Consider the following 72,089-nt stretch of genomic DNA (forward strand, 5'->3'; position numbering starts at 1 on the left):
AAAAATTTACAGCAGGTGTAAAGTAGTTGTGATTTTAAACTTAAACCTTGAGGAATGAGATACTTCTTTGTTAGTGCAATAACTTTCTTTACCACTGAATCAGAAATCAAACAATACATAGCACAATCTTCTTGGCTGCAATGTATCACATAGCAATCCCTGAGTTACTTAATTCATGTAGCAATTAACACCTCATGAGTCCTGCGGTACACATCAGGATACCCTATTCTGTTAGCTAACCACTATTTAGTTTACGTTTACATCGCATCACCATTATGGGCCATAATGTCACCTCTCTTGACCTTCCAGCAAATGTCAGGAATTAGGAGTCAAAACAACTCGACTCTTTTAACTGTCTTATCAGTTGTCAGAAATGAAGTTATCTCAGCACCTTAGTCTAAACATGTTCTGGTTTTAACACAACAGCACATCACAGGGTTTGTTATTCTGTAATCTAATGAACAAAAAGAAGCTCCTTTTTTTATTTATCCTGAAGGTAAAATTATTCACGTTCCAATCTCTCAATCTCTTCTATTGCAACTATTGAAATTCCATTTCAGAAATTAAGTCCTTTTTGACTTACATTACTAAAATTACTGGAATCTTAATGGTGAGGAAATAGATCCTATATCTTAATGGATAATAGAGAAAGATGAGGCAATTAATTTATTTTATGTGTTTTTCTCCTCCTGTTAATCATGGCAATAAGAATACGCAGAAACCTACCTCTTCAGGAGCAAGCGATGACAGATTCATTTAAATGCAGATTTTGGTGTTTATCTCTATTTCAGGACTTAGGATTTTGGTAGAATTATAGAAATGTCAAGCAGAAGGGCTATCAACCCACTGTACTGAGAATCAGGCATCCTTGGACCATACTCGAGAGGTGTTTGTTTAAATGTCTTTAAAGTGCATCAAATAAGAAAGATTCTCATCCATTCCTAGGCCATGGAAAGGATGGCAAGAGCAAGATTTGTTTAAGTATGATTAGGTGGAGTCCATCTGACTTGAGGGGTAGGGAAGAACACGACAAGCATGGGCCAAATTTCATTTTTCAGTCATCTAGTACAATACATGTCCAGACTGCACTGTACACGGGGTAAGTTACCTAATCATGAACTTACTCCCAGAATGGTTTGTATTTGTACTAGGCTGTGGTATGGAAAGCAGCTAGCAGCTAACTACTGTAATTTATGGTTTTGCATGTGATCATATACGAGAGATGTTCTGCTGAGGCTGATGAAGCACAGCCTGTGTGCTAGGTGCAGTTAGTACAACTGCCTTTGAAAGCTTATCAGCACCTGACTTATAACCATCAAATCAAGGCACAGGGTGGGAGAGAACTGCAGCAGTACAATTAAATGTTTCAAGTGCCATAAACAAGTGGCATATAAATCTGAGCAATTCTGAGATCATAGTTTTGGAAAAAGTGAGGAGGCGAGTGCTGCAAGCACAATCCCCCTTTCGGTAATGTATGGATATTTAATGTTGATGTTGAATATTAATGAATAGTAATTGATTGCACTTAGTTATTTGAGAGATAAACCCACTCATTTTTGAGCTGCAGGAGTTGGTAAACCAGATAACATGATTATCACCTTTGAGAGCTGTCACTAGCTTGTATCTATCAAACTGCTTAACAGGGCTTGTAGCCTAACCCTAAAAGGTTGCAGGAGGACTCCTGCTACAAGCCTACCTATACAACATACCTAACATAACCTTGCTGCCAGGTACATTGAACAACTAAGGAAAAAAAATATTAGCTATAGCAAAATGCTTCCATAACTGATTGACATAGACTTAATATAGTGCTGTGCTACTACATTGGTACAATGCCATCCAACACACCAAGAGCCAGGCAACAGGAAGACAGAAGAAGGATATGTGCTGGCTCTTCATAATCTAATATGACCGCAGGACACCAGCAGTCAGAACCGGGCACAATTTACAAAAATAAGACTTTGTAACCCATTTGGTCTTCCCAAACACTGCACTAAGGCAGGGGGAAATCGGAAACAGAAGAGAAGGTGGTGAGTGGCTCAGGTAGGTCTTTTGTGGCTGTCAATATCCAAAGAATCCAAATAAAGGACATCGACATGGAAGTTGCATGGAAGCTTAAACGAAGAGAATAATCAACCAATGAATAACAGCAATGAGCAGAAAGTGTAGCTCAGGTCAATACAAATTTTTGAACAAATTTTAGAAAAATGAAAGAAGAAAAGGAAGAGGAATTTTCTCAGGTTATATGTAACTAGGATGAAAGCGAAAATTTAAGCCACAAAAATAGGACAAGGCAAACAAGGAGCACCGGACTTACGTCCAGGTGTAGATAAAACTGAGCATGCCATGTGAATACTCTCTCTGGCTAATCAAGGCTGGAGAGGGCAAGAGAGCTTCTTCCAAATAGAAGGTTGTTAAGCAGATTTGGATCAGAAAAAATACTGTGAAAATAATGTAATATATGTACTAATTAATCCTACAAGCAGCGAGGAGAGTGCTCTTTTTTTGCAGTTCATCAAATAATAAAGCACAGTCTGCTCTGCCAGTTGGTTTAATAGGACCTCAAACCATTTGCAACCAAGCTTAGTTCTGGTTGAAGGAAATCCCTCATAACAGAAAGCACACTCATAATTATTTGGATAAATTAAAGCCATATTTAATTTAGGCAAATACACAGAAATTTAAAACACTTATAATCCAAAATACTAGTTTTTAGTATAATTTCCATCAGCTCTGTAGGATTCACCTGCACTTCATAGTTAGCCACTGTGACTGAAAGAGCTAACTTAGGTGATAAGAAGCTAAAATATGCCACAGATGATATCTTCTTTGCTGAAGTGTGAGAAAAGTCTGGACACAGAAAACCTTACCTACTGCAGACAGGCTTATTTTTGCCCAGAAATGTAGCTAGTATTGTAAGTGTCGGTTGTGGTAGACTCATTTTTCCATACAAAAAGAAGTTGCCTCACATAGTTCGTGTATTGGTAAAACAGGTCCATGGGAATCGATCTGTCAAGTGAAATTGGACCAGGGAATACATTTTACAGGAAAACTGACAGTTAATACACGACGTAGAACAGGTTTCATATCCTTTTCTGTCCTCAGTCATCACAGCAAGTAGAAAGTCTGATCTGTACCATCAGATTTTTGTTGAAAAGATTTCTCATTATAAATGTGAAGGACTGAAACTGTGCAAGTCCCTGAAGCCTTCTGAAAATCAGAGCCACCCGAGTGAATGTGACAAATGGCGTTTCCATCAAAGTGATAAGGGGGTGACGAAACAAAAATGCTCGGTCGCCTGTGGGGGGAACCACACACTAAAGAGACACATGTGGAGGTTTTCTTGCAAAAAAGTATATGTTTGTAACAAAATGTTTGTATTTTATGCAAAATAATTTGAAATAGGAGATCAGCTCTTGCTGTGGTGCTCTGCATTGCAAAGATAATTTGTATCATAAAAGGGCTGTATCCCCATTTTCTGTTTTAGGCAAATTAAGTTCATTCATATTTTTTAGAAATAAGGCACTCAAAAGTAATAGTAACATTCAAAGAAATGGAGGAGTTTTTTTGTAATGTGAGACTATGTTATGACCCAGGCCACGGACTGTTTGATGTCAAATGGAACCATCAGCAAATACCTGGATATCAGGATATCCTCTTCATACAGCACCTCCCATAATTAGTTATTTGGGAACAGGATTTTTGATTATGGAAAACAGAAAGGTAAATGCAAGTTTCACTGAATAGGAGTAGATATTGGGAGATGCATCTATAAAATTGTCTAAATTAGCTCCAGCTGATATAGGGAATCGCAACACAAAAATCTGTTTGGCGTTAGAGAGAAAAAGAAAACTCTGGTAGTAACAAATAAATAACAAGTAATTAACAGGGGACTCTAATTAACTAGAAATTATTCTTTGACCCTCAACAGGAAGATACCTGCAGGAATTAGTGTTTTACAAAAGGGAAGAATAACGTTGCTTAGTAACTGTTATCTTAGAAGATATATGTCTGCTTGCTTATCATGTCCTTACTCCAGATCTCATTTTCACTCTCTATATACGAGACAGCATGGGATGAGCTATAATTATGCCTTTTCCAATCTCTGAAGTCAATCCATTATGCAAAGGGAACTCCACTGTGAGAATGAAGTTGACACAGTATATAAATAAGTCAGCTTTTGACATAATATATGAACCTACTAGCCTTAAAACTGAGAGTATTATTTGATTACAATGATGGCTGTTATAGTAAAATAAGAAATTACATGCATAAGGTAGGAAATTGTTTTGTATGTGATGTTGATTTAGAAACACATCTCTCTAATACGTGCATAAAAATTAACTGTAATGTTCTGAACGCACAATAGTACCTTGCACACCGAAGCACTCTGAAGCTGTAACACCACTTGGACTAGTGAAAGTTTGTATTATTGCACCATGGAGTTAGTGCAAGCATGTGTTATTCAGATATGCAACTGAGTTTTTCAATGGGAAGTCTTCAGGTGCCAGAGGAAATTAAAAAAGAACAGTAAGTGCAAAGTATGATATGCACAATTTATTGTGGTAACACCAACAGAAAGAGCAGCAGAAATGGCAGAATTTTTTTTCCTAGTGAATAAAAACAATGAGACATATTAGTTAGTCCCTAAATAATGGTATTTCACTTTTAATATAGATAATATTAATTTACTTGTATTTCCATAATTTAATCCCAGATCAGATTCTACATCAACCATGGTAGAAAATCAGAGCTGTATTTCACTGATTCCTTGCTTTTATGCTAAGCCTTATTACTGAAACTAATTAATAGTTTAACTTTGGAATCTCAGTTCTTTGCACATACAGATCCAGCAGACACAAGATGCAGGTGCCTGTGAAGCAGGAACGCCTTGGTAGGTAGAGTTAGTACAAGGGCCTTTGAAAGTTTGCCAAAATCTGAGCTGTTAGGAGCAAATCAAGATGACAAAAAGGTGGGTGAGATTTGTGAGACTGTGGAGAAATATCTTATCTGATGAAAACAAACAAAACTGATAGTTTAACAACTGGATTGATTCATAACAACTCTACAGTTATTCCTCCTGTTGGTAATATAGGGACTATTTTGTTGCTACTGAAAACCATTAACCAACACCGACTTACATCAGTTATCTGATGAATTATCAATCCCTTTTGGTTGCTGAACTGGAAGTTTTTTGCACCAGACAATTTTTCACCTGTATGCAGTTATAACCCTGCTAGAAGTTTGCCCCATTATTTGGCAGCGATATAGTCCTGTTCTAAACAAAAAATGTTCTTTAGTACATAATGCCTCTTAAAGCCATGTTTTCCACCAAAAAAATCCTGTTGCATATCAGTAATTGGGATTTACACTGACATGTTGGAGGTTTACGTGACGTCAGATATTTGCGCACAGTGACAACCTTGCCTATTGTGCGCTGTTTTTTTCTTTCACAACAAATGTAGAACGAGGTCCCACATCACAGCCCTTCATCACATCCCAAAGGAAAAGCTCGTGGCCAGAAGCAGTCTTCTTCAAAATAGCTTTTGGGAAGAAAGATGTGACTGATCCAGAAATAGGACTGATATTTTGAGGTATGGAATGGCTTTACAAGGACATGAGAAAAAATAAAGCCCAACTGCGCAACACAATATTCACAAGAGTAAGGGACACTCATATTTACAGTGATGGTGGGGTTGGGCCCTGTATTATTGCTATGATCAAGGTAAATCTGCTTCCTAAGGGAAGTGAAGGAATATATCCTATATGTATTTTAATTTCAAGGACAAGATCTCAGTCCAGCAGAAGCCTACTTATTTAGACTCCCTGGCCATGACAGAAACTCTATTGACCCTCTAATGAGTGGAGGCAAGTAGGATAAGAAAAGGGGATTGCATTTTCTCATTAAGGAGTTATAGCAGCAATGGCTCTTATATTACAAGAAAGCAAATTTTACAGATTACATGCCTGATTTCCTATGGAAGTGGAGCTGACACAATATCTCATCTGTTTCATCTGTGTATAATTTCCTGCCTCTTTATATCTTTTCAGCGTTCGCCAATTTCAGTGAAAAAATCTCAAAGTTACTAAATCCATTAATTTCATGCAAATTGGCAATGTGGTGGAGGGAACAGATTTGAATTAGTTAATGGACTGAGGGAAAGGCTGTCAGGTGAGCTCAGTCACATTATCAGACATTGGAGAATTCACAGGGCAAGAAGCCATGTAGATGAAGGTGACTGTTTAGTTTTCTGGTGTAGACCCGAGCTAAAGCTTTAAGAAAAAGGTAGCCACTGATTCAGTAAGTATCTGTCCTGTTGTGACACAAAATTACTGACACCTTAGACCGTAAACTGGCAAATAACTAATATGATGTTCTCACATGTTTTATGTAGGCTACACCGTTGTAACACAAATACATACTGAGATTTTGCACTTGCTCATGTCGAGTCTAGTCTTTTTAATATCACTTATAATGATCTGTAAAATTAAAGAATCCAAGCCATGCTGTTGATAAGGGTTAGAAGAGGGAACAAAAAGTGTCTGAAAAGAAAATAATCTGAAATTGTTATATTCAAGAGAAGGGAGAACATTATAAAGGGTTCTGCTCAGAACAGAGCTTTGGATAAGAAGATTTGCCAGAACACACACAAAAAAGCAAGCAGAGCACTTGCCTGCTCCTCTGCACTGGGGCTACAAGGAATTCAGAGAACAAAAGTTACTGAAGGTCTGGAGAAAATCTTACACTAGTTGAAATTGTTGGCACAATTTCCTCTGTCACCATTAAGAAGATGTATGAGATACATTATGAAAATGTTTTGGATTTCAGCAAAGGTAATATCTCTTTTCCATATTCAGTTGATTGATTGAAAACACTAGCAGAGGCTCCATTTTTAGCTTTAAAAGCAATTAAAAAAACCTGATAGTCAGCAGAAAATATGAAAGAATACAAATTTTAACAAATTAATAAAAGTAAAAATGAGTCTGTTTCACATAATTCAAAATTAAGAATACTTTACCACCTCACAAATATTCATTTGCTATGTGTGTGCATGTACATACAAATGTAGCCATGGAAAAAAGTCTCCGTATGCAATCTCTTCTTCTGGTTACAAATAGATAGTTTCTGGCTTTAAAAAAAAAAGCACCAAAATACGTTAGTACAGGCTGGAATGGTATATTCACATATGCATATATATTCATATTTATATATGTAGTGCTCTTCAAGCACTACACATGTGCAAACATGAATGTATATGTAATATATGTATACTTGAACCCAAAAATGCAAGTATTTATAAATCAGATGGTTTTATACTAATATGGATATTTTTTTGTGAAGGGGAAACATGCTAATGATCCAAATATAAGCCAGACTGTAAACCAGCAGAAGAAAGATCAAACAGCTTTAAGCTCTTCTGAAGCCCTGGTTAATATTTATCAGGTTTTTTGGCACCTGTCTGCGGGGCTAAGAGTTACCACATACCTTTGACACACAATCTGCTGCTGCCCTGGTTTTATTTCTGGAGGATGCTGCTGGGGGTAGACAGCATTACCTGCAAGAGATGTGGAACACGTGGTGCCCGCGTAAAGGTGATGTGACCATTAAAACTCTGGAAGCAATTGCTGCTGGGTTAGCTGACATCTGCATCCTTGCAGGATGGGCACAGACAGCCCTCTTCCCCTTTGCTAATTCCCTTCTCTGATCTATGTTCATCAGCTTTATCAGACTCTTTTTGGCTCTGACTTGAAGTTTTCCGTAACTACGTTCAGAGAATGGCACAAACGATCCTACTCCAAGAGCTCTACTACTCACAGACTGCTTTTTAGCCTAAGAGAAAACAAAACAAAACAAAACAAAACAGAAAACGGAAGGAAAAAAGAGAAAAAGTCGCATGCATAAAAATATTGCTTTTGCTCCAGTTGTTCCAATGGAGCTGAAACCAGTTAAGACAGAGGGGCTATCACCCCAGCTGGACCATAGCGGTACCATGTAAAAAACTCAGCCTGATTCCCAGGGGCTGACGGCTAAAAGGGAATCGGCTAAAGTGCAGATCAGTCAGTGTGCTATATAGCAGCAAGAATAAGAGCTAATGTATAATTCAAACAATGTGTTAATTAGTGGAACATAGATTACAAGCTCTGGGAAATGACAGAAGAAATAGTTTCTCTTTGAATTTAAAAGCATCGTAAACTTGTGCCTGAGGATTATTTAACAACAGATTTCCTTCTATCAGATAATTAATAATTTATCAGTTTTAAGAACAGGAAAATTTGAAAATTTTTTAATCACAAACATCTAACTCAACTGGGTTACTCTAAAGGTCCCCACATACCCTTAAATGAAAATACTTTGGTTTTCACAGCAGAATAAGAGCACCATTGGGAAGAAAGGGAAAGGTTCACTTCGGAAGAGGAGAGTCAAACTCTAGAAGGACTTAAAACTTAGTTCAACCACATTAGGTCCCAAACAATTGGAAGAAATGTTTTCATATTTCCCCTTAACAGATTTTAGCTAGACTTTTATTTGCCTGCTACATGAGTTTGTCAGCAATTCTGACTGGCCTCCAAATGTTAAGCACAATGTTAACGGCCTGTGAGATGCCCTCTGGTTTCTGGGGGCATTTACTCGCGTCTTGAGGCCACACCAAGAATAGTTTTCCCAGAAAGGCAACCCTCTGGCAGTGCTCCCTCTGCTCCCGGAGTGAAAGCTACTCCCCTCCTCACTGCCAGCATATATTTTTTCCCTGTTGCGAAATACACCTGTATGCATCCCTGTTGCCAGTTTATGTTAAGGCAACAGCAGTCTCTTCCAGCTCCTAGGGAATGTCACTTAGGGCCACTTTCAGAGCAATTTCCAAGCACGGCCATGGCCCGGGGAAGATGCTGGCCTCCATCACAGCAGCACAGAGCACCATGAACGCTGCCTGACAGCCCACTGCAGCCTCGGGCTCAGGCAGGCGAGCAGCCCTATGCACCAAAAAATTTCGCTCTATTTGTAGCCTTGTGCCAGGGCGCAGCGCTGCAAAAGCAGGCAACAGCGGCAGCAGCGGAAACTACACTGCAAAAGGCGAAAAAACAATTGATCGCTCCCAAAGCATATCTCGGATGAGCTGACAACTGCCAAGTCCAAGAGAGACAGACTGATGCCTAAACTGAAATAACAGCGGCAACTCATCCCTCAGCTGGGCTTACCGCGCTCGGTAAATTGGAGAGCGTGTCGTTGATCAAAGAGTGCAGAGCAGGTCTTTGGGGTTTTATCAGAAGTAAAACGAATCTTTAGGAAATGCGGCTCCCCAGCTGAGGGATACGGAGCAATGCTCAGCAGGGCTTTGCAAACAGCCTCGGATTACAGGAGAGCAAATTCACTGGCAAGCCATGCAGATGGGTTGATGACTAAAGAGCAAGAAGAGTAAGGAGTAACTTTGTGCCAGAATAACTTCCTGCTGAAAGAACAAAAGCAAACAAGCAAACTAAAAAAAAAAAAGTTTCACTAATAAGGAACTGAAAAGAAGGATACGGTTTAAAAAGTCTTGAAATTTGCCCAGCTGATCTAATGGGGGAACAGTTTGTTCCTTTGTAAAAATAAATGCCTAAAGAAGAACGCTGCAGCACAAAAATTACAGTTTCCACTCAGGTTCGCCTGTATTTTTCATATGAATCTCAGACTCCTAAATCATGTCTGCCCTACCTCTTCCCACCAATGCATCCTAAAAGGATTTATGGGAAACTCCGGCCCGCACACGCCTGGCACCTCGCCTGCCCTTTCCCTCCTCCTGAAGCACCAGCCCCCCCGATGGGCTATCCTGCTGCATCGGGGCTGGTCTAGTATTGTAGTTCCTTCCCAAGTACAGGGACCAAACAGCACAGGGAAGACCCCAAAAATGAATGTAAAGGGCTGACATGTTCCTCTTTGACTAACCAAATATTCATATTGGTGATGTTGTTGTTCTTCAGCCTCCTCTTCCATCTCCCTCTGCTGTAATCCATCTCACTCAGGCCTGCAAAGAGCCATATATGTCTTCGGATAAAGAAATAATAAATTAAGGAACTAATAACACTACCCAAAGAAGCAAAAGCTTCCAACAATGGCTATCCATTATTTATTTGTTACCATCAAATTAATAAGTGCTCCTTGTCTTTCACGATATTGCTTTATAACTGTCTGCTATATGTCTTTTATGAAAAAAATAAAAGACATCCATTACAATAACAGCCATTAGCATTTGCACTTTACATTTTCAAAACACTTTGCAAGCATTATATTAATTATGTGGTGTACATTAAACTCATTGCAACAAACAGATAAGATTGTTTTCTGACGTCCAGAAAGCATATAGAATAGGGGTAATATGAAGACTACCACAGCATATCCTTTATTTTTATTATATATTCTGAGCAAAGTGTCTCTAAAACCAACCTCAAGCATAGCCTTTTTGGCTCACTTGTTTCTGTCAAAGGTAGAAATAATTTGTGTGAGATGTCTGTGCTCAGACATCTCTGCTCTTTAAAAAGTGCAGATCCAAAAGGCATCTGGGGTTCACCTCCACATCCTTAGGTCCCCCCACCGCCCTCCCAGTCCCCCCACCTCTGTTCGCCTCCCGTGTGCCATCATGGTGTTCACTCGGAAGAGGGGCCGCAAACCCTGACCAGAGCTGCCGCTTCTGCATGTAGCAGGTACCCAGGTCTTACACAGAGTGCTTTGATCTATGAAGCTATTAAATGATATTTTCCTGTACTTATGTATGCAAAACACTGGGTGCAATTTAGCTCGAAGAATATATTAACGCCTATTAGACTTCATATTATAAGAGATGAAATTCTGTCACCAGTCCGTATTTAACCACTGCTGTCCCATTGTCATTGCTGATCACTCTTCCATTATTAGCATTTTTGATAATCAAAAGTGGCAATACCTCCAGCCCAGAAGCCCCAAAGAAGGCCAAAAATCCAATATGTTTTTGCATGAAATTTTTTACCGAAATATGGAACTTGAACCATTCGAGAAGAATCAAATATCGTTCCTTTGATTTGCTTTGAATAGATGGGGATTTATCCATTCAAGTCCCTTTAAATTCATGGCTGAGTGAATGCACATATGACTGGTAATTTTACCATCAGCTACCATCCTGCTTAGCTTTTAAGTAAAATAACTTTGGACAATCCTATAATTAGGCTTTATATTGTCTCCAAACTTGGAAATACTGAAAAAAGCCTAGAGCCAATATAATGTTTGTTACTTTTCTCCATCTTATGTCCCCTTCTGCCTACCAAGTGTCGCCTGAGATCAAAAATACTATTATTTACTATTATTCGTATAGCGATAGCGTTTGGAGGTTGTGCAATCTCATCTCATCTTGAGCAGGCTGGCAGGCTTGCCATACCAAGCAGTGCCCATGGCAGCCATGACTGCCACATGTTTGGCCATACTCAGCCCTGGTTGTAGCTTTGCTCCACTCTGAAACCCCTGTACGAAGGTGCTCAGGACTGTTTCCAGGCTGCACCTTGCTGCTTTCTCAGCACTCATCAGGGCTAGGATTGCCACTTTCTCATTAGCATTGATATCCAATGTTTTAATCGCGACATCCGCTGTTACTTCTTGTATTACACGCAATAGGGTGAATGACAACAGCTTTGGTTTTGGGAGGTGTTGAGAGCAACCAGCACTTTACAGGACTGGCAAAGATAGTGGCAAAACTACAAACCAGGTTATTTTACTCCCAATCTCCTGCAGTAACCACAGGACACTTTACCTGTGATATCCTGTATTTATATGCAAATCTTATGTTACCCATTCAAGAACCTCCTCTGCTTGTGTAAACACATTTTGCTTGAGCGACTGATGAATATCAGCATTTTGTGGGTGAAATTTAAGCAATAATGTTGAAAGTAGAGGCATAAATATCTATGAGAGCTGTAATTTGTAAAGTTTATTGAGTAAGGTTTTTATTTTTTGTAACTGATGTAATGTCAGAGGCATTAATTTGATTTCTGCTGAGTTATTGTGGATGTATACTGCTACTGCTGAGTGGATTCAAAAAGAACTTATTTTTCTTTAAATTGCAAGACCTTGATGAAGAACTTCCACTGGTTAAAGCAAAACAATACATCTTTAAAATATGTATAAAATCTAAATGTATAAACTTTATGTAAGGTTTCCTGAAATTTGCACATATCTAGCTGATTATTAGCATTATTCAGAGGAGAAACAGCATTCAATTGTTTCAGTTATATTCAGAAGCAAATAAATGAATCTCAGGGTTTTCAGCTACTGGAGAGGAAAACACCTGGGCAGCCATGGCTTTTAGAGACTATTCTAGCTAAAAGGAGACAAAATACACCTCAGAGAGTAACAATGTTTAATATTACAGTAAAACTATCTGATTAATAGAAGAGGACCATATGAGACTGCTTTGATAGCTCTTTTAATTTCAGACATAGCCGCCTTCTCCTGACACACATAAAGCACCACAGCAGTAAGTCACCCTGTCTTGCTCCTCCTCGCACAATGTTTTGGTCACTGGGACTGTGGCTATAATTTTAGTTACCACAGTGATCAGTTCATAAAGAGTCTGCAGTCTGTAAACCTGGTATCGGGGCATTTCCCTCCTCTGACTTGCATCTAGTAATTTAATTTTTCTACTTAGGTGTTCATGCTGTGCTTTTGTTTTCAGAAAAGCTGATGAAATTAAGTGCCCTCTTAGAAATGCTTCAGTGTCTTCCAGAATAAGATTAAATGAATGAAAGAATATTTTCAACATATAAAATAGCACAGCTGGGAGGGATAAATGAAGAGAAGAAGCATATTCATACATGACTGTTGAGTTCCTATAGAAGCAAACACACTTGGGCTCCAGGTTGGTTACCGTCTTAGCTACAGATGGCAGTTTTAAAATACTATAATTATTTCCCAAGTTAAGAACAGAGATATACTACAGAAACTCAAATAAATACCCTGATAAGGTTTAAGGGATAAATTCTGGCCTTATAATCCTACCATGGGATATAGTGTGGAAAAAACCAGAGAAAGGAAGCAGCATTTACACCTCTTGACATCTTGCAGACTTCTGGCAACGTGCAGACTTTCTCTGCTGCAGTCACTGTACGCCCACCTGTATCTCTGCAGCCCATGCAAGGGTAAGAAATAGAGGAAAATAAGACTCTGCTGTAAGGCAGTGTTAGAATTAGTTTGAAATGTGTGTATCACTAGCACAGTTAATTTTTTGTACCTGGACCCTGTATTGCTTGTTTGGGTTTTAGACCTCTGTCCTTTCACCAAGCACAAAAGTGTTATTTTAGATATATATCAACATAAAAAATTGACAGGAATATTAGTAAATTAAAGAAAAATTAAAAAAAAAATATTCTGGTATCAGCTAATAACTTAGTGCACTTTCATGAACAGGAAGCCAGGAGGTATAATATCACAACTTGCATGATAGAAAACAGGAACGATAGTTTGATAAGAATTTATTCTGGGGAAAATTGTGATGCCTTTGCTTTAATTCAAGTGATAACTTTGAATTTTGATACACCTTTTTGTAAGGAACTGTCTCTGGCATTTGTACAAAGAATATGTCAAAGCAGTCAAGCAAGCTCCTAGGGCTCCAGCCTCCATGGGGTTATTGCTACAGCCTACCAAAAGTACACTGGTACAGTTTAGAGCTATCATGGGCATTTAATACTGTTACCTTTGTGAACTGATTTGACGTGAAAAGTGCTGTGTTAATTAATTTAACGTGGCACGGTTGATGGATTGAGACAACCAGTCTTCTTTCAGATAGACTAGCAAATAACTAGAAAGTGGTAAAACTGAAGACTTTGGTCATTACTGAGCTGGGCTTAATAGGAATAAATGACCCTGGGGGACAGGCTCCAGTATACGCCTCACGTTGAAAGCTTGTGAATTTTTAGAACTAATTCCCATACTTTTCTATTTACTAGGGGAAAAAATAATAGTCATACTCATATATTCAACTTCTTTTCTGGGAATTCATTATAGTTGTATAATAATAACAACTCATTTGTCATTGTTAACCAATTTATACAGATTAAAGACAGTTACTTCAGCTTAAGGGCAACAGAAATACTAAATCAAATCCTTCCTTCATCTGTGATGTTATTTGCTGAGGACTTTGCATTCATTACACTACAGCATGTCCAAAACTTAAAAGGTTGACTAAATAGCACTCTCTGACGTTTTCTTGCTTCCAAATGTCAAGTCCTTCACAGTTCATGTGACCATAACCAGGGACATGAATTTACCCTGTACTGATAATCAGGACTACAGACGAAGAAATCCAGCATCTTACTAGTATGTATGCACATACGTATGTGTGTAAATTATGAGAAAGCAACAGTCATATCATAAAAAGCTGGTGGAAGAGTAAATCTATGAAAAATCAGATTCTAAGCAGCGATGGGTTTGTTGTTGTTGCAGAGGGTGAAAAGCCGGCACCAGCTGAACTCCTTTCAATTAGTTATGAAGGGCAACTTGGAACAGAGATTATAAACCACATCACAAATTCATTTTCCGTAGCTCTTCTGCTAACAATAAGAAATAGCTGCCAAACAGAATAATTTAACGGATTTCAATATTGAGAACCTGGCTCAAGAAAACTATCTTCCAGACTGAACAAAGGGAATAAATCAGTTTGTGGCTGACTGCTCCTTACAGGGGTCCCGGTTCCTTATAGACCTCTCTCTTGCCACTCGTGAATCACTGGTGCTTATGGAACTGCATATGCATAAAATTATATGAGAAGCAAATCATTCCCAGCATGCAGCTATTAGCCCACCATCCCAAAACTGCTAAACCATCTTTCTCAATCATCCCTTGAGTCTTCTCAACAGTGATGTGTTGAGTTTTGCTCTATTTTATTAACAACAAATCTTTAGGAAATAACATATTTTTTATAGCATCTTTCATTGGAAGAGCTCTCAAATAGCCTAGCACACAAGAAAGGACATTGGGAATGTGATGGAGAGGTCTCATCAGAGACATCAAGACAGGTCCTGTCCTCCAAGTGCTGCCTGTCTCTCCCACCACAGAGCTGGCCCTCCGTATACCCTGGGTGATTTTTGAAAATAAGAGTAAGGTTTTCCAAGCTAGCAAAAACTGAAAACCAGGAAAGGGAAAAAATCTAAGATTAAAATTGATGAGACTGACAAAATACAGGACATTGTACTCATGACACAACTTACATATGGCTAAGTGTTGCATTACCCTCCCTGTGTCGGCTAGCCCTGGATAATAGCCTTGCCTGTAGTCAGCATGAGCCTGGGCTGGAGAGCATAACCCAGAAATCTAATATGACCTAGATGATCTGCCTTTCACGGCCAAACCTATCCCACCAAATGGCTGGAGCAGGCATCTTCTCTTAGTGCTCCGGTTTATACTTCAGCAGAGCTTTGAACTTCTGAGTCTCAAAGGTGCAACATAGGAAGAGCTTGTCTGTCAGGCTTCCTCTGATCTGAAATACAGTCAAAAAGCAATAGCAAAAAAGAATTGCATTTGGATAGATACACATCAAATCGTACAACAAAGCATAACTATCCATATCCTGAGTTCTCTTTTTAAAACCTGAGGAGAGACTACAAAGGAGAACCTAAGGAGGCAGGTATAAGGGTATTGTAGTTTACAAGTGGTCTGAAGCATGGCTGCATAACATAGCATATGTTATATGCTTGCTTTAGGGTAAGAGTGTAGAAAACTGCAAAGCTCCACTTTCTACAAGGAGATAAGCACTTCCAGCAAAGACTTATTTGCCTCTCTGTCTATCGATCTTATGCTTTAGCATCTTTGACTGCAGTCAAGGGACGCCAAAGGCAAAGGGTCTGATGTTAATGTCAATGAAGGACTCTCCTCATGTATTACAAAGTGCATGTTTAGTACTTCTCAGAATCAGATCCAACTTATTTAAACACTGTCTCAATCAAAAAGCCTGTGAAAATTGCACTTGCCATTAGCATCGCTATTTTGGAAAGAAAAAGAGCTTTTGTCCCTTTTGTGTATCTTTGGTGTCTCTGGCCAAAGCTAACCTGCGATTATTTACCTTTGGTATTATCAGACTCTGAACCGATAGGGAATCCACTTTTTTTTTCCCCAGCGCTTCGAATGTGAATAGATCACAGAAAGAGGCAGGAACAGCTGCTATTCACTCTCAGTTGGTGACAGAAACTGCATTTCATTATAGGGTTGAGATGAAAAGCTGATCTTCTCAGAGTATATATTCCTAAACTGGCTTGTGTAGATGCATACTCAGGAGCTGATACATTATCAGAATAATTCTATCTTGGTGCTGATGTCACACCATTTTATGTTACCACTCTCTCAATAATTAGCTAAGGTTATCACACTGTTCATAGACTTCCTCTGATTCTGATGAAACCGGGACACTGCTGGAAAAGGCAATGTCACCCCTCCAGGACAAAACGAAGCAGCAGCCATTGACCTTTGAGATGCTAAAATTATCAAAAAACTTCTCACTTCTCTGAATTATAATGAACCTTCTTTCCTTAGACTGGTTTAGGTTTTCCTCAGCTCCGAATCTATTACTGTATTTAAAAAAAAAAAAAAAAAGAAAAAAAGAAAAAAGTGCCTTCTAAAGAGATAGAGACCCCCTTTGGGAATATTTCCTCCGACACACATAAATAGATGGGCTGCAGTAGCTGTGCTACATTCCCTGGGTAAAAGGCAGCTCCATGTGAGATACGTCTTGTGCTGTGGGTTTGTTTCCCCTTCTCTCTGTCTGCTCCGCAGCCAGCTCTGTAGGCTTCAGACAGGAGGTCCCTGATGAGATTTGTCTCTACTATCGTTGCTCCTGCTATTTTGTGGGGATGAGATTGATCTTTTCACTGGATCATTTATCTTTGTGATGAAGGTCCTGATTTTCATTTATACTTAGGCCACTTTGGAGTGCTCTGGCAGTGTAATGGGGCTTTAAAATCAGCTCAGATCACATTTGTACTCACTTTAAAGCACTTCTGCTCTGACAGAATGGTATTAAATTGTTGTAGAGTACGTGGGCATCAGATTTGTAATGTTTTGATTAACTAACAGCTATATACCTATCTTTTGAAAATGACACCAACGTTAAGACATCACAGGTAAGGATACCAGGGTAGCTCTGCCTCAGGTATATCCAGTACTCGCAAGTGGATCATCTGATACAGGTGCAATAGCAGCCAAGAGTATGTCTGTGAAAAGACCTAATACAAATTTATGCTTCGAACGGCACTTTGAATGTGTATTATAAGGAGAGAAACTCTGATCTGGGAATTTATCAGTAACTATTATAGGGAACAGTGTTGGCTCATTAATTATGTGAATATAGCAATGAAAGTGAGGAAACGCACTATATAGCTGAGAGCAGACACTATAATTTGGAGGCAACATTCAGGCTGTCGGCTGCACACAGGAAAATGCACATACGTATAATCTGAGCAAAACAACCAATTGATTATGTCAGCAAACAGCATAAGTATCAATGAAAAACAGGGTTTGTACGGGTCGATGCAGTGATATGCTTTTGGGAGAGGTTGGGGCTTGCGGGGAGAGTAAAGGTACAGAACAAGACTTGAATTTGGAAATCCTGGTTTGGCACTTCAAGCTTTTCTGGCCCCACAGTGAGATCCATGCAGGCACAAAACCCTTTGCAGATTGCAGTTCACTGCCCCTGACTTCGGTAAAAAAAAAAAAAAAGGGGGGGGGGGGGCAGTGGGTGGGAGTTGGCTTGGCATTAAAATACCTAATTGTATGTGCATATTTGGAGGTGTCTCACATGAGCTGAGTGCCCAAGATCCCATTATAGACAGTGGAGAACTCAGGCTCAGCTCAGCGCCGTTTGAGATGCCCTTATGCATCCTGCCTGCTTCCCAGTTACCAGGTAAGAAATTTTCCTGTGGGCCCTTTTCATATCTACCAGCACTGTATGATGTCTCAGGTACCCTATGACATCTAAAATGTCATGGATAGCTCTCTGTGGGCAACTGAATCAAGATGCCACAGTTTATGGGTTTAAACTGATTTTACCAATACTTACGTAAATCAAAAACCACTTCACTGAAATAGGGGAACTAGACCATGTGAACTCAGGGCGAGAAACAGCGTGGTCCTCCTCACAGAAAGAAAAGTGCTATGAGGCATCAGAAAAACCACACATATGCACAGGCACAGACACACACACACCACCTTATAACTGCTCTGCCTAGTGAAGCTTCAAGTGGAGCTTGCATCTTTGTAAAGACCAGAAGTCATTAGCCTCAAGACACAATTCTCTAAGAAAACAAGTTTTTGCAGTACTTGCAGAACTATTTATTTATCATAAGGTATGTACAAACTTCATTGCCTTTAAAATCAAGTGCAACTTTCTCATCTGGCTCTGTATTACAGGATTTGCTGTTGGCTATTCATGCACCTTGATTCCCAGAAGCAGCAGCAGTCCCTGGACACGAGAAGACATCACCGGCTGACCTTGGACATTATCCATGTACTTAATGTACCTCACTGCAGATATGTCATAAACAAAGAGCTGACTTATAAACATTAGAAAGATTCTATGATAAATGTTAACTATTAACAGACAGAGCTGATCCATGCCAGCGTTTCATATCACAGATAAGCTGTGCATGAGGCGCTTGTCCTTTTATTAGCATGTGAAAATATTAATATTATACAATTGACATTTAGGGAAGTGAATAGCCCGTTATTCCATAGGGCTCTCATTAAAGATAACCTCTCCTGAGGTTGCTCGATGGCAAAGTTCCTAAGTGGATTTGTAGGAAGCATGGAGAGAATGAATGAACTTTGCAGTGACTATTCTTAATAATGACTGCAGGTAATTAAAAAGACTAGAGGTATCTAGAGAATTCTAGGTCTAATAGTGGTCTAACAGTATTTTAAAAACATCTAACGATGGAGTGAATTGAGCTTTAAAAATCATTTAGCTGGTCCTTGCGTTAACAAGTAGCTTTTATTTGATGGAGGAATTAGAAGGTAAATATTGGCTCACTAAGTCTTTAAAGACTTTTCCTACTTGCAGTGTTGGCCATTATTAAATAGTAATGTTTATATAAATTGTAGTGCAGAAGCCTTTTCAGTATTGGAAAATGTTACCCTGCAAACTCATTAGCTTTCAGCCACTGTGTTCACAAAAAAGTACAAGACAAAATGTGTACTGAAGGCAGTGTTACAAGCCGAGTACAAATCCAGGCACTAAGATGACATGGTCAGGTTCAGGAAGGCATTGCTACTTGCTGCTTTCCTCTGGGAGCTTGGTGAAGAACGAGGGGAGAGCCAGCATTTCTGGGGAAAGGACTATCTGTTCAAATAGCAAAGAGTTTTATTTTTATCCTGGCTCTTAGCAGACCTGCGTTCTCTATATGTAAATATTTAAAGTGAAGATCTCAGCTGGACAGACGAGGATCTGATTTTCTAGGGTGGGATTTAGTTCATTTAACGGCTGTGTGCCTGTATCTTAGGAGTGTAATGAAGCGGCCCTTTCTGAGGAAGTCCCTAAGTTCCCTAGGTACTCAAAAGGAGAAAGATAAATGGATTTAAGGCCATCAGAAAAGGTCATGTACACCTAACTCATGCTCAAACTTAGATGAAGAAGAACTCCCTCTGGAGGTTTTCACAGTCACCTACCACTTTCCATTGACAAGAAAGTGATATTAAGCGTTTCAGAAAGACTCATCTTCAGAGCCTTAAAATATAGCTCTGTTTGATGCATAATTTGGGTGAGCTGCATCCAGCCATGCACTTCAATATATAAATTACAGTGTCTTGGTGAGGACAAAAAGCCAGCTACAGATTCTAACCACTAAGATAAAGGGAGAAATTTGGATAAAACATTTCTTTGTTGATTGATTTCATAACAACAGAAAAAGTTCTGCATTTCACATCATAGAAGCCCACAGAAGACTAGGATTGTATCAGTTTCTTCAAAGTTCCCCAAGCTGCGGTACACCTGGAAGGAATACTAAAGCAGAAAAGACATAGTGAAGCCAAGCAGCCAGCATCCCCTACGTACATTTGAAGTGGATACAGCAACTCTGTTGGCAGACTTTCCAGCAGAGCAGGGGTATCAAGAAGCTGCTTGCTTACTCCACCACTTACAGCCTCTGAGCAGGTACAAGGAATCTTACCAAGACCGATCAAAGCAGTAATAATAATAATGATAGTAATAATATGCAATTTCCCATACTTTTCTGTATTCTAAGGCAGAAAAGCCATTAAATCCACTAAAGCCATGCTGTCTCATAGACAGCCTAGGAGCAGCAGGAATGGCACTGAGCTCTGGAGACCCAATCGGACTAAGCATCAGTCAAGCCATGTCATCTCAACGTGCCCTTTTCAGGCCAGAACCTCAGAGTCAACCATACCCATCCAGAGCACTCTCCAGACCTTCCACTTGCTGCTCTGACTAGCCGACCTAGATGACTCTACTGCACTAAAAAAAAAAAAATTTAAAGTGGCTTTGTAAGGACTTTTTTGTGTTCTCACCATCCGAAGACTCTCCATGCATTTTTCTGCTTTGCTGTTCCTTCATCTTTTTTCCAAACCTTCTCTGAAAAGATCTTTTCTGTCTTCCTATTTCTCTTTCTCTGTTTAATGCTCTAGTGGAACATTTTATCTTTGCAAAATAATTTGAGATGCATTTTACATGAAAGACATTGTCCTGAGGAAGGGCCAGCTCATACTGTGCTGTTTGCACACAAAGCGAGAAGGAGGAAGAGCAATAAAAGAACAAGTTAATTACTTCGGAGCTGCAGCGCTTCCCACTACCACGGCCTCTGCGTGACGTCCTGACGCAGCCACCAGAGTTGACTGCAAGAGGCATGATCTTGCTGACAACTCCTCTGGTGCTGCTTTAACCAATGTCACTGAGCAGCTCATGGCAAATGAACAAGCCACAAAGAACAGCAGGACACCAGTGATGTAACCCAAGCTAAAAAAAACATCAGGAAATATCAGTGACCTCTGAGAAGCACAAAAGCCTTTCTGCCCCGTTCTCCTTTGCTGAATAAATGCGTACCCTCTTCGAGCGGTGCTGTTCACCTCCCCTCGAGAGGTGCTTTATTCAGGAAAAGAGTGAAAAATCACAGCACAGCTGCAAAAATGAATTCCCACTCACTGCCTAAGTACTGGTATCTTTTTGTAGCTATACAAGCTAGGATGATACGACCTAACCTACATTACGTAGGTTGGGATTGTGAGACATACTGGATAGATCTGGATCTGACTTCTGAGTTTCTCCCAGAGCCAAGGATTACCAGTGACTATGCCTGATGCTGTGGGGTAAGCACATTAATCAGTAGGAAGCACTTAGGAATTTCCTCATTCCTCAGTGGATTAGGCTTTGAACTAAAATCCACTAAAGTAAGAAAAGTCCAAGGGATCACGATTTATTTTCTTTAGAAAGCACCGATTTTTTTGGCCAGTGCTAGCAACTGCATGCCTGGCTTAGCAGCCACTTCAGTTCTGTTGCATTTGCCCTTCCTTCTCTTCTTCCTCCCGCTTGACCTCAGAGGGAAACTCTTCCTGTCTGTCCTAGCTTGCAATTCCACTGCTGGAATAATTGAGCTTTAAGAGAAGCATTTCTCATGGTTTCTTTCCTTTTTCAAGATTCAAACTTTTTGCTTTACCCCTTTTGCTTCTCCCATCTCCTTAGAGTTTTGTACCTGGGCCCCTATCTGTATGACAAAATCAATGCTGAGAACTTTAATCCACCATCTGTCTCTGTTTATATCCAGTGACATCCCAGAGACAGGACTTGTACCAAAGAGCCCTCTAGTCTGAGTATACAAATAAGAAAGGATATAGCAAATTCTCCATATTTTTTTTAAATGGCTCCAGTAGGATTCTTCACCTCTAATCTAATCATTGCCAGTAGTGTAGTAGGTGTCTACAATATTTCTTTCCTTACAGTTTCAACAGGCTTTCTGTGTTATTGCCACAACAACTCATGTCATCAGCAAGTCCACGGTCAAATGTGCCCTTTTCTGCAGTGGTTGCAAGTTGAACTGAGCCAGTGGTCTGCTTTCAGTTAGGGATATCATAGCACTAACTGATACTCTATTCTTTTTGTGTTCATATACCATACGCATGACTTTCCACCCCGAGAAGCCAAACCTAAACAAAAACCACCCCAAACCCACAAGAACATTGACTTCCTTTTTCATAGGTGAAATATGGAAATGGCATTTTTGCCACTTGAAAGCCAAACCCATCTCTTTTGTATGCCACTGCATTCACAGTTTATTATCAAGGACAAATACAGTTCAATCCTTGGGAATGATTTTCCCTTTAAGATTTGTCTTTTATTTACTTATTCATATGTCTTGTTCCTCCAAAACTGGCTTTGTTTCATGACATCCCAAGTTACTCTTCTACTGAAATTGTATAGACTATATCAAAGAAAGTGTATCTCACAGAAGTGCCTCCGCAGCACATTACGAACTGCGCAGCTCCCATAGAGCAATTTAAAATGAAGAACAACCTTTTCCAACATCCTTTTCAGAACTGCACATGGACATTAGCCAGACACAAGACTGAGCGGCAGAGGGTGCGTTAAACTCCCCATCTGCTCTTCACAGTGCTCATCACTGATTTATAACCCACAGTAAAGTCATTTGGCCAAAAAAATCATAGTGGATGAGACAAGTGCACCAGAAGCCAGCTGAGCCTTTCCTTCCACAGTGTCCATGGAAGGAAACATGTCCCATCCAGCTAGCATTTTCCCAATATTTCATTCCAGAGTATGTGATGTCTGTAGGTAAGCCAGTCTCCAAACGAACTAGCGAAGCCAGACTTTCTTCTCATTTACGCTACTTTATAGGCATTATCTCAGTTAGTCTTGGCATGACTATTAATTCACTCCCGTGTAAATGATGTCAAAGTACCCTTGAGGGCCTCAGCAGCTGTCCTGAAAACTTGGAAGAGTTTTCAGAAAGACACCTGCAAGTTTCCGCTTCCCAGGGAGCCTGCTTTTCTAACCCACTCCTTCGTTGTGCCCAGCTCCCGGTTGTGGTGCTCCGATCTGACTCTCTGCAGACTCTCTGCCATGGAGGAGCCTGCATTTCCCATGGGCTGCTCTGTCTGCCCAGTTCGATGTAGACTTCACACGGTCTGTCTTTGGAAAAGGATCAGCCTCGGGAGCTCGAGAGCAACACATTTCAGCGGTATATGCTACGGGACAGCCGTGGGACGGTCAGAGCCAGGGGTCAGTGCGGGTTTGTATGATGCCCGATACATCCCGGTGACTTTCATCCTCCTAACACCAGCGAGGCGGGGGGCTTTCGCCCCCCCCTCCCCGCAAGGTGAGTGAAGCACCTTGCCCGGACTCACACACGGAGGGCACGCTGGGCTGCTGGCACTGTGTCCCCCAGCCCCCCCGCCCCTGCAACAGCACAAACCGCCCCGGGACCGAGCCAAGGGGCAGCGGCTGACCCGGCACCCGCCCGCTCCGGCCCCGGCAGCCCCGCAGCGCCCCGGGGGCTGGGGTCGGCGGCCGGCGGGCGGGCGGGCAGCGCGGCGGGGACGGGCGAGGGGCGGGCCGGGGGCGGCGCTGCCTCCGCGGCCGCGCGGGACGGCGGCGGGAGCCGCAGCCGGAGCCGGGCAGGGGGAGCCGGAGCCGCAGCCGGAGCCGGAGCCGCAGCCGGAGCCGGAGCCGGGCAGGGGGAGCCGGAGCTGCAGCCGGAGCCGGGCGCGGTGAGCGGGGCTGGCCCCAGCGGGGCGGCTGCGGGCAGGAGGGTGCCGCGCTGCCGGTGACGCCTGAGCCGAAGCATTTCGGCGGGGTCTGGACGTCTCCCTTTTTTAAGGGAGGTCGGCGCTTCGGGTTTGGGGTGTTTTTAACTCCCCCTGCCTAAATCCCGATGCGCTCTATTCGTGCCCTCGGTTTGAGTTGAGCCTCGGCTGGGTACGGCTGGCCCGGTCCGCCGAGAACTGTTGCTCACCTTTCTGCAGCGCCGGGCACCGCTTCCTCTCGCTGTCCGGCGCGGAGCGGTGCCTTACCGGCGCTGAAGCGGGTCTCCCAGCAGGTTTGGAAAGCCGCTGTGCACACAAGGAGCAGCGGCTGCCCTCCGTGCCTCACCGGCTGCTACTGCTCCGGGAGAGTCTTCTGAATGTTTTGGCTTTCGGGTGCCGTAATCAAGGGCATTTGATTTTCACATGCGTTTAACCCAGGTATGTGTTAGGCCTGTGTTTGATTGTTCCCAAACGTGTTTTGGAAAGAACCTATTTTTGTCCTTACTGACTTCGTGGGTTGTCAAAGTGCTTGAATTGAATGGACACTTGTTCGTTTTGGAGAGATTGCTTTTGCTGGAGGCAGAGAGGGGAGCGCCTTGGGAGAGCGTGGGGACAGCATCTGGGGGTGTGCTGCTTCTGGAAGGAGGGACGCTGAGAGAAGGGAGGCACAGGTTGCTTTCCATTTCCGAAAGATGCTGCAGACTGGGGGTTTGATAGTGCAGAGCGTTGGGTTATCACTGTGCAAGCACATTTTTGGCTCTGTGGGTATAAGCATAGATTGCCACCCGTGTGCTCTTTCACATTGTTTGCGGGAAGATGACAGGAAAGGAATTGCTCCCTCTGCAAATAAATTGTAAAATGCCTATCCAATGTACTGGGAGAAGAGCTGAGCTTAGACAGCACAACGTGGAAAAAGAAAACAGGATGGATGCACAAAAACGTGCCCTTTCCAAACACTTTATGTCTAGCTAAAAGCTGCAGGCTGTTACAATATCATCTCAGTACAGGTAATGAAGTTTGGGACAAAAAGCAAGTGAAGCAAACTCTTCCTACCCTTGCAAATGCTAAACAGTTAGAGGGAAATTGTGAAAATAGTGGTAAAGAGCTGAGCGTTCGCCACATTGATTAACATTTATATAAGCAAAGACAATTAACAATGTATACTAAGTATTATTAAATTTAATTCTCAGAATGGGAGAAAGATGAATAGAAGAAATGTATAAAATCCAGACCATATAGGATGTACATAGTTCTGGCAGTTTTATTCTGATAAGGGATCCAGCTGGAGGGTTGATGTCTGTTTCCTTATGATTTTGCTTTTTACAGTCATTTTGACCCCGCTCTGACTTTTCTGTCAGGGCAACCTGAAACCACCAGCCTCCTTCTCGCTGCTATAATGCCTGGAAGGGCTTGTCCCCCTTAGGGATGGTTGCTGCTGGTTGTAGCTGGGTACTGGCTGCCTTCCTTCCCCACCTCTTCCTCAGACTGGGTCATCTGTATCACCCGAGGTGGGGGAAGGAGAGGCAGGCATGTCACCCCTGCCTTCCTCTTGTTTCCCCGACTTCCCTTTGCTCTGGTGTGCAAGCTTGCCTGCCTGCAGGCTGCTGCTTGCTATATCCAGTACGTGTGCATTCCTGTCAACAGGAGAAATGCTGTAGGACCTTGAACTGGTGGGAAGGGGTCCTGGACTATTTCAGCATCCAAGTCTACTCTAGTACTATCACCAAGTAGGTGAGTGTATGTACATGGATATGTTTGGCTTAGGAAGTTATTGCCATTTGCATTTTGTTAACCTTTTCAGACGTAAAAGGCTGACCGGGATAGCTTGTGTCTGCCAAGTGTCTTGGTTCATAATTGGGTCTTACTGGTGCAGTGCAAATTATAAATTGTATTCTGTAAATTCCCCATCAGAGGCAGGAAGCAGTGCAGTTTCTCTCCTGGCACCCCAAGTATGCAGAAGCAGAAGAGGAATTAGCTCAAGGATAGTGTACACCCAGAAGTTACTGAAAAATCTGGTGTTTCTGATAGGTTTGAGACTTGGAATTTAAATACTAAAAAGTCAAGACATTTTCACCTCTACCTTCTGCACTCTTCTGCAAGCACTCCTCCCCTTGTGTCTTCATGACTGCGGTTACCTCCTTTCCTGGCTTGCGCAGAGGAAATCCTGTTACGGCATAGTCGATCCACGGCACTGCTGCAAAAACCCACCTCTTAGCCTGCCACTTTGGCTGCATCTCACCTCTTTGTCTGTCCTGCTGCTGCTCCCCCTTCTCCCCTGCATTGGACACGTCAGTTGCAGGCTTCACTTTCAAGTGTCCTCGATAGTCTCCTCATAATGTGATGTACCACCTCTCCTGCTTTACCAAGACATACCCCCTGGGCTTTGATCAGCCCGTGCTCTCAGCATCTGTCTCCCTCAAGCTATCACCTTTGTATTTCCCCGAGCTTCGACTTGCGCTTACTTGTAGCTTCGTATAGGCACCTTGTCCATCATTTCCTTAATTTCCTTGATATGACCCAGCACGTTCGCTTTTGCTGTGATGCCTTCAGCGGCTGTCTGGTGAGATGCTGAGACAAGCCCTTACCCGTGCTGCCACCGTCCCAGGCACTGGAATTAGTCTGGCTCTGGATTTGAGCACAACAGTGTCCTCTAAGGCTAGGACACCTGAGAGGCAATGTCGCGCAGATCACTCTATCTAGCACCAGCAGAAGCTCTCCTTCCATAGTCTAGGTTACCCTCACTTGCTCTTTTTGGCATTTCAGGTGCAACCCTGCCCCCTTATGCTTACACGTTACAGCGTGGTTCACTGCAACTCCTTCTGCGATAGTGTTGTATCTTTGCATAAGTTATTGCAGACTGTTTTGCAAACAGTGACAATATGTAAATATTATGCACACAAATACAGATATGATAATGCCACAGTCTCTTTGTCAAGGGAGGGCACGCAGCCTGCCTTGGTAAAATAAGGAATGGTGTGAGGATGGAGATCTTTTCTGTTACACCATTGAGGGGAAACAGAGAATCGAAGGAGAAGGCTATTTTCTTATGTCTCTTGGTAAAGCAGGCTGAGGCACCTGCGTCAGGAAGCAGAGTTACAGCGAGTGGAGTTACTGTGATAGCACATCTGTGCCCAAAATTCCTTTGACATTTAAGTTCACGGTATGTAGTTGGTACTGAATCTGCTTTTTTGGGGAGAAAAAATTCTGAAACAAAATGATGCATCAACAGCGGTTTCTGTTGAATCAAATGTTCAAAATTCTGTCCTAGCTTTACATTGTGTCAGGATTTCTAAGGAGGTTAAAATGAAATCTGCTTGACATTTGCAGGTTTGATATGGACCATACACTTTGTTTGTACAAAATATATTGAAACCAGTGTGTCAGCTGAATTTTACCATAGGAAAGTGTTTTCTTACTGCTCTGGACTCCGCCTACTGGGTCACAACTTTATTAGTTAAGTTTATTAATAACCCCATTGACTAGCAAAGTTAAGGGCCACTTATTGTTCAGCAGAGCCCCTTGCTGAAGTCTGCAGGGAGGGCTCCCGAGACGGGGGTGGACATGCGCCTGTGGAGTACGAGAGACAGAGGCTCTCAGCAACGCTTGTGTGTGCAGGCACCTTGTCTGGCATCGGGCAGGATGCTGTGCCGCAGCACTGAAGGGGACAATAGAGACCTTAAATCCATTCACTTCCAAATTTAGCCACATTTTGTCCTAAAACTGTATTCCTGGTAGGTGAAGGAGGTAGTGCCTGATGTGTCTGAGGGTTTTTCCCCCTTTACCTGGAGGGATGCTGAACCTGAGGGTCTGAGCCCTGCAAGTTGTTAGCTTCACAGGTGAGTGTGATGGAGAAAGAAAGCAAGCTCTGATAACAAGGACTGCTTGCCCTGGGGCTTGATATTTTATCTGGTAGGTTTTGCTCCGAGTAAACGACGTGGAGGAGCTGGAGCACTGCCCCATGAGAAGTCCATGCGGCTTCAGGGAGAGCAAACACAGCGCACAGCCCTCTGCTGCACCGGCCATTTGGCCTCCAGTGTGGAGCCCAGCACTGGTCTGCTTGTCTCGAATACAAAAGGTGGTTATTGGGAGCCCATGTTAAGAGTCAGGCATGAGCTAACAAAGCTTAATTAACTTTTGTTTGTTCTGAGATTAATTGCATCACCACCACCCCCCTACACGTGCTGGGTGGCATCTTCTCCCGAGAGGCTTATCAGTGTTGGTGGGATGCTCCACAGAGCCGCTTGCAGCCTCTGCAAGGAGGGGTAGCAGGAACGGAATGACTCAACCATGACAGGAGACGGCAAGGCAGAAGCACCTGAAATACTGTCATATACTTGTTCCACTGAAGGAAACAGGTTTTAACTGAATTTTTTTTTACCTTCCTTTCTTTTTGCCCTGTGAAAAAGTACATTTCTAATTAAGCAGCCATTCCACCCTACACTAAATTTTCTGTTCAGACAAAACTTTTGAATCTGGGGTTACAAGAAATCAAACAAGAAGTCATTGCACAAACTCAGAAATTAAGGAATCCTGATGCCCACCGGTTCCTCCCTCTTCCCTGGCTAACCTTGCCCTGGACCTCCTTTCCAGCCAGGCACCCATGGTCTGTTATTTTGAGAGTGACATCTTAGCAGCTGTGTTTGACTGTAGAAGTCAATTACCGAGATCTAAAGCTATTAGGGGGAACCAAATGGCTGTGTGAACCTTCGTGTCTCCTCTTCCTGATCATCTGCTGCCATTAAACTTTAGGAGCTCAACAGTCTTTGAGGTTTCTGCCTGGGGTTGAATTTGGCTGAGAGTGGCCAACAGGAACAAAAGTTATTCAGGGTGGGAATAAAGGGAATAAAGCTGGAACTGGACACTGAAAAATGAAATAAGACCCATCACTATGGTCAACGAAGAGTAGGCTTTTGAGTTTTGGGGTGTTTTTTTTCAGCAATCTGTAATTTTTCACAGGAAATTTTCAAGAAAAGTGGGAAAGCAATATTTTTAGCAAACCAGCACAGGAAGGAGACTGATTTCCCCAGCAACCGTGTGTCCTTTGGGTGAGATTCAGACTTACACTCCCATGGGAGGCAGGACCAGGAGGGCCCCATTTCCCCATCTGAGGTCCCAGATGTACAGCGATGAGACTCCTTTCCCCATTCACATCCTGAGAGATACAGGGAGCAGATAGGTCCCTGCTCCCCACATGTCTTATTGGCAACGGGAGTGAATACAGTGTTTGGGCCAAATCCTGCTGTGCCAGAACACGGTCACCACAAGCCTCAGCTGTGGGCTGCTACTGCAGCTGAGACCATGAAAATAGCTGTGAAGGGCATTAGACTGGTGCAAGAAGGATGAAGGACCGTGGGATACAACTGTGTATGCCAAGGGGTCTCCTGTAGATAAGCTTCTTGATGTTCTGGTCCAAATATTTCTGTGTTCTTCAAAGGTAATTAAAAGCTCAGACCTCTCCATCTCACTGTGTACGCTTGCCATTTGAATATGAATGCACACATTTAAAGAGCCTTGAGGATGTATTGTGTTTTGCACTGCATCTCTGGCGTGTTTAATCAGCTTAAGATTTGGTAGGCTCTGTTCCCTTTGCCTTGACAGGGATTGGGGTGTTGTATTGAATGAAGGGCTAAATGGGCAAGAGCAGTGCTCTGTGTATCTGGGGGGAGATAGACTAAAGAAGATCCTGCAGAGACAAAAGAGAGCTGGAAAAGAAGCAAAATCATTTATATTTGTTTTGTTTGGAGATACAGTCCCTGTTGCAGAGATCTGTGCCTCTTTCCCCCAAAAGAGCTATTCTGAAAGAAACAAAGGGAAGGAAAAGGGTCTCTGCTATGAGCAGACAAAACTTAGGGGCATAGGATCGAGCTCTTTGTTACATGAGGCAGATTTGCCAGAGAAAAGGTAAACGGGGGCTGTTGCATCCCCCTCTCCATCCCAGTACCACCACCTGCCTCAGCCTACATGCTTCTGGGCAAGGCAGCGGAGTGCATGCCCTCACATCCAGAAGACGTGCTGGGGAAGCTGACCTCGGGGTTCACCTGCAGCCTCCCTCCTCTCCTTCTGCATGGGGAGGGGGTCAGGAAGCTGTCCGGCTCTCTTGAGGTGGAACATTAGTATAATCAATGTTATCAAAACATTTGAATTTCAACAATGCTGACTTTTAACAGCTGCACTAGATAATTTTCTTTATTAAACTTGGACAGGCTTAAACCGTAAGTGATTCAGTGATTGAAGGGATGAAAGCAACACAACAATGCATTAACATTCATCCCCAGAGATCTGCTTCTCTAATGCAGTTCAAACCAAATATGCTGAAAGGGTAGAGCTCTGAGATATATAATGATTGTGCAAGCGTCTTTTCTTTCCCAGAGGGGAGGATCTTTTTGAAAGTGGTTCTACTTTTGCTTTAATCTGCATTGTCTGGGATTGTTTCTTCATATACCATCAATTTAATTTGCTTTATTAAAAACAGTTCAGGTGCCACTTTTTTATTTTAGGTATTGAACAAATGTAGCGCACAAAAATCTGCTAGCTATCCCTGTGCATATACAGTATTCAGTTTGGGGATTTCAGGTAAGTGAACTTAAACTGCACATTGTCTGAAATAAAGAGAATAAATAAATAATGGTGTGTAATTCAGAAAGACCTGATTCCTGGCAGGAGTCTTTAGGGGATAATGTTAAATGTATTGGAGTGCAGATACAGTGCTCCAGTGCTTAAAGAGGTGCCAGGGGACAGCAGGCTGTCTTGGTCCTGGAGCACTCTGCAAAAGAAGAGGAGAAAGGTGTTATCAAGGCATGGCTGTAAAGCAGAGATTAAGAGATAAGTATGGTTTTGATATTATACATGCAGTGTTGTAAGTGGACAGCAGAAGGATGTGGCTAGCAGAAATAAAACACAAGCCAGGATTCCAGTTGGTTTGTTTTCTTCTGAAATTTCTGGCACTGAGAGCAGTCAAAATTCAGCACTTTTCCTCCCTGTTTTTTTATTACTGTAGTTATTACTAAACTCTTCAGCTTTGATTTGCTTTTTTATAGGGGCTTTTCTCAGCATGCAGTCCCTTTAGATTTGGGTGTGATAACTAACCACATCCTGCGCATTGGACATTTGGCTTGCATCCCCATATCTTCCTGCTTGTAAGTATTTTATTCATTCTCTTTGCTTGTTTTTCTCTTACTTTTAAAGAGCAGATTCAACTGACAGGCTCTGGGTCTGATCCCAGGTCATGATGTCTCTGCTTTACATTGATATAAATAAGTCTGTAATGTGCAGATCCGTGGGAAATGTAAATGATACAAGCATTTGATCCTATCTGAATTAATCTAAGTATCCTTATGGCTCTGAGAGTTTCCTTTTCCCAGCCCCACACAAAACCCCAAATAAAATATAACTTGATTTTAACCTGCAACCAAGCCATCTGGGCACTTGTCTTCTTAGATTTTAAAAGTCATAAACTTAAATCATATTAAATCATAATAAAAAATGAAATTAGATCATAAATTAAAAGGAAGACTTTGCTTGTGGCAGGAAATAGTTTTTCCTTTTCCTTGGGTGCACTATTTTATTGAGTCAGTGGGTGTCTGATCCTGTTTCCCAGGCAGAGTGGTAAAGGGATTCTCTGCTCCTGGAGGGTACATCTGTAACAGGAAAAAGAAGCATCCCACTTACTTCTGGTCTCTTAATTGCCAAAGGCATTTATGCAAGAATAAGAAGTATTAAGGATCATATTCTTGCTAAACTCCAAGTAAGCAGTCATTCTTTGCCTTTCCTACCGACATTTTCAATGGAGTAAAATGTTGCTCACTTTTCTGTCTAGAGCTACTGTCTGATTTAGTTGCATGATGTTAAATTGCTACATTTTTCCAGTCTGGAGCAAATTGCCTTTCAAGGCTGAAGGGTTCCCTGTATGTAAAGTTCATTCAGTCCTTTAGTATCAGCATGCAAACATATTTTTATTGGCATTAAATGCTTTGTGTTGCATGTTAGCTGGAAGGACAATATGTGGTGATATAGTCCTATATACTAAAGGAAATAAACGTAGAAAACGAAGGCAGTGAGGGGGAAGATGAAAAAATTAAACCAGAAGCTTGCTGGCCTTCGTACATATATCGAATTAGCAAAGGTCATGAGAAACCTTAATCTTTTTAATAGATCTAGTGAAAACTTGCTGCCAGCTTTTGGAAGTAATTGCTATGATAACAGAACCTGAGGGGTGACACACCTTTAGGGATGAGGAGGTTTCATCCTGGAACTGGCATCACTGTATCGCCTGGGAACCTGCACAATCCTCCTCCTGCTCTTCCAGCTCTGATGCTGAACTAAGGAGAGGTGGTTCTGGTTTCAGGTTATGAGGGGATGATATCATTATCTGCTTACTCCTGGCTTTAACTTTCCAAAAGGGCAAAAGAGAGCAGCGAACACACTTGTGAGTTCTTTAATAGAGATAATCAGTGTCATCTTTAATGAATGTCCTCTGCCTCCCCTCTCCTACTCAAAACAAAGAGCTGCCTGCCTCATACGGAGCAAGCAATTTTTGCACAGACCCAGAGTACCATCTTGCAACTCATCTCCCTTTCCTAGCCATTTCCTAGCCAGATTAATGGCCAGTAATTTCAGTGCCATCTGGGATCTGCTAACCACCAGATCCTCCCCATCAGGGGGACGGTCCCAAGTCATCCATTGTGGACACATTGTTCCACTAGTGTGGGTGTGCTTCTTTGACCCTCGTCTCCGTGTCCCCTGGGACACACGTGTGTGCAAGCATCGGAACTGGATCCACAGGAGGACAGTGTGTGCAAGATAACGAAGCCTGGTGGCCAGAGGCTCCTTCTGCCAGGATCCATGGACATCTGACATGGGCGAGATTCTTCAGCTGTCCTGCACCGGGTCAGCGAGCGACTCCCTGCCCCGTTTCACAGAGCCCTCTGTTTTGAATATGGTAGAAATCTTATCCTTCTGTTGCACTCATCCTCTGCCTTTCGGTATATGTTGGGCTGAAATCAGCCAAAAGGGTTTTAAGTCTTTAGGGAAGGAAGGCAGATAAAATTAACAGCATATTGATGTCTCATGGGATGAGGGACCTCGCTGTTCTAACTATGGGAGAGGCAAATTAAGCTCTCCTCTGTTAGGAGTTGTTTACAATAAGGGCTTTTTAGAATACCTTCTACCTGTAAAGAAAGAGTTGATGGGAGACTGTGACCAAAATGTTAGTTTATGCAGCATAAAAACGCTGATCTTCTTTGATGTCAATTTGTCTCTGTGCTTAAACATTTTGAAGCCTCTGGAACAGCCAAGGTATTTCTCAGCTTGTAGTCACAAAAAGCCAGGAAGAACGAAGAAAACAAAGTGCTTATCTATGGCTGATAAACTCCCAAGAAAATGAATCTACCAGACTTATCTTTGCTTCCTGTTCCTCAATTTTTAGGGCTTCAGTGGTTGTGACTATGCTCCACTAAATTGTATTTCACTGAGCCTGGAGAAATAGAGTTGTTGCATCAAGATATGCAGAGAAATACAATATAGGCAACTGGATGGTAAAGGATTTATTTTACTCTTGAAAAAGCTCTCTGTTTACTGCATGCCATCCTGGAGGGTGCTGCAGTCTCATTTAACATTCACCTTAGACTGAACTGGGAGATGACTACTGTCTCAGTGATGCTCAAGATTAAATTACATATGTTACATAAAATTTGGCACCCAGAGCATATGCTAATTGATGAGGCCTCTGCTCCTGACCATGTTTCCATTTTCTGAAAAAATAGGTTTTATGACAGGTGCCATCAAAGATGCAAACAGTTGATAGCTTTGGCATGGCTACCCAGGCATGATACTGCATGGTACCTGGGATTTACCTCTTACATAGTGATAGCTTGCTTAATCTCTCACTTACCCAGTTTGTCCTGCTTTTGGTGAATGCCAATTTGCCTACCTCCCACTTACCGCAGGATAAAAGAAAAGATGAAAAACTCCAACTGAGCCTGCCTACAGCATCTGCCAGGTAGCCCTACCCTTGGAATAAGAGTGGTTGTCCTCACCTGTGAGAAGTGATTTATACCGAGGACATGAATGGAAGAACAATGCGCAGCTGGAGGAAAATACTTAAATAGTGGTTCTAGTTGAAAAGCAAGGATGTACAAATGACACCATGTGTCTAGCGGAGCCTTTCCTTGTGTGCCAGCCCTCATATTTGGGGACGAAAGTAGCAGAACAAGGTTTTGCTCTCTTGTACATCTAAAACCAGCAGAGCGTGGAGGTGGAGTCTGTGCCTTCTTGGTACAGTGAGTTGTTTTACTGAAATGCGTGAATCTTTCTAAGCGTTTTGCCCATCAGAGCAGCAAGGCTGTGTAACAATGGAGTAATAGCAGCGGGAAAACTCAGCCGGTGTTGGAAAGGCAGAGTATGACCTGGGACTTTTAGCGGTGGGGCTGGACTCGATGACTCATGAAGCCTCCTCAAGCCACGCATCCCTGCCCTGGGATTGCAGAGGTGCCTCTGAGAAAGTAATCCAGATCCAGCTACACCACAAAATCTGAGTCCCCCAGCAGACAGGTCCTGGTTCTCCTGTCCCAGGAGTTTTCAGGACTGGTTATTTGGGAAGCCTTCTCCTGTCACAGTCAGAGTTCCTCTCCATCTCCAGTCATTCAGCAACAGCACTTTAAATTCAGTCTTTGCCTTAAACCAACTCAGCTTTCCAACAATAGATGAGGGAAAGGTAGGGACCACTACAGAATTCAAAAACTTTGGCTCCTTAGTTGAATTCCTTGATCGGTTTACGGCTCTCAGAAAGACAACAGGTTTGTTGCAGTTAGCCACTTTCAATTTTGCCATTATACTTTGAAGTCAGTGACAAAATTCCCAATCATTTTTTTGGGACCAGGTTTGGACTAGATGTTATGATGTTGTTCTGTTTAGTTTTCAGAAATGCACAAAACCAATTACCAAACAAGAAGGTGAAGCTGACATCTGGCTTTACTGGGGGTTATTCCTTTGGAAGCATTAGGGTAAGAGAGACAAATGGTTCATGCCACTTACCACCTTCTCCTGGCAGAAGCAGGAACCTGAGCCGAAGCGGTAGCTGTGGTGCACTGAATAAACCTACTTGTGGATCCCCCTCTTAAAGGCTGGGAGGTCTGATTTGCAATGTGGCAGAGGTTCGTGCAGCCCTAGGACTGCGTAGCTGCATTTTGGTCCAGAATGGCGTTTGTACCCCTGCCCCACGTCGCTGGCTGAGCCATCCTGGCTGCTCTCCGGCAGGATTGCAATGCTCAACAGCACCAGGGAACGTCGTCAGGGATCAGGATCAGATCAATTTTATTTCTGTGTGTGTTTTGTACCTTTCCTATGAATACTACTCAGATGTCAGGACCAGATATGTTCACGCTCTGTATGATTTTGCTGTTTTACTCCAACAGGGTAGAGATGGTTGGTAAAAATCCTTTTAGACTGCATAGGACCTTACAGTTTAGGTCCATATTTTAAAATGTGTGTTTAAAACAACACAGATTTTTTTTCCCTTCCTAAAATATTACCCAAAGGGCCACTTCAGCTGAAGCTACGTTTTATGGTGAGATTCATTTACACATCACATCACTGCGCAGTGTGAGTGAGGCAACTAGCATCTGGGCCATAGTCATTTGGAACCAGAGTTTACAGTGTCTCTGATCTCACTACAAAATACTCGGTTAAAAATAGCCCAGTTGACATTGTAAGACCTATAAATGCTCTGATCTAGCAAAGCACTCACATCTCTGCTTAACTGTGAGGTTCTGATTAGTCCTATTTAAGACCATAAATTTTCCACTAACATCAAAGGAAGTCCCACGCCAAAGTTCTTCTTGTACCAGGGCCAAAACTGTTAATGGTAAAAGTAGAACGTAGCAGATTTCAAATTTGTGAAGACTTTAAAGGCTTTTAACTTCTGCCATGTTGAAGAATTTATGTGAATTAATTCCTTAAGTTATTATAGAGCAATTCAATTAATAATGGATCTGCTTTTCATTATGACAAATAATCAAGGATAAACATCTTCTATATCCAAGCTTATCTTTTAAAAAGGATAAATTAGCTATAATGCACTTAACAACTTCCAGAACATGAAATGAACACGTATTGTTCCATTAGTTAATTTTGGATCACTAAATTAAAGACAGTTCAAAAGGAGTATAATCTCGTAAGGATCTCTCTTTGTTCAGTCTGTTGTGACTTATTTCATGAGGTACAATAAATACTGTTTCCTGTGGGGCTAAATACTATTGGGGTTATAAAATGGTTTTGTTTTAGTATATTTTATGCTTCAGTATGAGTTATATACCACAAGGGTAAGAATGTTTTTGTCTGGTATTTGCAGATGCAGTTTTGTACTGCTGCATATCTTGTAGGCTATCGGGGTGCTTGATTAAGACTACCAAAACCTCTGCAATAAAACAATAAAGTTGTCCCCGACACAAGTTGTCCCCGCGACCAGAGAATAGCCTTGACCTGTTTTGTGTAGTAGTATAGATGTAGTTCTGAGGTATAGAAAATAAAATAGGGTTTAAAAATGTAGAATTAGATTCTACCTACTGCTTAATGTAGTCCTTGTTTACTCAGGCACTTAGGGCTTTTTACAGAATATAGCATAACCTCCTAAATTTCATTTACAGTGCGAAAGTACAGTGGGTAACTATGCAAATGGTTCAATGGCTACAACTTCAATGGCTGCAATGCAAACTTCTTAGCATTTTTCAGTGGGTGTCTCCAAGGCTTCTGTGTTCTCAGAGAAGAAACAGCACCAGCAGAAAAGTACCTTATCCTTCTTACGCATCTTTAGTTCAGGTTGGGGCTTTTGTGATCACACCTAGTGTCAAAAAGTGTCAGCCTCCTGAAGAAAGAGGTACTTTACTAAGTTAGCAGAGGTAGCGTGTTTAAAGGAAAAAATATAAGGCAGACCATTGCCGGGAACAGTGCTGGGGCAGTTTCATGGAAACACAGAGAGGTGCTTGGGGTGCGACGCACAGAAGGAGAGACCCCAGACCGTCACATCGTTACTTCAAGGGCCTGATTCTGTCTCTCTGGCTGATGCTGACAGTGTTTGCTCTCTCTATCACCATGAAAATCAGTGGGATTTCCCTCAAAGCCTCTAACTGTGAGTTAGAGATAATTGTATTGAACTGGGACTGCAGGACAAGGCCGAAAGCAAGGTCAGGATGAGAGGGACCATGCTGGGAACGTCGTTCTGTATGCATATTGTCTTCCTCGCAGGAGGAGAGCTTGCTGCCTTTCCTTGCGATGCCTGAGCATCTGCAATGAGAGGCTGACCATGGATGGATGGGTAGAAAGACTGCATGTGGATGATTACATGCAGAAAATGAGCTTCATTTTCTACCTGCTTGCACCTTGCATTATCTGTTTTGTGTCAAAACAAAGGCAATGGGTTACGCCATGTAATTCAGCTACATCACGTCAGCTTTTTACAAGCAATTCCCCATCACCGAGCCTTCTCTTACAGGCAGATTGCACCTGGGGACTGACTACGTTTGTGTAAATAAAAGCAGCTTAGCATACCCTGATCTGCTCATCCTGTGCTACTCTAACCTTTGCCAGCACCCAAGCTTCCAGGTTCCAACACAAAGTGGCTGGAGGCAAAGCTTTTTCAAAGATGGGATCTCTTCCCCGTTAGTGTTCGCTGCCCTTAGATAGTCCCCTCGCGTTTGCTGAGCTGCCAGGGCTGCCCGTTCCCTCGGGATTTTGCTTGTAGGTGTCAGAAGCTGCAACACTTCACTGAAATGTGCCTGCCATTGAGATCCCCGTGGCAGCATTACAGCGAGATGCATTTTGATCTTTGCAACCATTTGATCCATTTTATAAATACATAGTAAGAAAGCAGGTCTGGCAGATTTTCTCATTCTGGGTACCTCTGGCAAGACAGTATGGAGTAAGTGGCTAATGGATTTGTCATCCGTCGCAGTGTTGAGTGGCCTTGCTCATCTAGGTTGAGGAGCTGAAGTCTTGAAAGGGATTTTTCATTCCTTGACTAGATTTTTTCCACAAGACAAATTTGGATTCCAATATGTCTGTGCCATATAAAGTACATTTTTGATTGTGCCATTCCTCAGTTAAACAACTCGTGGTGGGGAAGTGTCAATTTTAATTCACTGATGGGTCGGATTTCTCCTAATCCCTGCATTTTGGAAAATAGAGATATAAAGATAGTTGTTAGCTAATGCTTTAAGAATTGCAGCTTAGTGCTGAGGAATAATAACTTGTAACTCTTAAGAATTAGATTGTATCAGGTGCACATTAAATCACATTATCTGCTAGTAAATTAATCTTGCTTTTTTTTTTTTCCTTGCAGTTCTGAAGGATACAATCTTACATTGTCCTAGGCTTGAGCAGTAAAGGATAAATTTGATCACTGGCTGACGTGTCATCTCTTCATTGTGATGGAAAAATGGTTGCCTAAAATAAACCCTTTGTTATGCTGCTAAAACTGCCTTTGAATCCAAGATCTGTTGTGATTTTTAAAACACAAACCCAAAAATGTCAGAACCCGACCCTTCATCTGGATTTGTAGGAAACATGGAAAATGGGACTTTTCTGGAGCTGTATCCCACATCCCTTTCAACTTCAGTGGATTCATCGCCTGGCCGTTTATCCAACGTCTATGTCTATGTTTCTATATTCCTTAGTCTCTTAGCTTTTCTCCTTTTGCTATTGATCATTGCACTTCAGAGGCTGAAAAACATAATTTCTTCCAGTTCCTCCTACCCAGAATATAATAGTGATGCTGGAAGTTCTTTCACTAATTTGGAGGTTTGTAGTATTTCTTCCCAGCGCTCTGCTCTCTCAAACCTTTCTTCATGAAACTAAATGAAAGGAAACCCACGGGGAATGGAAGGGCTTTGTCTAGTTTCTTGGGGAGGTAGTGCATGCAACATTTGCCTTAGAAGACTATTATGAAGAGGTGGCTTTTAAAGTTTCCTTAGGTTTTTTTTTCCTTTCCTTTTCTAGTCTTCATTTCCCCTTTTACTAATGTTCTTTTTCATTTTGGACAATGGATAATGACACTTGATCATCGTTTCATGCCTGTAATAGTGATGCTGTCTTTTTCTCACACATATACAGTGTTCATTAAGAGTATTCCTGCCAAATTGTAATACAGTTCTAACTGGATGTGTCATTTTTCTGCTCTAGTTGTGACCCCTTCCTTGGTTTTGTATCAGTAATATGCTGACTACTTTTCTTTCTCCTTTTTTAATTAGATAAGGACTTCTGGATGAAATCCCTATTGCAAAAGTATTAAAAAATCAGCTTAAATTATAAATATTAGGACAATTCAAAGTTGTTGGCATTGTTTCTTTTTTTTAATTTTCATGTCTTTTTCTAGTATTTATTGATGTTTATAAAACACAACTAAAATCCATTTCTTGAAGAATGTTGCTTTTGTTTATTCGTACTCCCAACTCGTTCTGTATAAAGTCTCTGTATTTCAGTTTTTGAGTCTCTTTGGTTAACTTAGTAAAGCGACTACAATAACGATGCTCACTGCTGAATGTGTGGAGGTATTTTTGACCCCGTTACATCTCATTTGCCTGATGACTTGTTCCTCCAGGGGGCAGCTTTTGCTGCTGAATCATAAATATCACACAACTCCTTCGCATCCTTCACTGATACTGCAGCTTATTCTTACTGGATACCAGTACAGACCAGTGGTTTCTTTTAAAAGATCTGCATACAACAACTACAGCTAGCAACTGAATAGCTCCTAAACTGTCCTTTAGGCACAAGATGTTTGTCGTCATGTGAGCACGGCCAGCAGGGACAGAAATTGCTTGTACTGGTGAGGACTTTCTAGGCCAGATTTTGTCCTGTAATTTCACAAATGCACGCTGGGGTATAGGTGGGACACGAGGATCTACATAATGGCCAGGCAGACCTGTGCTCTGACCCTCAGGAGGTGCAAGATGTACCTGCAGAGGGTAGGAAGAGATGGGAAGGAAAAAGGCAGTGGCTCTGCCCCTTTTCCCCATGAGGGTAAGGAGAGGCCAGAGATGAGGGGGTGAGAAATGGATGATGTTTCAAAATCTCACTCCTCTTTGTGATGCCATAGTCTGGCTTATGATTTCCCCCTGCCCAAAATGTAATCCAGCACTCAATTTCTGCAGTAAAATAACTAGCAACATTGTGAACAGGATCCTGTGGTCAGCTGGGAATTAAATCAAGCCAAACAATCAAAGAAATTATTCGAAATGCCGTGTGACCTGCTAGGACTGCAGCCCCACACTGTGCAGTGCGATTCCTTGCTGTCCTTACTGCACTATGTGAGCACAGCCCAGTCCTGCCACTCAAGTCCATGCAAATTTTGCTCTCATGGCAGGATCCAAGTCACTGGAGAGACCCGAATGTCACTGCCATTTCTGTTGCTGGCACAATAGCACGCATAGCTCTGGGCAATGGGACGGTCTCAGCAGGAGCACAGGGCGACTGCTCTCCCCATGCATGGTGCCACTGCCCAGCAGGCCGACAGGTTCGGGAGCTGCAGAAGACCTCCCGACCAGATTTGTTACAGGTACCCTCCCGCCGAGCTGTCAGCGCGTTCATCAGCAAGACACATTCTGCCATTAATTACACAGGCTTTAAAAGAGAAATTTGGAAAGCCCGGTGTAAATATAATCATTAGAAACGCAGCTGTTAGTGCCAAACAACATACAGATGATGCTGGAGTCGGTGTTTTCAATTTTTAAAAGTGAACCTACAGTATGGTAAGTGGTAATGACTTACGGTGGTGATTAGCTCCTTACAAAGGTCAAAGAACTTGCTGACTAATAAAGAACTTAAGCCTGCAGGTTCTCTGAGCCAAACTGGTTTGATGAATATATTTAGTCTCTGGAATATTTTATTCATCTGGACAAAAATTTCTTGTAAGTCACTTTTCACTGTAATTGATGATAGGCCTTGGGAAAGAGTTAACTGTTCAAAAGGGATCAGGAAACATTATTTCCTTTCTGAAAGCTCTTCCAAATCCCAAACCTGTAACAGCATGTATTTGTGTGTTGACTGGTAGATAAAAATAAATAAACTGTAAATCAAGACGGAGCAACCATTCAACTATCTTCTCTTACCGACAAAGTTGTAAATTTGTTGCTTCCTTTGCTGCAAATGCAGGAATTTAATCAAAACCAGAGATGAGACCACAGGTTGAGATGGGTATTTGTTCCCAGTGATATGTTTCCCATTACTAGTTTATGCTTGCAGATATAGAGATACTTAATATTAAATACAGACTGTTGAAAAACAATTGGCTTTGTTCAATGAGCTGTTGTTAAACTTCACAAGAGCAAAAAGTATTTTTCAGACTGCACAAAGTAGCAAAGGTAACTGAAAATACACATTTGATTTTGCTTTGTGGTTTACTTGATGCCATTAATTTTTTCCCACTCTGCAGTGACATATGGGACTGTATATAGTCATCATGCTTTCAGCTGAGTTGCACCTGTTCTCATCAGGACATATTAGAGTAGAAACAAGTTGGATCCAACAGAATAGCATCAGGAGAAGCCACAGGCAAAAAGCACCATGGCATTTTTGAGGATTACTAAGTACTAGTTCTTCAAGAAAAAAAAAGAGGGAGGAAAAAAAAACTACCTGAGAACCTGAGCCTGAGTTAACTTGAGAACACTGGAACAGGCTTCCTGGAGAGGTGGCCAATGCCCCAAGCCTGTCAGTGTTTAAGAGGCATTTGGACAATGCCCTTAATAACATGCTTTAACTTTTGGTCAGCCCTGAATTGGTCAGGCAGTTGGACTAGATGATCATTGTAGATCCCTTCCACCTGAAATAGTCTGTTCTGTTCTGTTCTGTTCTATTCTATTCTATTTGAGCTAGAGTTGCAGGGATTTTCCACCATGGTAAACTGAAAAACAGATTAGATTCTTCATTTTCATAAAATTTCTGTATTTTCTCTCTCTCCCTCTCTCTGTTTCCCCTTTTTTCTGTCACTCACACACCAAACAGACCTGGACAGGCTGGAAAAATGGGCAGAGAGGAATCTCATGAAGTCCAGCAATGGAAAATGCATAGTCCTGCACCTGGGGAGAAATAACCCCAGGCACCAGTACAAGCTGGGGGCTGATCAGCTGGAAAACAGCTCTGCAGAGAAGGACCTGGGGGTCCTGGTGGACACTAAATTGAACATGGGCTATCAGCGCACTCTTGCTGCAAAGGGGGCCAGGAGCATCCTGGGCTGCATTAGAAGGAGCACTGCCAGCAGGCTGAAGGAGGTGATCCTTCCCCCTGCTCCGCACCGGTGGGACACCTGGATTGCTGTGTCCAGTTCTGGGCTCCTCAGTAGAAGAGAGATGTGGAGCTACCGCAGTGAGCCCAGTGCAGGGCCACTAAGATGATTAAGGGACTGGAGCATTTCTCATATGAGGAGAGGCTGAGAGAGCTGGGACTGTTTAGTCTAGAGAAGGCTCAGGAGGATCTCATCAATGTATATACATACCTCATGGGAGGGAGAAAGAAGAGGGAGCCAGGCTTTTCTCAGTGGTGCCCAGTGACAGGAAAAGAGGCAACGGGCACAGACTGAAATACATGAAATTCCATCTGAACACAAGAAAACATTTTACTGTGAGGGCAGTCAAACACTGGCACAGGCTGCCCGGAGAGGCTGTGGAGTCTCCGTGTGTTGACCTGGGCAGCCTGCCTGCAGCTGACCCTGCTTGGGGCAGATGGGCTGGACCAGATGATCCTCAGAGGTCTCCTATCCATGCTGGGATTCTGTGATTCATGTCAGTGCAAAAACTCAGTGGCTTCTAGCTCACTGGCTCCTCCGGATGTGTTTTCTCATCTCTGGAGCTGAGTAAACGATATCTTTACTAGGGGGTGATTTGTTCAATAACTTGTTACTAAAGAGCTGCTCTGTTCCTCCTCCTGCCTGCAGCCACAGGCTTTTCCAGCTTTTCCACTGCCTTTTTGTGGCGTGGGTTCCCATTTCACAGTCATCTTTTGCCCTGAGCCCCTTTTGTTTTTACTAAGCCCTCTGACCGCAACAGTGCCAGTAGCTTCGGTAATACATGACTCCAAGACTACATGGCTTCAGGTGGTTGCAAAGTACACCAGGAAATCTATAGAAAGAAAAATACCAATAAAGCATGGATAAGGAAAGAACAGAAGGAGTTTCTGGATCACACAGAAAAATTATTTTGCTTTAGTTCAACAAATACGATCCATTTAATTGTATTTAATCAAAGAGTACCTGGTGAAGGCTGTAGCAGCCTCTGTATCTGAGACTCCCTTGCACTGCTGGCCACCTTGGCCCTACTGTCAAGTTAACCCATCATATTCGTCTGCCCTCAACACTACCAAATTATTCCCATCCTGAAACAGTATCACGCTTTTCAGTTAGCAACTCTTCAACTCTGTGGAGAGTTTATTCCATTGAATTAATTTTCTGCTTTCAGCCCTTCTCTGTCTGCCAGCTCACCTGAAAGGTTTGTCTCTGTAAGCTTAAAGTCTTATCTGGATTTCCTACAAATATCTTTTAACTTGGGAACAATTCTAACTCCTCTTCCAAGCAGCTTGTTTGCCCTCCTCTTTCACTGTCTAACCCTGTGGTACTCTGGCAAAGCTGAATCCTCATGGAGCATCACGCTCTGCTGTACTTCAGCTTTTTTCCTTCAGAGTCTTTTTTTTTGGCGAGATCACTGGGAAAGACATCTGCGTGGGAAGGTTATTTACGAAGTCCATATACTTCCCATTCTTCTTGATGGGACCATTTTCCCTGCATCTGTTACGGTTGTCTAAGGAAACATTGTGAATTACAGCCCAGCTGCTTCCCCAGCTGAATGACCTTTTCACGTCCACAGCCCCTCGTACGCTCCCAAAGACAACGGCCCCACTCTGTGGCTACAGCAGAGGATTACATGTCCCAAATTCAGGGTGCAAAAGTAGCCTGAAGAAGTCCTTTTTTTTCCTCCAAGAAATGTGGGCTTGCTTTTGCCTATGTCTTTGGCATAACACAGAGCAGCCCTCAAGCTGCTTTACACTAAACGAACTATGTGATGCCAGCCAGTCTGACATGCAAATGGGACCCACCTGCAATCACAGCCCCACTCTCACACCATAGCTCCCTAAAGCTCCTGGCTCTGTCAGACCACCCATAAGTGGGGTGGCCCAAACTGGCCAAGATGCTGTCCCAGGCTGGGGCTTGGCCAGGGACACTTTGCTGATGCCAGATGAAGGTGTTTTCACAGCTCCTCCCAGCACTGTGCTTTGGAGATAAAAGCAGCAGCAGCCTCCTGTGTATTTGCTTTCAAGGCCAGGTAAGTGCATTAGCGTAATCATGGTAATCACTACGCAGGCGGCAGCGAAGCAGGACCAGGTGAGGTGAGCTATTTTTCACTTCTGTTTTCTTTAGTTTAGACCAGTGGGAGCTGATCACCCACTATAAGTCTGAAAATCCCAGCAGGTGGCTATCAGCATGTCTAGGATCTCTACAAGCCTTCAGGAAATTAGACTGGGCTCCTTTGCATGGTTTGAGTTCACCTTCTGTTCCTTACGGACAGCAGCACAATGGGTGCATTTGTTTCAGCAGTTAACACGCTCACCAAAAGATGCAGCTTTAATACAATTAACCTCTGGGAGCAGCTTCAGTTAAAAAATTAGAACCAAAAAAGTCTGTTTTTTAAAACTATAATCTAATGTATAATTTTTTGCAAACAAACTTCAAAAGTTTTCTTTGAAAAGTTGTATTTTTGCCAAAATAACTATTTCTAAAGAATAATGGAAAAACTATTTGGTTGAATTATTAAAAATGGAGCATTATATTCCAGCTGTGCTGACACAAATATTTTTGCCCACAGATTTTTCTAGGTAAGACATTCTACTGTTTAAAGGGGCATATAGTTACTCTGTCCATTTATTTCTCTGCCTTATCCTCAATAAACAAGTGTAGGTGTTTGTCAGAGCAATTTTGCTACACGTATTTACTTATGAAGCTACACTTGTAATACTGCATACTGATTTGGTCATACAGACCAGGTCCTAGAATATGTTTACATCTCTTTTTTTGTCATAAAGTATTATTAGTAAAGTATAAGACGGAGACTAAGCTGTTAGCTATTGAATTGCGCCTTCACTGTCCCTTCAACACACAGATCAGTTTGTCATTTGTCTTTTAGAACATGACTTACAGCCCATAAATCATTTGCATGGCTTTATCTGGAGGCTGGGCTCAGCAGTTGCTGACAAGTAAGAAATAAGTGCAAAGGACATATTTATATCACAGGTTCCCTGCGTTGTTTGCTCAGGGCAAATCCTGCTCCAGCTCCCTGGATGCTGCTCCAGCGCTGGGAGCGACGTGCCAGGGGCTGTCTGCCAAGGTACCCCCACGACTGCGCCCCTTTTCCCAAACAAACAGCTTCATCGGGATGCAGAAGATGGAAGTAAACACGGAGGCTTGCAGATGATATTAAACTAGGATAAGCCGCAAACACCTGCCAGGACAAAGGAAAGATACAAAGGCACCCAGCGAGAACAGAAGCATGGCAGGGAGCGAAATGAGATGCAGCCTGAAAAGTATGCAAATTAATGTGTCTGAGGCAGAAGTAAACTGAAAAAGGACCACTGGTGGTGGGAGAAACACGGGCAGCACTGACAGAAAAGCATCTTCTGATGAGAGGAGGTGGTGAATTAGGCACAAATAGGCAATATTGCAGCAAAAAGGTAAGTAGGGCTACCATCCCCCACGAGGCACATGGTCACTTTTTCTCCTGTCCTCAGTGCCAGTGCTGGGGGCTGCATGGGGACAGGTAATGGGCAGGGGGAAACTGAGGTTAGTACCTGGGCAGGTAACTCCTCTGGTCCATGCATGGGAAGCCCCCGCACCCCCGGATGGACACCTCGCAGGGCCTCCCCTCCTGCTGCAGGTCTGGCTCTCGCTGCTCTGCTCCTGAATCCTTTGCCTCTGGCAAAGCATTTCCCACTCTGGGCGTGCGAGAGTCCTACTTCTTCCCTCACTCTAATGCTTTTTTGCTGTCTCTTTGCATCTGAAAGCTCCAAAGGATTGCTCAATAAACTGCACTTCATCTGGGATGCCACCAAAAAGTTCTCCCAGGCTGTCATGATGCCTCTCCGCCCAGCCCGGGCTGCTGGGCAGGAGCGAGTGCAGCCGCCTCAGGGCACCCCCCTAACACAGCCCGCGGGTCTGCAGCCCCTCTTCGCCCAGAGCCACCGACAAGGCAAGGGGACGGCTGTGACCGATGGCACAGAGAGCCTGGCCTGCGTGCCTAGCGCCAAGCGGTGACCGTTACAGGGAAGTGTGGCTTCACCGAACACAGATGGCACTAATGGTGTGACCTGACAGGTACCTCCTCATCTGGAGACACTGAGTTGGTGTTTCCTGTCCTACCATCTGCCAGCGCCCCAGCTCTCATGCTATGCAGCTGCATGCTTCAGCATATGTGGAACTAACCGCTCTTCAAAAAGTGTTCTTTACACGTCCAGAGAGGGCTTTTCAATGAGAAATACCTCTATCCTCACAGTAATTTTGCATGTTATTGTAACATTGTTGGAAAACCCAGTCTCCATAGTAAGAAGTCTGAAGAATGAGTAACATAAATTTTCAGTAGTTTCTTTAAAATAAAAGCTGCTTCATTGTTTTCAGTTTCCATTCATGCTTTAAGAGGTTGGTTTTATTCAGAAAATAACTCCTGAGTGAGCATGTCATTGTATCTCTGCAGGAATAATTTTCCTTCATTAACTTTTCTATATTTGAGGAACTTGCAAATACACTACTCCAGATTACAGCCCTACGTTATACTCATGAAGAAATGGCCAGATTTGTAATTTCAGCTGTCAGTATGAAAACAAGTGCTTGTGGGGAAAAAAGGTAACACCAATGTCTGATCCCAACAGTGAGTTAAAGGCTGGGTTAGAGTTGCTGGACAATTTGGTTAGACACACGTGGTCCCGATTTCATGGTGTTTGTTGGAGATGTGGAAGAAGCTGCAGCCCTGCTGATGTGAAGCGAGGGGCACGTCTGTGCTTTGCAGCGGGTGAGGCGAGCTCCTGTGGTCCCATCCTCACCCAGAACAGGTATCTAGCACACAGGCTCCCTCCCGCACTGCCACATTCTCCTGCATCCTCTGCTCTTGCATGGGCTGGTGGCCCAGGGCAGACCTGGTCCTTGCACAGATGCTCTGGAAGGACTGTGCCTGGGATCCTGGCTTGGGCAAGTCCACACTGCACGTGTTTCTGTGACTCCAGTAACCCCCTAAATAAACTCCAACCAGTGCCATAGGTGTGTTTTCTACCTCCACATGTTTCAAAAGAGCAAACCCAGTGAAGTGCCCCTTTAGCAAGTATTACGTACCCTTGCCCAAGCTCCATTCTCAGTTACCAATGTGAGGCCAGCAAAGTTGTTCTGGAGACACACAACCAACAAGAGAAACATCTCATGCTCTGATGTTTCTCATAACTGCACCTGCACCCCACACCTCTGTCAGCCCAGCTGCTGTCTTCGAGTGGTTTTCTGAGGCTGTTGGCACGTAGGGTCAAACATTACTGACTAAAAGACTCTGCCATCTCCTCTTGAATCTCTGTTTTTTCATCTAGGATGCAGAGATTTCTTCTGGTTTCCATATCATAAAATCTGCAACCTACTGTTGCAGGTAGATAAAAATGTTAATTCATTGATGCACACTTTAGCTGGCCTCAGTAGCTCAACCTACATGTATGTATTGAAAAGGGACCCAGCAGCTGTATGTAACATAATCAAGCCCACTCCCCAGAAAAACTTTCAGAAAAAAAACTATTGGTAAACTCCATTGTATTAGAAAACATCGTAGCTCATGTTGAAGGTAAAGAAGATTGGACTGACAGATTTATAATTGCTTGGATCTACTGGGAATTCAGAACAAGGCAAGCTGTTTGACCAAAGGCGCTTTCTAGTGTCTAACTCATCAGTATTCATTAAGTGGAAATGTAGGCTGCTGTGATGAAGAAGAATATCAGATACAGTAACTTGAACTTTGGCAAGATCAAAACCGATTAGTTAGGTACTAGAGTCAGAGTGCTTGATTCAAAGTGGAAGAGAAGACAGCAATAAAAATAGCTTTGCATGATTTTGCATTACAAAAAATGATTGTAATTTTGTAATACAAGGGTGGTTACAGAGAGAAACAGAAAGTGGGAAAAACGGTAAGACAGACAGACAGACTGGCTGATAAATGCCTTTCCTTAGCTTGGGTCCTCCTAGCTTCTGTCATCTGGATTAGTTCAAAATGGCTTATCAAAAAGGCAGAGCTCTGCTGTTGCTCTCTCCCATGTCCTAGTCTGTCTGAGTAGATGTCCTCTTAAAGTAACCCTGTTGGGATGGTCTTCTGGGATGGTCTTCTACGATGGTTTTTGGTTTGCTTCCCCAAAGACAGATCCCAGCAGAGGGAAAAGTGAAAAGCAAAAACCAAGGAAGTTTTAATGAGAATAGAACTGGATATATAAATAAATAGGTATACAAATAAATACATAGAGAATAAGAAAAAGGAGGTGGAAAAGATGTGTAGATAGAGAGACAGAAGAAGTGCAAATTCAGTTCAAATTCCATCTTCCAAAAAAAAGAAATGGATGCAGAAAGACAAGAGGAAAAAAAAAAGAAAAAATATTGCTTTGTGGCAAACCACCCACCAACTACTTCCTATTTACAACTAGAAACCCACCATGCAAAATAGATAAGTGGAAGGGTAATTAGGAAAACGGATATGATTAAGTGTTTGGGGAGCATGGTATTTGCTCTGCCTGTGTGTTCAGCTGCTTCAGGAAATGTGCCAGAGAGAATGGAGAAAAAGAGTCATCTGTGTAGACAAGAATTAATGGGCAGGTGGACTCTGCCTTCAGTAAAGCCAGGATCCGCGAGCTTTCAGTGGGGTTTGAGCAAGCCAGGATCTGCTCCTCATCTGCTTTCACATACACCTCCTCCAGACAGCCTCAGGGACTGTCCTGGCAGCTTCAGGTGCCCGTGGCTGGTGGGTGCCTGCCACTGCCTCCCCTCTCCCCAGCAGCCAGGATGCTGCAGGAGCTGCTGTGAGATAGCATGACTCCCTGTCAATGTCTGCATACCAACCAGCTATCATAGAATCATAGAATCATAGAATGGTTTGGGTTGGAAGGGAACTTAAAGATCATCTAGTTCCAACCCCCCTGCCATGGGCAGGGACACCTTCCACTAGACCAGGTTGCTCAAAGCCCCATCCACCCTGGCCTTGAACGCTTCCAGGAATGGGGCATCCACAACCTCTCTGGGCAACCTGTTCCAGTGCCTCACCACCCTCACAGTGAAGAACTTCTTCCTTACATCTGATCTAAATCTACCCACCTTCAGTTTAAAGCCATTACCCCTTGTCCTATCACTACATGCCCTTGTAAAAAGTCCCTCTCCGGCTTTCTTGTAGGCCCCCTTTAGGTACTGGAAGGCTGCTAGAAGGTGTCCCTGGAGCCTTCTCTTCTCTAGGCTGAACAACCCCAACTCTCTCAGCCTGTCTTCATAGGAGAGGTTCTCCAGCCCTCTGATCATCTTTGTGGCCCTCCTCTGGACTTGCTCCAACAGGTCCATGTCCTTCTTATGTTGGGGGCCCCAGAGCTGAACACAGTACTCCAGGTGGGGTCTCATGAGAGCGGAGTAGAGGGGCAGAATCACCTCCCTCGACCTGCTGGCCATGCTTCTTTTGATGCAGCCCAGGATACAGTTGGCTTTCTGGGCTGCCAATGCCCATTGCCAGGTCATGTTGAGCTTCTCATCAACCAACACCCTCAAGTCCTTCTCCGCAGGGCTGCTCTCAATCCACTCATCGCCTGTATTTGTACTTGGGATTGCCCCAACCCATATGCAGGACCTTGTGCTTGGCCTTGTTGAACTTCATGAGGTTCACACGGGCCCACCTCTCAAGCCTGTCAAGGTCCCTCTGGATGGCATCCCTTCCATGCAGTCCAGCATGTCGACCGCACCACACAGCTTGGTGTTGTTGGCAAACTATAAATGCCTTAGGACAGCTTCATGGTCCCCTAAAGCAGTTATATCTGGCCTATCTCTTGCATGGAAAAAATGTTTTTATATCCTTTTTTTTTTCTGTTTTGTTGTTGTTGTTTTCTTTAAAGCTAAGACATAAAAAAGTAACTTGGAAAAGCAGACCTCACTTGTACCTGAAGATACTGACTTCTGTTAAACTGGAATTGCCTACTACTATGGGGACTGTGGCAAAGGGAATAAAGAAATAAAAGCAGAATGAGAACAAGGCAGAGCACAGAAGTAAGGGACTGACTTTGCCACACATCATTCCTGAGGATCCCAGGATTTACAGTTGATTTGATCTGTTCTTTTTTCAAAACAAAAATTGTAAAGAAATGATGCTAGAAGCAACCCAGCTGTTCCCCCCACCCCTCACTAGAGCTGTGTTAGCTCACACGGTTGTGTCTGCACAAGTGTGTGCAGGATGACACAAGGCTGCATCTGCTCCCTGGACCTGGGCCAGCGCTGGTGTAGGGGCCACAGCCTGCATCAGTGTAGTGCCATCCCAAGCCTATAAGCCTATATAACCTCTGGCATAGACCTCCTCTTTTCCATCTAGCTCAGAGCATCAGCAGGAAAAGCTCTTAACTATCCATATCTGTCCCTGCAGACACATGTTTTCAATCCTCTTTCTATTGTATTGGTATTTACATCAGCCAATAAATTATAGGTACATACTACAGAGACTGTGGAAACACCATGCCTGGAGATACTCAGAACTCACCTGGGGAAGGCCCTGGGCAGCCTACTCTGGCTTTGAGGTTTCCTTGTTGTGAGCAGGGGGTTGGACTAAATGAGCTCCGTAGCTCCCTTCCAATTTAATGTTTCTATGATTCCATGATAAGAGCTAATCTGAGACCAACACTGAATAAGGAGAGAAGAAATTAATGTAGAAGTACAAAGCTTGTCCATTGCTATTCGCTGTAACACCAGCATTTACACTTAGCAAAGTCTAGTTTGGTGTAAATCATAACATGGATCCTATTACAATTTGAGCAGTTTCTATGGTTATCCTTGCTCTCATTTCACAATGCTTTAAAAGTCCCACTGAAAGCAGAAGCCGTGCTAGTTCATACACTTCTTCTAGGGCAAAGTGAGGAAAGTTCGCGGTTCCAAGTCTGCGAAGGAGACCACCATCATTCCTGGAGCCCTGAAGATCACTGGCCCTAAAGTAACTCCAAGCCTTCAGTGCAGAAGTGGATTTTTGGTGTGCCAGCACTCTGGTTCCTGAGGTGGGACACCAACCCAGCCTGCCATGTGCTACCACTTTGCCAGTTCTCTTTTCTAAAAGACGTTTTGCAGGAGTATTAATGCACCAGTTTGTGTCTCTGCATATTGCAGCTGAGAGAGGTGGGAAAAGAGTAACACTACGACCATGACTTTCAATGACATTTCTTCCAGTTAAGTGATTAGCTTTCACTGACTTCATTATCCCTTGTAACTTGTATTATAATAGTACTCAAGGTGACTGACGCCTTGCTGTGATGGGCATCCTGAAATACAAAGATGGGGCTCTGCCAGTCTCCACATCACCTTGGTCAAAACGATTTTCACTTAAGTCATGTTCATGTCTCAACTCCATTTAAAATCCATCAACTGCCACTGTGCCTTTCAGTCATTATTTCCATCGGGAGATCCTATTATTACTCAGTACTGTTCACCTTATTATCTTCTACTACACCCTTACGGCTAAAGATAACTTAAAATTTCTATGCTTAAAACAATGCAGCAGCTCGGGAAGCAGGGTCGGAGGCACTGGTTTCAGCAGAATAAAGATTAGATACTTGTCCTGTTTCTGAAACAAATGATGTGCAGGCAGTGGGCAATGATTCTACTGGCATTAACCTGCAAGCAGCCTAACCTGCAAGCAGCAGAGTCCTATGCAGATATTTCCTATCTTATTCCGTCTTCTCTGTTCACTGAAAAATACAGGTTACAGTTTACTGTAATGAGCTTCATGCATTTCTGTCAAAATTGTTTGGATTAAATAAAACACATTATAAGTTGAAATGTTTTATTACAAAATTTTTGAAACAAGCAGTCTTCTCAAAGAAGATTCTTTTGAACTATATTTAAAAGTGATTCACATATCTCTGATTTTAAAAGAAGTATCCAAAGCATGTCTGTACAGATTAAATGAAACAATTTTTTTTAACCTAAAAGTAGATTTTTTTTTTTTCAAAAACAGGGTTGTGGTTTTGTGAGGAAAATTTACTTCAGATTGACCTGTGATGAATTTTTTCAATTATTTAATTCATCTGGAAAAAACCAAAAAAGTCAGTTATTTATAAAACCTTAATCTAATTGTCTTTCATGACTTGATCCTAATGCACGTTTGCACATAGACCTCCTGTTGACCTCCATGGAAGTTATGCATCTAAAGGGAATGCAGAACCAGACTCAGCAGACAAAATTAGTGTTGTTCTAATTGCTTTAATTGGTGTTTAATTTTTCCGCTGTTTAGAGCCCAAGTTACTGACTTTTAATGGGAAAAAGAAATGTATGCTGGAATGAGAATATAATCAGATAAGAAAAATGGTTAACATTATATTAGAACTCCAGAAACAGAGCAATTGGTAAATGTGAATGTTTTCATTTGAGTTACAAATACCACCGATTTCCATTTCCGTTGCCACTTCAACTAATTTGTATTCAGAAAACCACATCCCTGAAAACGTGTAAAACATCTGCTTTGAGAAACTGAGTGTCAATAACTAAACCATGTACATCATTGTACAGAGACCTCCGGAGCTGTAAAGAGGAAGACTAGATCATCTCCATTAAGGACTGTGATTTGTGAGTTGTCCACAGGATGGATCTAATCATATTATTCATTAATTCAGCCTGCAAGGGGGAAAAAAGTGACTCAAAATCATCAGCAGTGACACAAAGTATGTTGTTTTTTTCAGATGAAACATGACAATGACTTTAGCTGGCTCCCCTTGTATGCAGGTACTTCAGGAAGCTCCTTTTTTCCTATTTTCTTTAGTTTTTCCTATTTTCTTTAGTTTTTCTAAAATTACTGCTTGCCCTATGTACGTGGCACTTTATGCTAAGCAATCTGAAACCCTCCAGTGCAGTAACTAGGTGTGACTTCATCTCCCGCTGATTTACTGAGCCTAGAAAATCTATGCAATAAGAACTGCAGTGAAACAGTAGAGTAACTTGACAGCAGTAAATAATACGTGCCTATCCCCTCTCAAGTGTACCTTTACCAATGCCCTTTACTGAATATTACCAACTTTGTTTAGCATGCAAGACAGGCCTTCTGCTGATAATAGGTAACATCTGCTTTAGATCAAAAGGGTAGGGAATGAGTACTTCTTGCAGGCAGACTCTGCTTATCCTGGTTGTCTGTAGCAAATTTTAAGTGAAGTGGGTGTATAACAAAAATCACAGCTGACAAGATGTATTTTTAGCCACATACCTCTCATCTGGATATCAATATACGGTACCTCATTTGGGTTTTGGATTTGTAACAGTAATGACTCTCCAAGCATCTCCTGAGTCCTAGTGAATTCAGTGTGCCTATCTGATGAGCACGTAATGTGAAAAGTCTCTACAGTTAAATAGGGAAATGCTGTAAATACCATTTTGGGCAGTATGTTTGCTAGGTGAGATAAAGATCAATTAACTTCAGTGCTGAAAGGTGATGCTGCCGTAATTCTAAGCCCTTTTATGAAAATGCTCTTATCACTGCTACATGTTCTATCACCATTCACTGGGACTATTTGATTTCTTCAATGCTATACTAATAATTATTAAATATAGCTAGATTTCCCAGGGTGGCTGCTACAAAGAAAAATACTCAGCCCTGAGTACATACAGGGCCCTTTTCCTGTATACAGGCACCATGAAGGATGTATGATTAAACATGGGATTCTCAGAAACTGGCAGATTACTGGTCAGACTAGGAGAAGTGGGGATGGAGAATCCTTTCCTTCCCTGTCCTAACTGTGGGACAACCTGTGCTAGCATGCAGGGAAGCAACTGCTTTCTCTCACAATTCACACCTACAAACTCAGATCTGGAGAGAAGCTTTTTCCCTTAAACCGGCTCCAACCTTTCTTTCAAAGGACGAAAAAGCTGCCCGTTGTGCTATGAGGGCTGGTGTCCAGTGTCACAGCAAAGCTGGCAGCCAGGAGAAGGAATTGCCAGGCAAATACAGCTCAGCACTTTGAGCCCCACGGTGGAGGCACTGACTTGCTCTACTGAATGCCCCATACGCATTAACGTCAGCACACGGGCGCTTGCATAGTACAGAAAGACTTCAGGGAGTGAAGTTGCCTAATTCTAGCAAGCCCACAATAAACCCAGATGTGCTATCTCAATGTTTAGGCCTTATAACTTGCCCAAACCTGGACAAATTTTCATGGGAAACTCAAAAGGACTATCCAAAATTCATGATTCAGTGCATAAAGGCGCAAAAAAAATCTTAGTGAAAAGGGAACTTGGGAAAAAGTAATGCATTTTTCCCTCTTCTCATTTTTTTTTCTCTTGAAACCCTGAAAAAAAATCATCTGAGCTGGATACCTAGCAAGCAACTCTTAGCCTAAAGAAATACAATCTGATGATACACCAGTAAGCATAAACAGGATTTTGCAATGAAAAACATTGTTACTTACGTTAATAACAATTGGGTGCTATATCAGATGTATCTTCATAGAAGTTTTACAACATAATCCTAATAAAGTACATTTTGATAAAATGATTAACAGCTCATAGTTAAAGTATTAGAATATGCTTACCATAAATTAACACTTGAGAAAGCAATAGTCTTGGTTTCCTGAGGGCATTAGACTTTTTGAGACTTTTGTACTGGCCACAGCTGTAATACAAGAGCCAAAGAAATTGTGTCAGTGATTTCTGTGAAACATCTGCGTCCATAATCTGGAAGTAAAATTCTGAGTAATTTATATCTCTGGGCTAAAGTCCAGTGAAGGAATTGTTAAGTAATCACTCCAAAAGCAATTTCCTTTAGCACAGGATGTCCATGAATTTTAATAGGTCATAAGTATACAGTAGCAAGGATTTTGTTTCATGGTATGATTTTCCTTCTCTGAAATGAAATCATTGCCAAATGTTCTTAAATGCACATTAATACACTTTATGATTTAAATGAATTCCTAGAAGTCAGGCTTTATGGGGTGGGATCACCTCAGAGAGAATTCTTTCTTTCTCTTAAAACAGTACTGGTGTTATTCTATAATATGCATTCTGAAAACATTATTTTCTAAGTTATTTCAGATACTTTCTATTTTGTTTTCATAAAACACCCATCTGAATACTTAGACCTCTGCACCACTGCCTCCTGGTTTTCTGGAAGTCCCCAGAGTTGTGATTTTGCAGGGCTGAATTACAATATTTTAATTAACAAATCATCCTTATTATTTAGGGATTATTTTGCTCCCCTGCAAAATCTAGTAGTAAAGTCTGGATTAAAAACATTAAAGAAACACTTTCAGTGCAGGTTTTTGGACTTGTCAAGGCTATGATTTCACAAAGCTATGGACCAAAAGAAGCCTCCCAATGATGGTTTTCAGAACATATGTATGAAACACAGATTTGTCTGACATCCTGCAAATGTTTGTTGACAATGCCAAATGAGTTCACTTTACTTTCTCTCACTCTCACATACACGTCTGCTTGTGTGTATGCCACCAAACTCCTCCATCCTCCCAGTTGCTTCTGTCGTTCTTCTCTGAATTTGTCAATCACTTCTGGGAAGATGCTCAGCATCCCACACAATGTTGGAGCTCCTGTCACCTCACAGGCATGGAGAGCATTTGCTGGATTCCAGCTTTGCAAGGAGATGCCTCTCCATAAACAGCCCCACATTGGCCATATAATGTGGCAACCTCACATTTAATCGTTTTTTCGCTCCTCATCATACTAAACCTTGTTACACTGTTGCCCTGGTTTCATGCTCCTACTGGGAATCTCTGCCTCAGCTGAGCTTCCCCATGTGCTGTGTCTTACCTTTTTCCAGTTTGAACTTCATTTTGTTTTGTTCTTCCCATGTTTTTCATTAATCATTGTTATTTATTTGCCTGTGGTGCTGCAAGGCCACAAAAGAGATTGCCTGGGGCCCTCTCTGTGTTACACTCAATACTTGAAGTGTTTCAAATTAAGTAGAATTGGAGGAATAAGTGCAGTTATCAGTGGTGTAACCCATGGATATACAAGGTACAGAGAAACCATCACCCCTGTCCTCCAAAGCATCTGGGTGAGTCTGAAATCAATCAGCACTGTTGAAAGCCTGGGCAGAGGGAAGTTGTGCATGGTATAGTCAGAAAACTGAACCCTGGTCCACTCCATTAACCCCAAAGCCATCCTTTCCCTTAGCATCTTTTCATCAGTTCTTCGCCTCCACCGTGCTCACTTTGTCCCAGTTTAGCTCACCCTTGGGATTTCTTTTAATACTCTGTTTACTCCTTCATCCAGATCATTAAATAAGATGTTAAATAAGCCTGCATGTAATACCAGTCTCAGCAGTAAGCCACCAAGCACCAACTTGATACATTAATGTTTATCATTACCCTTTGTTTACAATTCAGGGAGTTTTCATCCCAATCAAAGTACCTATCAAGACAATTATGAGAGCAATATTTCATAAGTGACTCATGCATTACTAAAATGTAATTCTATTGGTGTAAATTGTCAGAGCTATCAACAGAATTAGGCATGTTACATCTGCAGAAGATCTGCTGCTGTTGCCTCCTCTGCTTTTCTTCTCCCTAATTTCCTTGTTTGAGGCAGAGTCAAGGCCTAGGAGCAACAGGGGAGCTTGGGCAGTGCACGCATGGAGCCATGAGATACTGTGGAGAAGATACAGCTGGGAGAGTTACAGACTGCTGCATTGGATGGGGAAAGTCTACAGTACTGTCCTCTGTGGCTCCTGCTTTCCTTTCACAGATCTCTGGGGTTTTCCTCCCTCAGCATTTTCTCCATTGCATGATGAGGGATGGGACCTTATCCTCATCCAAATGTAACTGCTAGGATCATTCCTCCCTTCCAGAGAAACCAAACTACGTTTGATTTTCTCTTCTTGTTCACATACATCTGAGAGCATGAGCTGCCTTGCTAGGGAGTTTCCTGCCCCCTGAGGTCAACTCCACCAACTAACAGACAGTCCCTGTAAGAGACCTCCCCTTCAAGCAGGATACCTGGAATGACAGTTTTTGCTTCATTACTCTTCATCCACTTCTTGGTTCAAACCTGAAACAACCTTTGGAAGTTTCTTGCAAACTGTGCCTTTTCTGCCTTGTCTCAGCAGCAGCCAGTCTTTGGCCAGGAAGCACATCCAGCTCCAGGAGCGTCACTGAAGCTACTTGGGATTGATGGCTTCTCCCAGGCACCATCTCAGCTGTCTCGGGCTCTGCAGGAACTGGCAATGTGGCTGCTTCCAATTAAACCCTATATTTGCTGCATAAATACCACAGTCCCCGTATGACCTGAATCCACTGACTTTTTTATGTTTATATTTTCCGGGAGTCCATGTCTGGTTTAGCAATTAACAGGTCTTTTATTAGATCTCCTTTACTTCCTAAATGTTCTTCTTTTTCTTTCTCATTAGACATAACCTTTTTAGAGTAGGATAAAACTCTTCTTGCGCGAATTTAGTCCCCTCACCGATTTCTGGATGTTTTCCTTTCTGGCAGCCTTTTTCAGGCAGGAAGTGGCCTTCATTAAAATGTGTTATATTTGTCATTTGTCCTTTGATCACTTCCAACTACATTTCTACTGGCTTTCCTACTTATACCTTTTCCTTAAAAGCCTTAGCCAATTCTCTCTTTTTGTTTTGTTCTGTTGTCGCAGATTTTCTTTAATCTCAGTTCTTCTGTGCAGCTCATTAGTCTAGACCTGAAGATGAGGACGGTGGGGAAGAAGTAAAATAGAAAGCATTCCTGGGATCTCAGCTTTAAGCATGAAATTAAACACTTCATAAAAGGAGCAGCGCCTTCTGGTACAGACTGCTTAGCAGTGCTACAGATAACACTACTCCTGGCCACTGAAAGCACTTAGCTTCCCAGCTCGTGGCATGCAGCCTCTGAGCATGACAGTATCAGAGCATAACACACACCTCAACTTCTATTCAGAGAGAATATTTGCTGAAATTGCTATTAAGCGGCTGAAAAAGTGTGAAAATCACAGAGGGGCTTTGTTATCTGCAGAATCACAAACTCAACTAATCTCATCACTTCCAAGGTGTTAGACTTATTTGCTACAATAAATTCTGTCCTACCTAAGTTGACAGTGAAAACAAATACTTCAAGGTGTTTTGTCATCTCAGAGGCATTTGCCTTACCACAAGATGCCATGCCCTGTGAGGTAGCTGAGTACAGCAGTATTGTGTTTTACGTTCCTTTGTTTTAAACACTAAGATTTCGACAGAAGACTAGCTAAAATAGGGAGTGTCTGAGTCTCCCTAAAGGAAAAGTTAATAGGGCGTTAGATAGTACATTTCAAGCCTGACAGCATTATTCAGGGCGGGGGAAAAGCTTTAGTTTTATTTATAAGGACTCAGAGTTGTGTTTTCAAATACGTGGCTCATCACTTCTTAATCTCAGTAGTCAACTATAGTATCTTCTGCGATGACTTGCAAAGCTACTTGTTAAAAGAAATAGCTAATTTTAAATTGAAGCAAATTCTATGAAATAGTAATAAAAGCAAAATCTTCTTGAAAGGATTTTTGGAATATTTCACAATCCAGCTTGGGTCTCAGTGTGGATCTGAGCCATGAATATATTTACATAAATGGAAAAGAAATGTGGGAAGGTCATTGAACTTAGAGAAGTGTTGGGTATACTGCATGAACTGGAAGCCTTTGCCAAAGCATTATTTTTGCAGTCTCTGTTTCCCTGCTCATCCATTTCAGAAAGCAACATTTTTTCATAGTGTTGAAGGTCCCTCCTGCTGCAATCAGGCTGTGCAGCCATCATTTACCATCTTATGAGTCACTGTGTTAGGCAACGGAAATCACCGACTTTCAGGAGTCACAGTTAGACTCACCATGAGATGTACTAGACCAGGACACCTTTGCAATGTGTTTCACTGGAGACATCCTTGCCTCTGTTTTTTGTTCACCAGCACCACCCCTGAAACAGACTTTTGGACTTGTTTTATCGCACTTGCAGCCCAAAATGAAATTGCAACAGCGCAGTGGGCAATCCTTGCCCCAAAGTATGCCCAGTCTAAACACAACGAGAGGGGAAAAACCCCAGCCATTTTTCTCCTCTATGGGTAACTGATTAGGTCTTTCAAGTGGGACGTTAAATGCCTTTTCCAAAGTCATATTAAAGGCATATGGCAAATCTGGGAATTGGACCTCTGTATCTTGAATCCTCAGCCATGGTCCCAACCTAGAAGGCTCTCTCCTTCTTTGAATGTTCAGTTAGAGGGTAGACATGCTTTGTGTCTCTCAACCCTCTGTCTAACACAGCAAACAAAAGCTACGTACACTCAGTGCTAAGTGGCCATCTCTTTTACACATCAGCTGATAAAATGTGTCAAAACTTTATAGCGTTAAAAGAGGCTCAAGCTGTGCATCTGCGCTACCAAAATGACTTCAAAGTACTTCAATTTTCATTATCTCAGGGTCGTTTTTTTGTTTGGTTGGTTTTTGGTTTTGGTTTGGGGTTTTTTTTGCTAGTAACTGCTAGTTAATCCAGAGAGACTAAGCATCTCCTACTGAAGGCGAGACATATAGCTAAATACACACAGTGGAGCCATTCATCTAAACATAAACGCTCTTGCATATGGTCAGCTAAGTAACTCTCCAGGCTTCATCAATGGTATTGACCAGATTTTGATCAGCTAGAATGGGTGCCAGGGCACTGAAATGGTTTTTACATACCTACATGTAGATGCTTTACCTGCAAGCTGAATCCCACCTTAGTTAACTACAACGTAGATATTCGCTCCTGAGGTAGCTACTCCAGACTGCCTGGACAATTAATGGAGGGAAACAGGATTAATGGAACAAAACCTTCCAAGATCTGAAGCACCCGACCTGTTTCAGATATCTGTTTTCTGATGTGGTGTTTCATGATTTAGAACTCATTTTTGGCAGTCAAGGGAGTCTAGCCTGACCAGCTCAGGTGTAGCCACTGCAGAGGTTTACCCTGGGGCATACGACTTCCACACACCCCTGCTCTCTGAAGGCCTTGCTTGCAGGCCTATCACAGACAAGCTGTAATGCATTGGCTTTGCATCTCCCTTTTCTGGACGTATCAAGCCCCATCAAACAGGGATCAAAGACTTCTGATTTTGCACAACAGCTGAAAACATTAGTGTAGACAAAGTTTGAGGTTTGTTTTTTTAAACCCATTCACTCTACAGCTTCTTCATCAATGTCTGATGGAGCAAATTTCATTCACTTCATACAGACTGGAAATTAGTCACTAGATAGTTGAAAATAACAAGCCTCTTCAGCAAAGCAGTGTTCTCCAATGGAAAGATTCCTCTTGTGTTACCATCCACTGCCCAAATAATGTAGCAGGGGAAAACTACTCAGTTCTCACAATTTAAACCAAATAAGGATTAAAGCAGTTTATTGATTTGTTAATGACACATAACTCATTTGCAGTACATTCAGGATCAATATCTGTAATACAACAGATAAACCATGTCTCCTGCAGGAGAAGAAAGGTCCCTCCACAAGCCCCACTACATGTACCCTGGGTGTGGGTCCCCACTTGTTGCACCCCATACCGTCATGCCACCCACTGAGCACAGGTTCCATGGGGCGTGCTACAGGGACGATGCTCTGTTTGATGTAGGTGGAGGTTGCAATGCTGGCAGGACAGCTTCTGGCAGTGGCAAACCAGGTTTGACTATTGCTGGTTACTCTTCAGGGTGTCTCCCCCCCGCCAATTTTCATGCTTCTTTCATACTTCTCTTCAGGCTGACGACTCCTTTGTTTCAAAGCTCTCTTTGAAGTTCCCTGGCTACTGTTTAATCCATTGATGGTCTCTCTTCCCCTTTAACACCATCACTTGGGGGCTGATGGTCACCTTCATCTTTAACATGGTCAGTTAACATGGGCAAATGTCCTCCAGACAGCTTTGTGTATTAAATACACACACACACACACACACACACACACACAGACACTATTTACCTCACACTCTTGTGTTACCAGGTGCTGTTATTCAGGCCATTTGCCAAGGGTGGGCTGTGCGAGCACCTCCACAGTTATTTTTAAAACTGGTGGTGGGTTTTAAAAGTGTTGTGGGGGGTTGACCCTGGCTGGACACCCAGGTGCCCACCAAAGCCGCTCTATCATTCCCCCTCCTCAACTGGACAGGGGAGAGAAAATATAACTAAAGGCTCGTGGGTCAAGATAAGGACAGGGAGAGATCACTCAGAAATTACTGTCACGGACAAAACAGACTTGACTTGGGGAAATTAATTTAATTTATTACCAGTCAAATCAGAGTAGGATAATGAGAAATAAAAACAAATCTTAAAAACACCTTCCCCCCACCCCTCCTTTCTTCCCGGGCTCAACTTCACTCCCGACTTCCTCCCCCACCAGCGGTGCAGGGGGACGGGGAATGGGGGTTTGGGTCAGTTCATCACACGTTGTCTCTGCTGCTCCTTCCTCCTCAGGGGGAGGACTCCTCACACTCTTCCCCTGCTCCAGTGTGGGGTCCCTCCCACGGACTGCAGTTCTTCACGAACTGCTCCAGCGTGGGTCCCTTCCACGGGGTGCAGTCCTTCAGGAACAGACTGCTCTAGCGTGGGTCCCCCACGGGGTCACAAGCCCTGCCAGCAAACCTGCTCCAGTGTGGGCTCCTCTCTCTCCACGGGGCCACAGGTCCTGCCAGGAGCCTGCTCTAGCGCGGGCTTCCCCCAGGGCCACAGCCTCCTTTGGGCATCCACCTGCTCTGACGTGGGGTCCTCCACGGGCTGCAGGTGGATATCTGCTCCAACATTGGCCTCCATGGGCTGCAGAGGGACAGCCTGCCTCTCCATGGTCTTCACCACGGGCTGCAAGGGAATCTCTGCTCCGGTGCCTGGAGCACCTCCTCCCCCTCCTTCTTCACTGACCTTGGCATCTGCAGAGTTGTTTCTCTCACATATTCTCAATCCTCTCCTCGGCTACTGTTCTGTGGCAGGTTTTTTCCCCCTTCTTAAATATGCTATCACAGAGGTGCTACCACTGTTGCTGATGGGCTTGGCCTTGGCCAGTGGCAGGTTCATCTTGGAGCCGGCTGGCATTGGCTCTATTGGACATAGGGGAAGCTTCTAGCAGCTTCTCACAGAAGCCACCCCTGTAGCCCCCCTGCAACCAAAACCTTGCCACGCAAACCCAATACAGTTGTGAATATTCATCTCTTCCCTGGTTATTTTTTATTGTTTAATGTAGTTCACAGTTTAGTTTGGTATCTTTGTGGATGCTTGAAACTACGCACTCACCTGACACTTGTTTCTCATTTAAGCAAAATTAGTGGCATTGCCACTGAATTAAAGCTTGCATATTGTAGCTTCTGATAATTATACAAGGAAAAACAACTGTGGCCATGCCCAGCACACTGAGTTACTAAACTGTTGGTAAGACACACAGTACAGAAGCCATATTATCATCCATCAGCTTTGTTGCAGCGGACTGAGCAAAGAGTGGGAAGCTGAGGAATCCTTTGCTTCCACAGTTGCCCTTGCTGCTGATGTACCATGGTACATTAAACACGAAGCCAGTGCAGGCTGTCAAACTCTACTGAAACCTCTTCAGCAAATTGAATGGTGATTTACAGTAGTGGAGGGTGTGCAGTCCTGCTTGGTGGATTTAGGGAAAGGTAGTTTGATATACTCTGGGCAGTGCACGGGAGAAACGACAAAGTTCTCAGGAGGTTCAATCAAAGCAACTTTACTTTCAAACTTTAAAACTTTTGGACAGAATAAGGCACTTGGCAAAACTCTGACTGGATTTCTTGGTTAGGCTTATGATATATTTTAAGAAGAGGAAGGGGAGAGAGAGAGAAAGGGGCGGCGGGGAGGGGAAGAGAGAGGGCAGGGAGAGATCACTGGTCTGGGTTCCAGCGTTGGTCCACCTAACGGGGGGTCTCTGGTCTGTGGGTGCACTCATCCAGAAGTTCCTCCTTTTTTCTTCTTCTTTTCCTCTTAGTTTCCCCCTTTCTTGGCACTTGCCTTCTCCTTATATTCTTATCCTTCAATGTGGACTGCCTCTTATTTTAATTAGCCTCGCTTGCTATGTAAATTAGCACGCGTGCTCTTTGCAGGCTACTCCCTCTTATCAGTCTTTAGCGAGTGTTTGATCTTTCGTTAATTGTGAGTGTTCGAGACATTCTTCGGACAGGCTCAGGGGATCTAACATCCTCCCCCTGCACCCTTATTGAGTTTTGTCTCCTGCCGTTATCCTTTGGAACAAACAGCTCTTTGTTCCAGGGGGTTACAAGTTTGTTTCTCCAGTTGGTCTCCTACACCACTCCGTGGCTCAAACACTCCAAGATTTTCTTCGACCATTGTGATATGTACATAGCCGACAGATACGACAGAAGAAAGAGAAGAAAGAGAGAATAGCAGGTGAGAGATCTAACCACCACAAGGCCTATTATCAAAACAAAAATCCACACAGTATCATAAGGCCAATATTTACAAACCATTTTGTTCCTCCAGTCTCTTACACCACCCCGTGGCTCTAAACAACCATGGGGAATGGTGCGAAGGGAACTTCTTCTTCTTCAATGGTGGTGATTCTAACATAGCGGACAGAGGGAGAAAAGAGAGAAGAGAAAGAGGAGAGTATACGAGCAATCATACAGTGGACAATTGCTATTCCTACTATTAAAAATATAAACCCAGTCAATACAGCAATTCCTATCTGCGCAAGCCATCTTCCCCACCCCGTGAGTCCCAGAGATCATAGGAGAGATGCAAACCAGGATTCGGGGGAGAGTCCATGAAACAAGTCCTTCAGTTGCAGTGATTGGAAGAGTTCAGCAGACTGGTCGGCAATCTCTTTCACTTTCGCTCGTGCTTCTTCTATTGAGGTGGTGGCATTGTGTATGGTAATACAACATTCCCCTTCAGTGAGGTTTAACATTCCACATACCCCTTGCTCTTTTAGTAGCAACATGTCGAGCGCAAGGCAGTTTTGTAAGGCCATTTTTGATACCTGTTGAACTTGTAAGTTAAGTTCCCCAAAAGCATAACGAGTCCAATCTGACAAAACATGGTTTTGCCATGTAAGATTCTCTGTTGTCCATTGATGGTGTAGTGCGATTTGACCACTGCCTAAAAATGTCAACTTTAGGGCAAAGGCCATTTTCTTACCAAACGTCCAATAATCAGGCTGCCTTATATTTTGGACCCAATCGTGGGCATGACTTGGGGTGTCCGCAGACCTCTTTGAATGATGCTCGTGCGGATCGAGATAACTAAAGACTCTATTTGGATATAACGAGGGAAGAACGACTCCACAAGTGAGTCCTGCATGTTTTATCAAATTTATACGTGACTAAAATTTAGCATCAGAGCATCCCTAAGCCAGGCCATAAGGAGCTGGATAACTGGCAGTCTTACAAGTCCAGGTATTGTCATACTCTATCAAATACAGTCTTGGCAACAGTGAAACAGGCATGTTTTTTAAAAGGATAATGAGTTCGCAGCACACCACAATACTGGGCTTGCGTTGTCCAGTATGTCATATATACTTTACCATTCTGTATTTTCCAAGATGGTGCCATATTAACCATACCATTGCACCAAGGATCTCGATTCCGGAAACCAGAAGAGGGATAACGCCAAGTACACATATCTCGGATTAACACCCTTATCCCTTCTACCAACCAGGTTTCAGGAGGATCCTCAGGACCCGTATTGCAGTCAATTATCTTATTACAATTCAAGAGATTCGAAGGGCCAGGGGAAGGGGGAATGTCCGTATGCTTTAGAGGTTCTAGTTTCGGGCTTTCTCTAGACCACAGCCACATAAAATTGGTTAGATTTCTTGACCCAACTCCTGTGCCATTTGGGAGTGTTATACACCATGGGAGAGTAACATTCAGCGAAAAATCTGCTTCATAATAGTCTGGCTGCTTCAGAGGGTGGAAGGTATAGTCAAAAGGAAACTTCTCACAAGAAACATTATAGGGTCCTGCAGCTAGAATTTGAAAATTCCCCGATGTGGAGGTTCTATTCCCTCTAACAAAAACTCAGGCCATTCCCACCTCCTTGGTAGGCAAGGTGAAGTTCATTTTGGGGTGAAAAGCACTGCAGATTTTCTGACCCCGAAAATCCTTATACGTTTGATCATAATATGCAAAATAGGTGTTTTCACTCTCTGGATCTTGTTCATATCAAAGATTATATTAATGGGTGTTTGTTACAAAAAATTTTAAACCTTGCTCTGATGAGGTGGGAAGGGTTACACAAATACCTTGGTCTGTTTGATTCCATACTCATGTGAAACCCTGTATGACCTCCAAAGCTAAATTGGGAGAGGAATCTTCCCCCCCCCCCCCCACTGCGGCATACAGGGAAGAGATACAAATGGCCCAAAACAATGACTGCAGCAAACATATATGCATATTGCAAAAATCACCAAGCTAAAAACCCCACAAGAAATCAATCAACACAGCTAAAACCAGCATATATCTTCAGTCCTGTCACAACTTCGTCTTCTCGTTGAATACCTGTAAGAGAAAAGAGAAAAGGAAAACTTGGTTCCACTTGAACCGGTTTCAAAAAGAAGGAACTATCCATCTGCCATTAATTTTATGTTCCCTGGCATGGGCATTTGTGGCTACCCATGCGTACATGTTCAGAGGGGTCTTTAAGACCAGCAGGACTTCCCCAATGGTTGGCAGGTCTACCAGCACTGGCTGGCCTGAGCAATGTGAAGGGTTCTGGGGATCATCAGTCCCTTTGTTCCAGGATGGGATGGGAGGTGCCTTGGGGCAAAATGCCGTAAGTCACGGACATCCATTTACTCCCCAGCAGTCATTCACTTTGGTCACAGCATCCCAAAGTCGGTCAGACCACCCAGGATCCTGAGGTCTCAAAAATCATTTTAGGAGAGGGTTTGTTCTTTGTACTATCCCATTTGCTTGTGGATAATAAGGGGTGTGAAGCACCGACAGTATTCCTTCAGTCCTTGCCCATTCTTGGACTATTCCTGCCGTGAAGTGACTACCATTGTCTGATTGTATTGACTTTGGTTTGGGCAGGAAACTGAACCATAACCTTAACCATTTCACAGTACTTTCCTCTGTAGCCCATGCTACTGCTTCAGCCTGCACCAAACCCGATACTATTTCGACTCCTACCAACACATATTGTTTTCCTCCTGATTTCTTAAAAGGGCCAATTATAGTCAACCTGCTAGGTTTCCCACAACCCTTTCCCTGTCCTTAGAGGGAGAGGGGGGTCTTGCAGAGGATGTTTCTCCAGTCTGGTGCGGCATTGGCCACAGGCAGAGATAACAGTTTCACATGCCCTTCGGGTGATGGGCCACCCTCTACTTGCTGCCTCTCTTAACAAATCTTTTGCCCCAGAGTGGCCACGTTTCACATGCAGCCATTCCAAGAGATGTCTCCATTTCTCTTCTTCTTGTTCTGCCTCCTTTTCCTCAGCTAAAACAGCCAACCGAGTGAGGGAATCTACTTGTTTATTTAAGAGGTGGGCTGGGTGGTCCCCCCTTTGGTGGGCTGCTACCCATCCTACCGACACCACTCTAGATTTTGCAGTCTTCAGAATTTCTTCCCACTTTTCTCTTTGCCATACCTGTATCCTATTTACCTCCCATTGGTTTTGCTCCCAAAAAGGGAGCCACTCGCTACATCCCTTATAAACTGCATAGGAGTCTGTATATACAAAAACTTGTTCCTTATCTTCTGAATTTCTAACAATCACACTCCAGACTGCTGTTAACTCTCCGACTTGAGCACTGCCCTCCCCTTCTGCTGTAATCTGATCTCCTGTGTCAACATGGAAAGCTGCTGCCCTATATTTCCATGTCTTCCCCTCTCTCTTAGAGGAAGCATCTGTGAACCAGACATTCCGTAAATCAGATGTATAAGGCGGTGCAGATTTAATGGGAGAAGGGGAAGGGGCCTCTTGCGGCTCGATCTGAGTCGGCTCTTGCACAGAAGGGCTTTAGGTGGTCCTTCCTCTACTTTGTGAATATGACAATAATGCTCTATCTGCACATACCATTGCCTGACAGTCTCCCTCTGTGCCACCTCGACAGGGGGAGGCGTACCCAAGGTAACAATCTTAAGGACCTTAAAGGGGCCTCGCAGTATTATTGCCTGCTGCCTCACAATTTTATCTGCCTCCTGTAAGGCTAAATTTACCACAAACCAACCCTTTTCCCCTGCGGAATACCGTTTTTCAGCATCCTTAAAACTGCGTGAGTGAAATTGGATCGGGCGAGTAGGACCCTCTGGTCCACGCTGCCACACATGAATTGACAGCCTGTGGATGGCAAAACCCCACTCAATCTGCAGGGGGTCCTGTGGGTGAATTGACCCGAGAGCTTGGCACATTCCTGCCTCAAAAACTAGCAGCTTTAGGGCTTCCTTGTGGACCGGTGTCCAATCCCAGGAAGCTTTTTTCCTGGTTAAAAGTCATATAAGGGTCGAGTTATAATAGAAAAATCAGGAATATGCTTCCTCCAAAACACCAACAGTCCTAAGGCATGCTGGAGGTCCTTCTTGTTCCCAGGAATTTTTACTTCTTCTAGGATAGCTAGTGTGTCAGGGGGAATGCATACAGCTCCTCCCTTCCACCATATACCCAGAAACTTCACTTCCAAAGAAGGGGATTGCACCTTCTCGGGAGGAATCTGTAAGCCTATTTTTTCTAGATGGTGGATCATACTTGTCTGTCTCACCTCAGCAATATCAGCACCCCCAATCAATACATCATCAATGTATTGATACACTTTTGCATCCCCATCGGGGGTGATTCACTCCAGCTCATGAGCTAGAGCGTGATGTGCTATAGTGGGTGAGTGCCGGTATCCCTGTGGGAGATGAGTAAAGGTATATTGTACTCCCTCCCACGTGAAAGCAAAACATTCCTGATCTCCCTCTCTAAAGGGAACCATAAAAAACATATCCTTTACATCAATTGTAGCCAAAACATTTGAGCTCATTCTCAAATGGTGGTAATTAGTTCAGCTATATTAGGTACCGCAGCACTCAAGGGACCAGTGTTCGCATTTAAGCGACGATAGTCCACAGTTAGTCACCACTTCCCGTTTGGCTTACAAACAGGCCATACCGGTGAATTATAATTCACTGGGGGAGTGGGTTTGAACAACAATTCCCCTTTCCTTTAATTCCTGAATGACCGAGGCAATTCCCTCTCTTGCCCCTAATGGCAGAGGGTAAGGTTTTACATTCACTACCTTAGACAGTGGTAGCGCAGGGGCAGTTTGTAGAAGCACCAGGGATCCAAATGTCCACTCCTTTCCCTTAGAATCTACCCAGGTTCTCCCCTTCAGGAGATCCAATCCCATAATGTTTAGAGGGAAAGAGCCCAATATCATTATGGTCTCCATAGGGGTACTATCACCGGGTAACCAGCATTTTACTCGGGCCGTGAGCTGCGGCTTAGAGTACCCGAACACATCGGTGACGTGTATCTGTTTTCTCTCGGGGACTATCCCGCTTTGTCTGGCAGTTTCCTCATTCAGGGCTGATATTTGGGCCCCTGTATCTACTAAAAAGGTAACTGGGGATCGCGAGGGACCAAGGGGAAAAGTTGCCAACAGATCCCCATCTTTATTTTTGGTGAGCCTCCTGAAATATTTCCACTGGCAGTCTCCCGGCTCACCTACTGGGGACAGCGCTGAGAGTTTCCCGACCTCTTAGAATCAGCCATATCCTGCTCTGCTAGCGGGGCCATGGGGACTGTCAGCTTGCTGGGTGTTGAAAAAGGACAGTCCCCATTCTGAGGAGTCCTATCTCTCCATTTCCACATTCTCACTAACATTTGTAAATTCGAGAGCAGTTGTCCATCCATCAGTTCCTGGGGAATTCCCTTCTCTAATCCCTCTTTCCATAACTGGTTCCTTGAGGCTTCCCCTCTGCGGTTCCGATCTTGGAACCGAGCAGGCTTTTTTCTCAGCTCCGCCCTTCGGATGGCCATCTGGTTCTTCACTTCTCTTGCAACAAATCCCACCCGTTGGCCATAATTTACTAGCTCCTCTGCTATTTCCCCCCAAGTAAGACCAGGTCCAGCTTGCGGTCCTCCCGCACTAGCAGCTCTGAGCTGATCTTGCAGTTGGGTTGCGTACAGCTTTAATGAGTCAGGTAATCCTTTAATTAAGCAGGTCATTCTATCTGCATTGGCAAATAACAACAAGGGAGAAGAGTGACGGGGTACAAGATGCCTGTCGTGTGTTAACTGGAGACAAGCCGCCTTTTGCACACTCTCGGTAAGCTGACCTAATGTTGGAGTGGGGATGGAGACGGGTTCTCCTCTCTCCAAGGGGTCTAAACCTCCCGCCCTATAGGCGGCCCTTTGGGTTAGAGACCAGGGTTCCCTATGATCATGCATTGTCAAAAACACTCCGGGACCCCAGTGTCCCTGTGCTTCCTCCTCTGAGAGTCTTACCCGGTCCCCCCCTGTCAGGGAAACCCTCCATACATACTCAGTTTCAGTTTCTTTTGCTTGCCTGCTGTATTTTTCTTGCAGCTTAGCCAGCTCAGTTGCACTATAGGGCATCTGTTTAGTTGTTATAGTGGGTTCCGCTTCCTCTTCCTCCCCCTCATAAGCGACCTCAGTTTTTATAAATGGTTGGAGTTTAGAGTGAGGTTGCGGGTCTATTTGTGCTGCGTCAAGCTCCCCCCATGGGTAATGAGGGGTGACCTCTCGATCACGGAGGTCCGCCTCCTCAGTGAGGCTGGAAAACCCTGACTCGCTATGCAGATCCTCCTCCTGCAAACGGGCAAGTTCCAGTCTTAATTCTCTTTCCCTCACAAAAGCCTCACATAAACTGTTATGTAAATTGCCTGTTAGCCTCCTTTCTCCATTTAGTGCCTCGGCTTGCCACCGTTCTCGGCGTTCGATCTCTGAGCTGGTCTGCAAAGTCTTGACTAGCTCTAACAAAGATTCATTTGTCTCCTTTTCGTTTTTCTTAACCATGCACTTATCTGTTTGGGCCGCCATCAAGGCGGCTCCCAGAACTCCACACACCACAGCTTTTCCCTTTCTGTGTTTAAATTTGTTTTCCTTTGCCAAGTCTCTTATTCGCTTGGCCACAACTGCTGGAGATTGCCAATGTTTCTCAGCCCAGCTCCGTCCTCTCGGGGTCGGAGAGGCTTTATATTCTTTTAACAAATCTAGCAGTGGGGAGCAGTCAAGATCAGGTGTATCCCAGGCCGACATGATTTTCTGCCAGAGATTTCAGTCTTGACCGAAAATCAGTTCTCCTTTGTCCAGCGCTCCGGCTGTTATCCCTGTAGAAAAAAAAAAAAACCAAACCTCCTCACCACTTCTCACAGAGCATTCTGTCCGTGACGCCAATTAAAAATGTCTCATCCCGCTCAGCACATTTAGGGAAAGGTAGTTTGATATACTCTGGGCGGTGCATGGGAGAAATGACAAAATTCTCAGGAGGTTCAATCAAAGCAACTTTACTTTCAAACTTTAAAACTTTTGGACAGAATAAGGCACTTGGCAAAACTCTGACTGGATTTCTTGGTTAGGCTTACAATATATTTTGAGAAGAGGAAGGAGAAAGACAGAGAAAGGAGGTGGGGAGGGAAGAGATCACTGGTCTGGGTTCCAGCATTGGTCCAGCCAGCTGGGGGGTCTCTGGTCTGTGGGTGCACTCATCCAGAAGTTCCTCCTTTTTTCTTCTTCTTTTCCTCTTAGTTTCCCCCTTTTTTGGCACTTGCCTTCTCCTTATATTCTTATCCTTCAATATGTGGACTGCCTCTTATTTTAATTAGCCTTGCTTGCTATGTAAATTAGCATGCATGCTCCTTGCAGGTGTGGGGGGGCAAGTCTTTTTGGTCTCAAATTGAGTCGGTGGTCGCGATCTCCCCCTGCCACAGTTACCTTTCCCCTAGTTACTGCTGGCTTCGCTGCTTCTTGGGCAATTACTGCTGGCTTCGCTGCTTCTTGGGCAATTCATCCAGCCTTTGACAGGCTACTCCCTCTTATCAGTCTTTAGTGAGTGTTTGATCTTTCATTAATTGTGAGTGTTCGAGACATTCTTCGGACAGGCTCAGGGGATCCAACATCCTCCCCCTGCACCCTTATTGAGTTTTGTCTCCTGCCGTTATCCTTCAGAGCAAACAGCTCTTTGTTCCAGGGGGTTACAAGTTTGTTTTTCCAGTTGGTCTCCTACAGAGGGATCTGCTCCAACTTCAGGGGAAACAGCACCTGCACCTGGCCTTAATAAACCCGTGTCTCATGCTTCCTACTAAGAACCTTGGACACCAGAACTAGCCTGTGTCATGGGAATGTTGTACTCTGCTATCTCTTGATCCTCTGCCATCCTAAGCCTGGTTTCGAGCTCCTTTGTACCACTACAGGAACTAACAGAATCTCATGGATGCTTTACCTTCTGCTGGCTAGCTTCCCACCCATGCCAGCTGCTCAGGTTGCATCTCCCAGTCCTGTCCCGTTGGCTTCATGGCCCATGCTGGGGAAGCCAGCCCTGACTCCTCAAGCTACCTGAAGTGCCTTTGCAGAGCTTCATCTCGGGACAGGACTGAGCCCAAGGAGAATGCACAGGTAATATTATGAACATTTTGCCTAGCTATTTACAAAGTACAGCTATAGCACAGTGGATCAAATACTGGCTTGTTTTGGTAACAGGTTATTGTAGGTAGGAAAAGCAGCAGTCTGGATGAGAAATAGCCCAAGAGGGGGAAAAAAAAGAAACTGAGAGAAAACAGCCAGCTATTATCTGCAAAATGGGAACATCAAAGCTCCAAAGCAAGTTTAACAGTGGTGTTACCAAGACCGAAAACTTACTATCCAAGGGTACTAAAGAGTTAAACAGACTTTACTGAAGAAAGAGAAAGAGGTGACTTGCCAGCAACTGCTTGCAGGAACACCAACAGAGACTCTGAAAAAATAAGTTATATGATGCTTTGCTTGAGCAAGTCTTGGAGGAACCTAATTTTTAGAAAAAATTCACTGAGCTGGCAAGGAAGGGCTAGGATAAAGGCTCTGCTTGTTTTAATCTTGTTCTCTCTGCTTGTTACATTTCTATGAATAAACAAATCACAGTAGTCTGGGAAGCAGTTGTGCTGGGTTGTCTTGATACCAGAAAACTGGAGGGTGGCAAATTGGTGTGATGCCAATTTTGAA

General features: G+C 43.1%; 1 protein-coding gene across 1 annotated transcript; it reads left to right on the forward strand.

The window, feature by feature from the left end:
- Positions 1 to 30,796: 30,796 nt before the first annotated feature.
- Positions 30,797 to 39,231, forward strand: SERTM1 (serine rich and transmembrane domain containing 1). The gene is made up of 2 exons (XM_050913906.1): positions 30,797 to 30,885; positions 38,082 to 39,231. The coding sequence occupies exon 2, from the start codon at positions 38,267 to 38,269 to the stop codon at positions 38,588 to 38,590; it is 324 nt and encodes a 107-aa protein (XP_050769863.1). The 5' UTR covers positions 30,797 to 30,885; positions 38,082 to 38,266; the 3' UTR covers positions 38,591 to 39,231.
- The last annotated feature ends 32,858 nt before the right edge of the window (positions 39,232 to 72,089 follow it).

Source organism: Gymnogyps californianus, chromosome 1, assembly GCF_018139145.2.
Source record: "Gymnogyps californianus isolate 813 chromosome 1, ASM1813914v2, whole genome shotgun sequence".
NCBI lineage: Eukaryota > Metazoa > Chordata > Aves > Accipitriformes > Cathartidae > Gymnogyps > Gymnogyps californianus.

Coding starts and splice junctions, on each gene's coding strand:
- SERTM1 (XM_050913906.1), top strand. CDS start 38,267: ATGTCAGAACCCGACCCTTCATCTGGATTTGTAGGAAACATGGAAAAT.